This window comes from Nesoenas mayeri, assembly GCF_963082525.1.
Source record: "Nesoenas mayeri genome assembly, chromosome: 13".
Taxonomy (NCBI): domain Eukaryota; kingdom Metazoa; phylum Chordata; class Aves; order Columbiformes; family Columbidae; genus Nesoenas; species Nesoenas mayeri.
This window is the reverse complement of record NC_137550.1, coordinates 21045043-21115738: the sequence shown is the minus strand read 5'-3', so window position 1 is coordinate 21115738 and position 70696 is coordinate 21045043. Positions and strand designations below refer to the sequence as shown.

General features: G+C 45.4%; 4 protein-coding genes across 6 annotated transcripts in view; 2 read left to right on the top strand and 2 right to left on the bottom strand.

Moving 5' to 3' along the window:
• ZC4H2 (zinc finger C4H2-type containing) overlaps positions 1–4497 on the bottom strand; it is a gene marked incomplete at its 3' end in the record, with an annotated part of 11248 nt that extends 6751 nt beyond the window's left edge. The window contains exon 1 of the mRNA XM_080352703.1: positions 4430–4497. Within this exon, the coding sequence (XP_080208829.1) occupies positions 4430–4482 (53 nt within the window). The 5' untranslated portion in view covers positions 4483–4497. The remainder of the gene's footprint in view (positions 1–4429) is intronic.
• A 7893-nt stretch (positions 4498–12390) lies between these two features.
• Positions 12391–36745, top strand: ZC3H12B (zinc finger CCCH-type containing 12B). 2 transcript variants are annotated; one of them, XM_080352462.1, is made up of 6 exons: positions 12391–12644; positions 27953–28727; positions 30047–30186; positions 30905–31139; positions 31239–31345; positions 31907–36745. In XM_080352462.1, exons 2-6 carry the CDS (start codon positions 28117–28119, stop codon positions 33325–33327), a joined length of 2514 nt encoding a protein of 837 aa, XP_080208588.1. In that variant the 5' UTR covers positions 12391–12644; positions 27953–28116; the 3' UTR covers positions 33328–36745. The 2 variants fall into 2 exon arrangements, with proteins under 2 accessions (XP_080208588.1, XP_080208587.1); XM_080352461.1 differs by lacking the exon at positions 12391–12644 and having other exon boundaries at positions 27561–28727.
• Positions 36746–37770: 1025 nt separating this feature from the next.
• LAS1L (LAS1 like ribosome biogenesis factor) lies at positions 37771–58328 on the bottom strand. Of its 2 annotated transcripts, none has more exons than XM_080352890.1 (14): positions 58030–58328; positions 57297–57422; positions 57065–57134; positions 55865–55946; positions 54365–54556; positions 52466–52512; positions 51038–51147; positions 49971–50056; positions 48827–49042; positions 47564–47699; positions 46608–46984; positions 44029–44170; positions 39455–39579; positions 37771–39128 (listed from the first exon to the last, which is right to left on the bottom strand). In XM_080352890.1, the coding sequence occupies exons 1-13, from the start codon at positions 58224–58226 to the stop codon at positions 39492–39494; spliced, it is 1869 nt and encodes a 622-aa protein (XP_080209016.1). In that variant the 5' UTR covers positions 58227–58328; the 3' UTR covers positions 37771–39128; positions 39455–39491. The 2 variants fall into 2 exon arrangements, with proteins under 2 accessions (XP_080209016.1, XP_080209015.1); XM_080352889.1 differs by having other exon boundaries at positions 37771–38660.
• Positions 58329–64307: 5979 nt separating this feature from the next.
• LOC308045242 (voltage-gated potassium channel KCNC1-like) lies at positions 64308–66211 on the top strand (the record flags this gene model as incomplete). The annotated part of the gene is made up of 2 exons (XM_080352412.1): positions 64308–64799; positions 65408–66211. The coding sequence occupies 2 exons, from the start codon at positions 64308–64310 to the stop codon at positions 66209–66211; spliced, it is 1296 nt and encodes a 431-aa protein (XP_080208538.1).
• Positions 66212–70696: the final 4485 nt, after the last annotated feature.

Below are 70696 nucleotides of genomic sequence, written 5' to 3'. Positions count from 1 at the left end.
CAAGAGTTTCAGTACTCCTTTACCCTGTGTGAAACGAGAATGTACCACTCCTCTTTAGTCACCTAACACCTAGTGCAAACAGACCCGTATTCGTTTCCAAGTGCAATAATAGTATCTTCCTACAGGCATGATGTAAGAGGGGGCTGGGAAGATGAGGTTTGCATTCATATTTAAATATCCTATTTCTAACCCAAAGCGAAGTGGGGTAAGTTTGATTCAAATTCACTGTAAGCAGCAAAGCTGGCTATAGAATGCAGTGTGTAGATTATATGAAGCTGCCTATCAGATCAGCAGTGAAATCCCAGAACAGGGATTTGACCCCATTCCAGAACAGGGTCTGTGATTTCCCTTCATGCAGGGTCCAGACTTGCTCTAACAGAGGCTCTAACGTTGTGCCTGTGAATCCTCCTCCCCTCATTCCTGTTTCCAAATCAGTCTTTGTGAGTTCAGTATCTGCTCATGCATCTAGTTTTGGTAACCTTTGGTTACCTTTGGTTACCTTTGGTTACCTTTGGTAACCCTTTCCTGAGCGGGTGAGACATCACCGGCACAATGGGCTCCCACCAGCGGCTGAGGAGTGGGGCAGAAAGCACAGTCAGTCTCCAGGACAACAAATTATGGCTATCTATTTCAAATATTACAGCTAGTGATGTGACCAGGGCTCCTCCCTCTCTCACTTCAGGAGTCTATAAAGCTGCAAGAGATAAAAACAGTGTCATAACTAACTTCTCCAATATGTATTCAGAAATGGGCTGCCTGGTAGGGATAAAATGAATTACAGAGATTTTAAATGGAACAGTTGAAAAATTTAAGGTCAGAGGAAGTGCTACTTGTTTCCTTAGAACAAAATTCTGCCTCGCATTGGTACTTCAGAAAGAATCTTAACAGTAATGTTCTTTCTTCCATATAAATATACTGATTGCTGTTCTCAGGGATGGCAACCCATGACTGTTAAGAATAGAAAAACCAGATCAAAGATAAACACAGAAAAAGCTAATGACAAATAAGGTCACCTCAGATGTCACTCAGAGATATTTACAGATACTGTGGAAGACACTTAAAATCAAATTTGATAAAATTCACTCAGTAAGTATGATTACTATGTCTGTACTGCAGCTCACCAAAGAGTTCACCTTATTTCACATAATGTTTACTATAGAAAATATTTATCGTATACCTGTGAGCAGACATTTCTTTCAAAAGCTACACAGTCATTCCAGTTCTGAAAAGTCTGTATCTCACCATTAGGGTAAAAAATAGGTGATGGAACAATAAGTCAATTAGTGAAAGTTCTGTGAATGAAGTGCAGAAGAAGCCTGGGTGTAGACAAAATACAGGTATGTAGCTACAGCATTGTAATCTTTAATGTAATTGGAGGTGTTCTGTCATTGGCTATGCAATGGCATATACTAGTCAGTGTAAACATTAGACTTAAACCACTAAAAGAGATCCTCTATGCCTTCCATTTTAAATGTGGCAATATCCCACTAAAAAGCACCATCCAACCATCTACCCCTGTTTTTGTCCACTCTCATTGCTCCCATTTGCTTAGAACATTTATTTAGTAATGGCAGATTTGATTACTGGGACAGGCAGTATTTGTCCCCAGTTTCCTTCCTGTTTCTTCTCCTGTATTTATGACATGTGTGCACATAAGACAATGGAATAGATCAGTCCCTCACTGCTACAAGTCACTGGCTGCCATGCTTGGCCAAATTGCCACGAGTTGCAAAGCATGTTTCAGTCCAAATGATTAGCTTTTGGTATTAGAAAAGAAAAAGTGCACACAAATTAGAACTCTTCCTGTTAGCATCAGGCAACATGCATTAGTGTTTTAAAACAGAAACCATAAGTGTGATTTCTAGGCTGCCTAATGAATTCTGCCCTCGTATTCTTTTCCCTTCTACTTAAATTCTATCACTGCACTGATGACAGTAGTCACTGAGTCCCAGTTAATCCGTGAAACCAGTGTCTGTCATCAGTGAGTTCACTTTAATCCTCATTTATCTCTTCCCAGCCAGAACACAGGGCTCCGGTCTTTGTTTAGGTATTTGCTATATTTTATGACCAGGGTTATTTCTTTGGAACAACTTGGTGCATATAAATAAGCATGTGCAGATATGTTTGGACTGTGGACACATCTCTCTGTTAGCTGGCAGCAGTATTCCATTGACTACAAGCTGTATGTGTGTATCTATAGATATGTATATTGACAGAGGTCTTCAAAATCAGATTCCAGAATCCCTTCAAAAACCCAGCTAAGCTGCCTGTAATAAGTGACAGAGATCAACTACAGGCATGGGCAATTTGTTTGATTTTGATTGTGGGGGCTTTTTTCCTCTCTGCCTGTGGAGTAATACATGGAATACAGATTCAAATAAAGCCTGCCAAGTCTATCAAAGGTGTGTTCGTAAACACAATAACTTCTCATGTTTATTTTGAAGGAAATTCTTGACAGAACAGAAGCTCTTTTTCGAAGATTTGGGGATGAAAAAATAGGTTTATTTCATCAGATTTTGTTAAAGGTGACTCAAAATATACATCAGTGTTGCAAGTAGGATTCATTTTTTGATTTTTCAAAAATTTAAAATATATCAAAGCATCTTTCTTCACCTTTACAGTACCTTATGCCACAAACAAATAGCAAAAATGTCTTATGGTTTATATATCACCTTTGAATATATTATCGGAAAACTGATTGCACCATAAATTTCCAAATACAGGATATCACTCTCACTGAAAATATAATGTAATGAGATATTTAAATTAAGTGTTATAATATTTGGACTACAAACCGTAGGAGGCCATATTTAGATCTGTATTTTAAAACTAAGCCTGCGTAGCACTTGAGTAGAAAAGCGTTGTTCTTACTCTGCAAAGTAGGTGTTTGCTCATCTCTTTCTACTAATAGTTTTGGGATACTAGAGCCACAAATATTTTTGCTTGGTCTTTGTTCACCTTTGTGATATTGTGTGAAGCAGGCCAAGGCCCATACACTGCTGCCCAATTCACCTCTTCCATGGGTACAATGTGCTCTTCAGAGGTGCTGTTACCAGCCAGAAGTCTCTGTGACCACCTGCAGGCACCGTCGCCGGCCATGTCCTTGTCCCTGGCCCTCTCCTCTCTCCCTCCCATAGCCCCTCTCTAGCTGTTCTGTCCCAAAACACTTCCCATGGCTCTGGGGTTTTCCACAGTAAGCATGTCCATGCCTTGCACCTCTCAGCTATAGCACGGCTCTCACTTTCTTTTTCACATGTTTTGGCTTTTGGATGCATCAGGCCTTATCCTGAAAATCAGTGTCCTAAGCCAAAGAGTGAAAATGCCCGATCTGAAGCTGAGAAGCAGGCACATCCACACTGGGCACACACACATGGTGCCGTGATGTTTCTGAGCCCCCTTTTTCAGAGCATCCCACAACTCCCCCTGTGCAGGACGCTCTGCACAAATTCCTGGGGTGCACTGGCCTCCTGCCCTGCGGTAGGTCCTGCAGGGGTGGCGGGAAAAGCTTCATGCAGTGTGTCCTGTACTGCCCTGCCAGCCAGCACTCGGCAGCCGGGCAGGGCACGCAGGGCCGGGGCAAGGCAGGGTGGGCAGAGGCAGGGGCAAGCAGGCAGGGGCAGGGCAGGTAGGCGGGGCAGGATAGAGCAGGGCGGGCAGGGGCAGGGCAGGGCAGGGCGGGCAGGGGCAGGGCAGGGCAGGGCGGGCAGGGGCAGGGCAGGGCGGGCAGGGGCAGGGCAGGGCGGGCGGGGGCGAGCAGGCAGGGGCAGGGGCGAGCAGGCAGGGGCGAGCAGGCAGGGGCGAGCAGGCAGGGGCAGGCAGGGTAGGAGGGAGCCAGCTGGGTGCTGGCTGTTTCAAGGCTCGGCTGCTCCCCTCTCCTGACAACCACACAAATTCTGCGCCCTCTGCAGACCACAGCCCCGCAAAGCCGCGGTGACCCCGGCCGCCCCGCGCCCGCCCTGCCCGGACACCGCATACCCTGCTTCCCGTGCCAGCCCCTTCCTTCCCAGCCGGTCACCGCTCCTTCCGCGGAGTCAGCAGGGCAAAGTAACAGGTTCATGACAGAGGCCCTCAGGAACAGGAAATAATAATCCCAAGGGCCCAAGCCGCCCACCCGCAGCCGATCCCGCTCCCCCGGCCGCGTGGGGCCGCCGCGTCCCCCCCCGCGCGCTACCCCCGCGGTTCCTCGCGAGGCTGGTTCTCTGGGAATCCCCCACCCTTGCCGCCCCCCGCGCGCGTCCCAGCGGCGATTCGCAGCACCAGATGCTCCTTCCCTACTTAGAAAAAATGTATTTTCACCTCCGATCATAAAGCCCAATGGTGGTTCTTTTCCGCCCAGTAGCACAATAGCTACTTTCAGATCGATGCAACCCCTCCGCTCGCCCGAGGAAAAGCTGCTTCATGTAACTGATGAGGCACAAAGCGAACGTACCTGATCTCCTTGATGCTCTCGAGTTTGCACATAATTTCTTGCTCGTCTGTCATGCTTTTCACTCTCGATTTAAACCTCCCGTGAAATGTACAAAATGCCAAGGCGGCGCGGGGGAGGGGGGAAGAAAAACATACAATAGACAATGTAGTGGCCCCTCTGAGCACACGGTCTCTGAGCCTGTGCGGCGGCTCCAGCGGGAGCGATGGGACTGGGAGTCCCGCTCCCCATCGAGCCCGGGCAGGCAGGCGGCACAAGGACTACAGCACCCACAAGGCAGAGCACAGCGGCCCTCCCCGCTTCCTGCAGTTGCGTTTAAGTCCATTTGTCACAACTCATTATGTTAAAGGTTTGTAGAAGTGTAAAAAGAGCAGGGGGCTTTCTGCTGAGATCTGTACAATGTTTAGCATTTCGCTAAAATTATTGAGTACGCACCAAAAGACTGTTGAATGAGTCAATTATTTTGATTTCAATCTTTTTTTTTGACACAAAGGCATGCTGCAGACTGCATCGGTACTGCTCTGAGTGATGTGACTGTTCCTACAGTTCACAAAAGACATATTTTGTTCTCTAGGCTTTTCTTTTTTTATTTCAACTACTATACATACCATTCATAACTATGGAAAAGAAAAAACAGAATGCGAATAAAACTGTTGGCTTGAGGAAAGTGACCATTTATCTTTCTACAGACATTATAGTCAAGAATATCAGAGCACTTTAGAGAAACTGATGAAAAGGCTCTCAGTCTCCTCAGCCAGGTAATTATTTCCCTTCAGCTTCTGTAATGTACTAAGCGCTGTGTTTTAAGTTATGAAGATAACAGTTGTATCTCAACACTTTGGAAGGTCTCCTCCAGGATCTGTCCGAAGGGATCCACAGTGTAAAGTCACGATCCTTCACCTATGTGCCCACGCGTGTACCCGGGGTTTACCAGCTCTGAGGGTCATGCTGGACTGATGGGTCAGCACATCAGAATGAACATTAAGCTCAAGGTCTAGACAGTCAGCAGGCAAATTGGATTCTGCAAACATGAACACCTGTGTGTTAAAAATGTACAGGCAGCAGTACCACAGTCCTAGTGAGTATAGCAGACCACTCACCAGTTAGTACTGTGAGGCTGATGAGAATGAGACAATTATTCCAGAACATATTACAGAAATGTTATATGGAAGGCACCAGAAGTACTTAACCTCTACTCAGCACTGATCAGACTTGCTCTTGTCTGGCCTGGGGCTCTGAAAATGAGGTGAAAATAAAAATGGACAGAATGCAGAGGAGAGCAACAAAAAATGATAGGAGTTTTGGGAACATGAAAGACAGCTGAATGCAAGACAGTGTGGCCATATTTACATGATGTAGTAGATCTGCTTGAGTTACGGCTTATGGTCACAGAAATGAGCCAGTTATGTCTTAAGCCAGTTGCATCTCCAGTTGCAGGCTAAAGGGCAAGTGGTGGCCCTTGTGTATGAAGATGTGTGCCTGGAAAGCTGGTGAACTTGGGTGAGGTAATGAACAGACAGCGTGACCCATGGGGGTGTTGGGCTCTGGCTCTAGTGCTGAGCAAACAGCATGGCATAAATGTAGCTTGCAATAGTCTTTCAGTGTGAAAAACGTGTTAGAAGAGCCATCATAGTAAATAATACACCAGGTCAGCTGAGAGAGAAGTCTAAAATGTAATATATTTCATGAGCAATACAGAAATTTTAGGACAGATTTCAGTAAAATGTCTGACTAGAGTGCGCTTCACTATGAAAGGCCATTCCAGGTGTAGGAATACCCTTATTGCTTTTACAAACTACTTAGATAAAGGCGTCTCCATACTAATCCAGTTACTGCAGACCCTTGCTTTGAGATAGGGGTTGAGTGACCCTCGCAAATGTGGCACATCAGTTGCCACTACAGTGACCTGCTCCTGTTTCTGTAGTGATCATGACATGACCTGGGCCTGGAGGAGTTGTCACACAAGAGCATGGATTTAAGAGTCTGCGGTAGGTTCTCAAGTCAGAGACCGAACTCTTGAGAGGGCTGAAAAATGAACTAACGTGTCCCGGCAGAGGAGGACACTCACCGGGAGTCACTGAGAATGAAAAAGGGGAGGCAACAAGGAAGGTTCATCTGGAGAAGGGATGGGGCTTGAGACTGGAGCGGCAGCTGGGAGGAAGGCAAGCAAACAGATCCGAAAAAAAAGCTAATTTGGAATTTTTAGCTATCCAAGGCTTCAAAGGGGTTAGTCCTACTTATCTGTAAATATTTCTGCTCTTGCTCATTTATTTTGAAAAAACTGAGGTGCATTCTCATTCAGTTGCTGATGCATTTATATCTAATATTATCCAGAACTTTCCCATTTATTAAGTGCCATGATGAGAAATCACAGAGTCTTCTCTTGTGCACTCAGCTGAGCTAAAACCAAAACTTCAACCACTTGCTGCCTTTGGAAATTACATGCATAGCCTGAAACAAATACAGAAAACCTACTGATAAACCAGACACAAAAAATGAAAGCCAAGAAGAAAAATGCAAAATGTTCTGTGTAACAAAAGAAGTTTAGCCCCGTAGAAGGGAATGTGACAGGCCAACAGTACCTCTGCCTTCTCCTGAGTTCTTGTCAAGAATGAAGAAAATACTTAAATTCCTGAATTCTGATACCAGGCCAGTAATGATGATGCTTAAGCAAACTTTTTTTAACGGAAGCAGCAAATATTAACCTGTGGGATTTTATTTTCTTTTTCCTACACAAATAGCAGTGCATGACCAATGTAATGCAGATCAGACTCTGTTCCAGGCAGCATGAGAAGCTGAAACTCCCCAGTGCTGCTTTCACTCACCAGTGGAAACAAATGATCCAGGAACTCAGGTCAGTCACAAAGACTCCTCAGCACTCGATGACAACAGAACCAGAGCACTGCAGCTTTCTGCTCATTTTTCCCTGATAATAACAGTTTAGTCATATTTTTTAAATGCTTTTAATTTCTAGTGAAGCAAATGAGAATTTGGAATGAATGCAGACTCCAGTATTAGACAGCATTTATTTTTAAAATTGGGTGTTTTAATGGCAAAAATTATTAGTTTTCATTAAGCACAGATAAACAAGGTGGGTTTTGTTTGTTTGTTTCCCTTTGGCTTACCTGTGTTCTCCAACCTCCTCTTTACTATTACCTTGTTCTCTCTGTCAGTCTGTTTTCTCTAAGTGCTTTTACTGCTCTTTCTATTCTCCACAGTTATCCCTTGTGCTGCCTTGGAGCAGGAACCCCATTTTTGTAAACACCTGTAAAGCAATATAAATTTGCATTAAATTATGAAGCCAATATAAATCTCAGAAACTAATGCCATGTATTACTGTAATACTTGGTAGCTGAACTCACATAGTCTAGATAAACTAGCTGGTTCTGAGCTAAAAATTGATCTTGGAAACTCTTCACATGCCACAGTCCCTGGCATTTCACACGGAAGATTTGTGCAGTAAAAAGGACTCGAGGGGAATTACCCTTGCAGATTTTCTCCCCATGGTATGTGGGGTTTTTTGTTTGTTTTGGTTTGGCTTGTTTTCTTTAGGGAAGTTGTAAACTGAAGCTGGATGAGGGTGCTGCCGTTCAAAAAAATAAAAACCCAGAAAACAAAACAGGGTTCGGAGCTGAGCTGCTGTGACTGAGGTTTGTCCTCAGTCTGAGGCAGGGAACTTCCTAATAGCTGGAGTAAACAGCTCCAAACTGAGGTTCCTAAATAGCCATAGTTAGGGAAAATAGCTGAATTTATTTTTGTATGTCCTGCCTTTCACTCTCTTATCTTAACCACAATAAAGATAAATTCCTTGATGGATTTCATTTGACCAGCCGCTGGAGCACCTGGGTTGATTCAGGATGTGAAGCAAGCCACATTCTCTCAAGGATTAACAGTGGATATTTTTATTACTTTTTTTTTACACTTTATTAGTAAATTGGTATTTGGTTTTTAACAGCAGAGGTGTCAGCTCAGAGACCATGTGAGTTGTGGGTAGGTGGTGTCTCTGAACAGTGAGGTCTTCCCTGTCATGCACTTCATGTTAGTGTCTACAGTCTTAAGCTGTGGAGCAGGATCCCTTCATAATTAGCAGTGTAGAAATCCAAGGACAAAAGCTTGTGGTTCCTGTTCCAAATAAATTACTTAAATATAAGGCAAGAATTAAGAAGAGAGAATGAAGAAAAAAAGATGAGAGCACTGGCCATCATAAGCAGCAGTGGTTGCAGTTCACCTAATGCCTGAGCAAGTGGCAGTAGTGACCAAACATTCCCTCTCAGAAAGAAGATTATTAGTGTTGATAATCTACCGTGGCAATGTACCCTGAGAGGTTTGCCAGTATTTGCCATGTGTACACTCTGAGATCCCTTGTGTTGGCAGAGATGAAAATCCCCAGGCAGAAGGGCAGGCTCTGGGCGTCAGGATTGTTCTTTCAGCTCTGGTGCCAATACTTGTAGTTCAAGTGTGTTCGAATTGATAGCATTCAGCTTTTGCTTTGTGGCTTTGCTAAGTGTCTTAGTGTGTCTGTTCTACCTTTCCTGGTATGCAAAACAGGTCTGAGCTCTTTATATGATCTGAAATTACTGCACTGATGTTTAATGTATATTCTGCTGTTATTTATAAACTTTGATAGGTGGGAGCCAAATAATGATCAGTTTTCCCCAGCATGTGGATTAGATTTTTCAGGGAGACCTAAGGGATTTAAACATGAAACTGCCATTGAACAAAATCTTCCATGTCTCTCTGAAAAATTCAACCTTGTTTCTAAGCTAACAGATACATTTCAAAACAAGTTGCAGTATTTTACAGCCTGAAAACAATGCTAAAATACTCCATTGAGCACAGGATTTAATTTTGTTGCATGAAAAATGAGCTGCTCCCATTTCACTGTCTAGCGTCAGTCCATGCAGCCTTGTCCTCGACAGCAAACCCCGCACACAACATTTCCAACTGCAAGAAAAATTTTTTTCCCTCTGGGTAATCACCCTGATTAATTAATCTTGCAATTAATTCTGCAAGACTGGATGTAATGATGAACATTTTTATTTATTTTCTCAGCATATGTTAGATATAACACCTTAATATATATTCTCTTCAATTCCTTCACTATTTTTGTTTAAAAAATCTGGATACAAAAGAGATGACCCTAACAAAAGTATACTGGTGTTTAATTTGGACATTTCTTTACTATTCTTTACAGAAAACTTGACACATGTTATAAAGAGCACCCTAAAATATTAGTATCATCAGAGTTTATTTAAAATGAGTCAGTATGACAGATTAAATAACAAAATTTACATATTTGTTATAAATTATGTTATAAATACAAAATAGTGTATACTTTGTAAACTTTTGTATTTTTTTCTTCAGAGCATCTGATACATCTTTACCAGCAAATATCTGTGAGTTAAAGCAGCCAACCTGTATAATTTCTTTCTTGTATATGATAAAATTCAGACATTTTGTATTTCATAAGGTTGGTCAGCTGGCAGGGGAAATGTGGAGACATTGAGGGCAGATTGAAATCTGTAAGGATTGACTCTGGAATAGCCATGGCCCCGCTGTTCTGCGTGTGGAGGTGTTGGAACGCACCGCGAGGGGCTGCGGGCGTCATGGGAGCAGCCGGGGGCGCGGGGGTGTGCTGGGCAGAGGAGGCCAAGGGGCGACTCTGTCGCTCTCTGAGGCTCCCAGAGGAGGGGATGTGGAGAGGGACGCGCTGAACTCTGCTCCTGGATCCGGGTCAGGACCTGGGCAAAGCTCAGAGCTGCCTCGTGCGGGTTGGATTTGACGTGGGGAAGTGCTGATTTACCCAGAGGGTGGTCAGACACTGAACAGGGTTCCTGGGGAGGCGGCCCGTGCCCTGTGGCTGCCGGTGTTTCAGAGGCATTTGGACAATGCCCTTATTACCTTGATGCTTTAACTTTTGGTCAGCCCTGAAGTGGTCGGGCAGTTGGACTCGATGATGACTGTAGGTCACTTCCAACTGAACTGGCCTGTTATAAAAAAAAAAAGCAACATGTTTTATGAAACAAGTAGCATTTAAGGCAATGTTAGAGAATAAAGAGTAATGGAGGAGAGCCTCCAATAAACATACGACAGGACTGAATTTTGGCTAACGTACTGCTGGATGAGGTACAGGTCACTACGAGCAGAATAGGTAACCATGTTGTCAAATCTAAACATCATAAAATGGGTGATGCGAAATGGTGCATCCTAAGTTGTGAAATTTGATATAAATTCCCGAGTTTTAAAAATCAAAATGGATTATTTCTATATCCCATTGGGTTTTTGAGGCTTCAAGATGTACTCAAGTCACATTTGCAAGACTTTTTTCTTACAACTGGGTCACCCAAATTGTACTGGCCAACTTCATATTTTAAATTGGTTTCAGGAAGCTTTGGGAAGCTGAGGGTAGTCATCAGCAACGCTAAACTGCTGGCACTGACATCTGGTCTTCAAATGTCAAATTTATGCAAAGCCTAAAGTATCTGCAATTTTTGTTAATCAATATAATAATTCTATACACACTGTGTCTAAGAGCACACAATTAGCATCCTAGCAAGCTAAAGGTTTATGTGCCTGCGTATGTCAGTCTCAGCCCATTCCAAAGCTGGGCCTAAATACATCTGAATTTAGTCATGTCCTTTATTTCATCTTCCATTCCTGTGTCCTGGTTTTGTTAAAAACAAGACCGGTTCTCTTTTAGTGATTTTTCTTTCAGCTAAGTTCTTACAGGTGGCCGTACTTTTCTAAGTTTTAGCCTGCATATTTTTCCTTGGATGCTGCACTCAGTGCTGATAAGAGACCAGTGGAATGCTGAAGAAGCTCGTGTTTAGATTTATTACTATGGTAGCTAAGAAAGACTGGTAAGTTTTCCCACGTTCCGTTGTGAGAGGGCCGTGTTTGAGGAGGGGTGGATGGAACAGGGGACTAGAACTGACCAACGGAAGTATTCCATCCCATAATCATCATGCCCCTACATAACAGCGTGATCACGAGGGCTGAGCTCTCTTTGACCACGGCCGCATCCAGAGAGGCCCCTGCCTGCCTGCCTGTGACCCGCAGGCCCTGCATCCCGCGCCCAGGGTTCGTTTGCTGTGCAGTCCCGCCCGTGACTGCCGGGGCCGCAGCTGCAGCTGCTGGAGCCGCCAGCCCCGCGGCCCCCGCTCTGCTGCCGGGTGACGCAGCTGCACATCGAGCACCTGAGACTGGTTTTGTACATATTCTCTATTTATTAGTAGCACTAGTAAAACCCTTTAAAACTCTCCAACTTGAAGTCTAAGTCTCTCTTCCTTTCCCCTTACCTTTCTTATCATCTTCCCGATCTAAAGGAAAGGGTGGCGGGAGATAAAGGGGATAACAGGGAGCGTCTGCCACGGTTTATTGCCGCCTTGCCTGACACCGCCACACCCCGCGGTCAGCCGGGCCGTCAGCCGCGGTGCGCTCACCAACGCCGCCAGCCGCCCTCCCGAGCCGCCTCGTTCCGCGGGGCTGGACGAGCGCAGGGCCAGCGCCAGCGGGCTGCTCCCGCCCCCCCGTTCTGTCTCGGACCTCGAGCGCCCCGCGTGTCTGTGACGTGTCTTCCGGTGCCGTCAACCGCCAGCACGCCGGTCACGAGCGGACAGACGCAGCGGCAGCGTTCGCACGTGCACACGCGCCCCAGCGCCGCGCGCCGCAGCTCTCGCGCGTGCCCCGAGCGACGGGCGGCCGCGCACGTGCGCACGCCCCGCGCGCCGCTGCCCCGCCCCCTGCACGCGCACAGCGCCCGGCGGGCGGGGCAAGGGGAACGTGCCGGCCCCGCCCCCGCGCCGGGCGCGCGGGGGCCGGCTGGCGCGTGCGCTGCCTGCGGGAGCGCGCGGGCCGGCGCGAGGAGCCGGGCGCCTGCAGCGGCGGGCCCGGCGCAGTTGCTAGGCGACGGCGCCCGGCAGCGGCGCTGGCCCGGCTAGGGCGCGGGCAGCGATGAGGCGGCGGCAGCGCCGGCCCCCGGGCTCTCGGCGGCGCTGAGCCGCGCTCCGCACCTTCCCCTCGCGGCCCGCCCTGGCTCTGCTCCACCGCCCCCATCCTCCTCCGCTCCCCTCGCTCCGGCCTGCCCTTCCCCCTCCATGCGGCGGGAGCGGCCGGAGTGGGGCCCCCGCCGCGGCCGCGCCGAGCGCCGCCGTCCGTCGCCTCTCCGCCGCCAGAGCCCGCAGGGAGCCGCGGGCGGTGTCTGCAGCGACAGCAGCGGGTGAGGCCCCGGCTGAGGGAGGGGGTGGTGAGGGAGCGCGCGGGGCGGCCGGGGGGCGGTGGAGCCCTGGCTGCCCGGGCCCGCGGCGGGAGCCGCGCGCCGCTGGAGGCCGGTCGGACGCCCCCTGCCGGCCCGCCGGGCGCTCTCCGGGCCCGGCAGCCGCGGCCTTGCTGCCGCCCGGGCCCCGCGGGCCGCCCGCTCCGCCGCCTCCCGGCCGGGGTGCCCCGCTTGCCCTGCGCGCACGGGCCGGCGCAGGAGCAGGTGAGGCCGCTCGCCGTGGCTCTGCTCCCCCCTTGCCCCGCTCCGCCTGCGCGCTGCCGGGGCGCGGGGCCTGCGCGGGGCCGGGCGGCCGGAGCGGCCTGGGGGCAGTCAGGAAATTCGGCTGGTTGCAGTTAGTGATTCGAGAGTCGGGAGGGGCTTGCAAAGGCTGCGTTAGCGCGCTGTGCGGGGAGCTGTTCAGTGTCAGCGCGCAAGAAGGGCCGCAAGAAACTTGCATTAACGAAAGCAAGGTGTGAAATAAGGGAATTACGTTTTTGGAGGGTACCTGATATCCCTGCTCACATCCTTCCATTTTGCTTTGTAGTGCAAATGGGAATAAGGAACTGGTCACCTGCTGCAGTATACACAACGTTTTAGATACTTTATCCAGGTGGTTCATTCTAAAGTGTTATTTTTCATAGCTGTCTCCTTTTCTAGTTGCCATTTAATCGTTTGGAGATGATATGTCACAAGAGCTGGATATTTTCTTCACAAGTTAGCAAACAGTATTATGTCTGCTTAGGTTGATAAAGGCAGATCTAAGTTAATTTGAGTTTATTGAGATGCATGTGATACCTTTTTTATTTTTTAATCTTGCAGTGTGTTTCAGTGATTAGCACATATTGTCATAAATGGGGAGTAGGAATAGAAATTAAAATATGATACTGGTCATTTATGAACTAACATTATGCATATCAGTTGTTAAGAGTGTACAGCATTCCAGATCAATCACATTTCTTACGCTTGGTGTGTTTGTTTATTCAAATGGATGTGTCTGTCAAGTAGTCATTCTTGTATAGGAGGTATCTTTTTTGGTGAGATACATCTTGTGCTTGCTGGATGTTAAAAATGGACTGTGGTATGTAGAACTGAAAGGTGTCTTTCACAAGTGTAGCTAATGTCACTTATAAAATTGTCTTTGCTTCTTGCTGAAAAAATGGGTTAGTGACAAAGTCAAGGTCACCCTCAAATTTAGAACAATTTAACTGCTGCCAGAATATGTAATCTTCTTTACTGTCATATATTTTCCATATATTGATCCTGTGGCTGTTGACATTTTCTGGACCCGTGATCTGTTTGTCTTTTAAAACGATCGAATGTGTAGTGAGTTTTAATAGAAGCAATCTGTAAAGCTTCCTAAGACACTTTCATTTAAATGGCCTCTTGAAGACGTATTGAAAAAAAAAAATCTAGGGACATCCAAACTCTTCAGAAAGAATGGAAACAAGAGGTGTTAAGGGCACCTGTGATAGTTGATATCCAAATGAACTAGTAAGAAAGTAAATTCTTACTGTGAACTGCTGTGGGGCGAGTTCTGGTTTTTTGTGCTTTGATCTTCATGCCTTTTCCAATGCAAATTATTCCATTGTAAACAGCTACTGGTTTTGACTTTCCTAGTGAAAGTTTGCAACTGAAATGTCGTTTTGTAAAACACTTCTACTATAGATCTGTGAGTAATAGAAATAAAACAAATGCTTCTGTCACTTGTACTCTGTTAGTGCTTACATCACTTTTGGAAAAGCTTTTGGAAATAAAGAGGGCAGCAGGTCAGTTCAGTTATGGGAGCTGGCCTTGGGAAGGTGAAGAAATGTAAATTATAGACTGAGAAGAAGTTTTCAGGTGTTGCCACATTGAAAATTAGTTTGATATATTGATTTGTCTATCTCCTAATGTAAAAAAAATATATATACATATAAATGGCTGCAATGCTGCCTACACCTCAGACACATCCCTGAGAATGCTGCCCTGTTTTGATCATGGAATCTGGTAGACATAAGGTGCTTTGAAGAGCCATGTGTACATGGCTGGAGCAATTTGTATTTTTGTATGTATAAACTTACGATTTTTGTAAGTTTATTATAAAAGGCTATTTTTTTTCTAGGCATTATAAGTGAAAAAGATGTTTGAGTAATAATGCTGGTATTTTAAAATTTCTTTACATCTGTTAATGCGTTGTGGGTTTTTTCTGTTTCCTGTGGATTGTCCATTTTTGTCGATTCGTTACAATATACTCATGGTAACACAGATAATTTGTCTGGAGGTAAGAATACCATGACCACCTTTACAGATACAGGCTTCCCAATGCCATGATCTGTAGTATTGTATTTCATACATTTCAGATTTAGGAAACATATTTGGAAGTGCAGATCTAAGCAGAATAGCATGTCTTAAGATATAGTTTTATAGTTCTGAGATGAACAATTTATTCACGAGATGTGCCATAAAAAGAAAAACTCTTAATTATCTGACAGTTTTGATTCAAATGTATACATTCTTTATTTAAACAAGTAATTCAGTTAAGTGTCTTTGGGTTTTAAGGGTAGCCATTTTATGTTTATGTGTGTATGTATATGGTTGGGTTTTTTTTCATCACTGTTGTGTGTTGACGGGACACATGTAGGTACAAGAAGATACAGAATGTCAGCAAGGTAAAGCTTAGTGATATTTCTAAATTCATTTCTAGTTCTATACATTCTAGTGTGTGGTTTCCTCGAATTCAGTCCTGTCTGCACAGCTGAACCTCTTCCACCACCACAAGTGTTGCCTTAGCATTCGTTAAGACAAAATATCCCCTTCAGGGTTGGGTGATAATGACGATTACTGGTGAGTTCCCTTCCTCCTGGCCGCTATAGCAGACGTGTGCGGTCACATCCCTCACTGTTCTACTCCAGAGGTGCTGGAGGGAGGGAGACAGACAGATGCAGAAACAGAAAAGAAAATTCGCTTTTCTTTTAAAATAGTGCATCTGAAGTGACTCAGAAAGGAGGACGTTTCTAAATAAAAATTATTACTAACCATAGCCAGCAGGCTATTTTTTAGTTGTGGTTTCAATATTAATTTTAGGGACGAGGTGTTCACTACTGGTGTTACCTGTAGTGCTTTACTTTGGGCTTAAAGTACACCAGTGTTTTATTTTAGAGAGGTTATAATGAGTAGAAGAAGAAAAATATTTTTATTGGTGGTGTTCTGAGTGTGGCTTGATAAAAGACTGTACAATATTAGGCCTTTGATTTGTGTGACTTTAAGATTTCTGTTCATCAGAATGACAGTGTTGCAACTCAGCATTAACATGTTGAGACTGACTTTGCATAGTAAGGTAAGAAAAAATCCATTAAACTGAATCAAAATGCTGTCATTCTTATGGCTCTAATTATCAAGGGACTAAAAACTCTGATCTGCCATTTTAACGCTTCTGTTAAAAGTGGGATTTTAACTTGGTGCGTGCTCTGGGAATACTGGTTATATGCCTTGAATGTATAAATGAGCTGCAGATCTGTGCTCAGGTCATTCATTTAGGCTACCTCTTCTAGAATGGAGAAATAAGTTGATTTTGTTAGATTAAAAAGTACAAAAAGTATTTGAACACGTGTTCATTTTAAGTATCTTAAAATAAGAGTACTCCTTTTAAATAAGGAGGATTCCTCACTCCTCAGTGAGCAAAGTGCTGTAAGTGATGTTAATGCCAGATATTTGCATCAAAAGCAGCTGCTTTGATACACTTGCTTTCCTTCACTGAGTGTCTCGTATGTATTTTGGACTTTTCATGGAAGCGCTATCAGAATATATATGCTATACACGTGTCAATGATTTGGTCAGTCTTATTTACTAAGTAAAAAATCTTTTAGGACAGTTTAATAAAACTGTGTAAGATACGGTTTTAAAAGGAGCAATAGAGTAGAATTCTTTATTCCATGTCTTAGATAAATTCAGAGTGCTTGGTCATAGGATCTTGTTGACATCACTGAGAGGTGCACTGGACACTATGACTACAAATTATGCATACTGTATTTTTGCAAAAGCATCACCATTTTGGAGTCACTTTAATCTCAAAACAGCCGACGTAAATAGGAAAATTTTCTACAAAGCCTATTTTATCCTATTTTCCTACTATCTTGCAACAGTTGACATAGTAAATGAAAATTAAATATGCAAAGCTGACAGATTTGTTACATGCTGAAAGTAATTCTAAGGTTCAAAAAAATAAATGGGTAAAAGTGATTAATTCCTGTTGAATTACAACATATGTATTATTATGGTATGCATGGATAAACTGTAATGTATTCCTGTTAGCTCTGTTCAAAATAATGATAAATATGGAAATCTAATGGTTCGAGGTATATAAACACACAGGCAAAATGCTACAGATCACCAACCCTTTTTATTAAGGACAAAAGAGAATTGCACATAATGTCAGCCCAACTCCTCCATTTTTTTTTTCATCCATTCTGAAATACCCACGTGTTAATTTTAGAATGTATTCTGCTTTTTTCAGTTGTGAATCTGTCCCAGCAGATGTGTACCACCTAAGTGTATAATTAGAATGAGGGAAAACTACCATTTTTATTTGTGACTCATATACTTTGTCAGCTTTAAGTGTTTTTTTTCTCAATAGATAAAGTAGTTGACTATGTCAGAAAATATTCAAAGCAGCAAGCAGTAATGTGTAATTTCTGTATTGCTCCTGAAATAAGGATACAAGAAAGTTGTGTCTTCAGTGCCGAGAAAACACCAATGTTGGGTTGTGTCACTTTTTTCATGAGCGCTGTAGAAATGCGCTAATCAAGCGCTAAGCAAAGCCCAGGGCCATCTGTGCATCTTGAGCTGCTTGTTGTCTGTGTCCTCTAACTGCTGCCTGATAGATACTGCTCACGTTCCCGAAGACTTGTGCCATGCGTTTTGGTTTGGTTTTGTGTGTGTGCATGTGTGCTGCAGGCCCAAATTGTCATGTCTTTAAAATGGCAATTAGTCATGTACTGGAAGTGTTAAAAATCACTAAAGTGCAGTCTGTGTCCTGAGAGTCACCACTGGGCTGTGCTGTAGCACTCTGCAATGTTGAAGGGCTCAGTGGATATGGTGTCTCTTAACACTGAATCGTTTTTGGAAAGACTTCTCTTTGTCTCTACTCATATTGTTTCCGTTGTTTTAGACTCGTAATTTACCGTAATCAGTATGTGGAAGTTGTCAGCTGTGGTGTTAGTCAGCTTACACGCTGTTTATGCTGTACTCACGAGGCGCAGCTGTAGTAGGTATGTAGTATACCAGCCCTACATGTTGTTTAGTTGTGAAGATGAGAGAATGGGTTTAACTCATTACTTCATTTGTTGTAGAACAGGTGACCTGGGATCCTGGTGAGTTTGTGCACTTTGTGTTGCAGTCCATGTTGTTGGGATTTGGTTGCTTTTGGTGCCTGGGCTGGCTGCATGGACATTGATCTGGGTGTGTGTCTCTGTTCTTCAGTTGGGTTCTGGTGATATAGAAATAGCCACAGTAATCAAAGACTGGGCTGTTGTTTGGAACAGCCTTCTCTGTAAAGATGGCTTGTCCTGAACGCTGATGGTAAGTTAGTGAAATAGAGAGGCAAGAGACATGCTAAAACATTGAAATTAATGCTGAAGCCATGGAGGGAATAGCTTAATTTTCTCCATAGAAAACATGCCAGGTTTTTAATTGTTGTGAAGATGTCTATTTCATAGTTTAAGAAATACAGAAGGAGAATTTTGAAATATTTATTCCTCACTGTGCATATGGAACTCCCCTAGACATCACCGTTTCAGGTGTCAGTATTCAGTTAGGGTTTTTTTGTAGATGAACAGAATCACAGAATCGGCTGGGCTGGAAAAGACCTCAGAGATCATCGAGTCCAACCCTTGGTCCAACTCCAGTCCATTGACCAGATCATGGCACTGAGTGCCATGTCCAATCTCAGTTTAAAAACCTCCAGGGACAACGAGTCCAGCACCTCCCTGGGCAGCCATTCCAATGCCTGACCGCTCTCTCTGTAAAGAACTTCTTTTTAATATCCAGCCTAAATTTCCCCTGGCAGAGTTGAAGCCCATGCCCCCTTGTCCTATTGCTGATGCCTGGGAGAAGAGACCAATCCACACCTGGCTAGAACTGCCCTTCAGGTAGTTCTAGAGAGTGCTGAGCTCAGCTCTGAGCCTCCTCTTCTCCAGACTAAACAAGCCCAGCTCCCTCAGCCTCTCCCCATAGGGCTTGTGCTCAAGTCCCTTCACCAGTCGTGTTGCTCTTCTCTGGACCCGCTCCAGCACTTCAATCTCTTTCCTGAGCTGAGGGGCCCAGAACTGAACACAGTACTCCAGGTGTGGCCTCACCAATGCAGAGTACAGGGGAAGGATCACTGCCCTTGTCCTGCTGACCGTGGTATTTTTGATACAGGACAGGATACCATTGGCCTTCTTGGCCACCTGGGCACACTGGTGGCTCATGTTGACCTTCCGGTCCATTAGTCCCCCCGGGTCCCTTTCTGCCTGGCTGCTCTCCAGCCACTCTGTGCCCAGCCTGGAGCGCTGCGGGGGGGTTGTTGTGGCCAAAGTGCAGCACCCGGCACTTGGCCTTATTGAACTTCAGCCCATTGGAATCGGCCCATTTTTCCAGTCTATCCAGATCCCTCTGCAGAGCCCTCCTGCCTTCCAGCAGGTCCACACTCCCTCTCAACTTGGTGTCATCAGCAAATTTGCTGATGATGGTCTCAATCCCCTCATCTAAATCGTCAATAAAGATGTTAAACAGGACTGGACCCAACACTGACCCCTGGGGACACCACTAGTGACCGGCCGCCAGCTGGATGCGGCCCCATTCACCAGCACTCTCTGGGCCCGGCCCTCCAGCCAGTTCTTAACCCAGCGTAGAGTGCACTTGTCCAAGCCACGGGCTCCCAGCTTTTGCAGGAGTATATTATGGGAGACAGTGTCAAAGGCCTTGCTGAAGTCCAGATAGACCACATCCACGGCTTTCCCCTCATCCACCAGGTGAGTCACCTGATCATAAAAGGAGATCAGGTTGGTCAGACAGGACCTGCCCCTCCTAAACCCATGCTGACTGGGTCTGATCCCTTGTCCATCCTGAAGGTGCTGTGTGATTCCATTCAGGATGATCTGCTCCACAACCCTGCCAGGCACCGAGGTCAGGCTGACAGGCCTGGAGGTGCCAGGGTCAGCTTTGCAGCCCTTTTTGTGGACTGGGGTAACATTGGCCAATTTCCAATTGTATGGCACCTCCCAGTGAGGCAGGACTGTTGGAAGATGATGGAGAGCGGCTTGGCGAGCTCTTCCGCCAGCTCCCTCATCACCCCAGGATGGATCCCGGCTGGTCCCATAAACTTGTGAGGATCCAGATGGCTCAGTAAGTCACCATCTATTTCCTCCTGGAATACAAGGGGCCTATTTGGCTTCCTATCTCTGTCAACCACCTCCAGAGATGAGTTGTCCTGAGGGCCACCTGTCTTACTGGTAAAAACTGAGGCAAAGTAGGTATTAAGTACCTCAGCTTTCTCCTCATCTTTGTTAACTATATTTCCCTCAAAGTCCAACAGAGAATGGAGGTTTTCCTTGCCCCTCCTTTTGTTATTAACATATTTGAAGAAGGACTTTTTATTATCCCTGACATAACTGGCCAAATCAACTTCAAATTGCGCTTTTGTTTCCCTGATTTTTTTTCTGCATGATCTAGCTATTTCCATAAATTCTTCATAAGTAGCCAGCCCTTTTTTCCACAGTCAGTAAAGTCTCTTTTTATTTCTGATTTCATTCAGAATCTCCCTGTTTAGCCGAGCCGGTTGTCCTCCCCGCCGGCAGCCTTTCGGCACACTGCTATAGCCTGGTCCTGTGCACTCAAACCTCCTGCTTGAAGCATGTCCGACCCTCCTGGGCCCCTTGTTTTTAAGCATTGTTTCCCAGGGTATGCTCTGAATTAGACTTCTGAATAGGCAAAAATCTGCCCTCCGGAAGTCCAGCGTAGAGGTTTTGTTAATGGTTCTCCCTGCATCTCTGAGTATTTGAAATTCTATTATTTCATGGTCGCTGTGCCCCAGGCGGCCTCCAACCACTACATCTCCCACCAGCCCTTCTCTGTTTGTAAACAGTAGGTCTAGTGGGGCCTTGCCCCTGGTGGGCTCATTTACCAGCTGATGAAGGAAATTGTCCTCTATACACTCTAGGAACTTCCTAGATTGCCTCTTCTGTGCAGTATTGAGCTCCCAGCAGATATCTGGCAGGTTAAAGTCACCCACAAGAACAAGGGCCGTCGATTTTGAGACATCTGCCAGCTGCTTGTAGAATAATTCATCTCCTTCATCGTCCCGGTTGGGCGGTCTATAACAGACACCCACGAGGATGTCAGCCTTGTTGAACTTCCCTCTGATTCTGGTCCACAGGCACTCAACCTTGTCACTGCTGACCTCAAGTTTAACAGTCGAGTGACTGTCTAACATGTAAAGCCACCCCTCCACCTCTCCTACCCTTCCTGTCTTTTCTGGAGAGCTTGTAGCCACACATAGCAGCACTCCAGTCATATGAGTCATCCCACCATGTTTCTGTGATGGCAACTATGTCATAGCTGTCCTGCTGCACGATGGCTTCCAGCTCCTCTTGTTTGTTGCCCATACTGCATGCATTAGTGTACGTGCACTTCAAGTGGGCTGCTGATTTCACTCTTAATTCCTTGAGTGTTATTAAAAACCCTTATTAACTGCATGTGTCTCAAAAATGTACAAGGGAAAACAATCAATCCTCCCTCTTCTTAAAATAAATACTATAGAATCATTATAATCTGTATTTATTATCCAGGTGGGAGAGACATTTGAGAAAGTACTTGGGTTGGGTGTGTGTTTGTTTTTCCAGTTTAGTATCTGTAATGACAGAAAACATGTAAAGCTGCTTAAAAGTTGATGAAAGGAGTTAATTAATAAAATACTTTTCATTTAAAGGTTGTTCCTCCCAACAGATGTATGCATCCTGTAATTGCCCCTTTGAAGGGCACAGCTCAGACACACGTGGATGGTGGAGAGACCGTGTCAGAAGGGACCAAAGAAGTGGCTTGGTCCGACCTTTCACTGTCTGCTCTGATTGTCTTGGTCCTGCTGAAATGAACAGGCTTTGAATAGAATATTTCTAGCACCAGCTCTTTTATAGTCATTGTCATAGTAATTTTTTAATAATTTCCAAGTGTTTTTCGTTAATATTAGAGTGCTTTATTACTGAGCAGACATTTTCCTTCTATTTTAATACCCACAAAGTTAAATAGATGCTTTCAGTTTAGTCCTTTATGAACAAAATATACATAATTTTGCCTCACCCTTTTCTCTGAATCACGTTATCAATTCTACTAGTCAGTCGTGACTGTGTTGAAATAGGTGTTTACTAAGAAAACTTGGTTTCTTAGCAGTGAACATGGTGAGAATTAAAATTTTAAAGCTGCAGTATATGTATTTCTGAGTTATATTTAAATCAAAAGCTGGTAATAGCTTTCTTTTCTCTCCTTAGATATATGTTCATATTCTCCTGTCTTTGGAGATAACATAACTCGTACTAACCAAACACTAAAATTTCATCAACACAATATTATTGTTTATGATTTGTGAGATGAGCTTTTATTCTAGCTGTGGGAAGATTTTGAGGCACACTGACTCATTTCTTAATTTTGTAGTTATCAGCAAAATCAAGTGTGACTCAAATGATTTATGTTTTTAAATGTTTGTTCTCTTTTCGCTTGTAAGTGGATTTTTTTTTAATTTACCCTGTGTGATAACTCCTTAATGCATCTATACCAGCTTTAAAAACTGTACAGTATAAGCTATAACAAAACAAAAAAGTGGAAAATTATCTGCAAGGATAGCTCTGTAAACAAATTATTAGCGCCTTTTCCACAACTTTTCCTGTGCACGTAAGGACAAAGGCAGCACAAAGGCAGTGAGATAACAGAGAATTCTCGATGGACCACCTGTTGCTTCCAGAAATAGAGCTCAACTAAGATATTCCTTCCAAAGACTTTGCACGAAAGCTGTCGTTTTATTCTACATGTGCATATTAAACACATCGTTACTTTTCACTTGCCCCTTTAAAACCTCTCCATAAACTCCCTTAGTGTCCTCACAAAGTACCTTCTAAAGGTGTCTGGACAAACAGTGAACTGAGACAGTACTTCAGTGTTTCCTGTAGTCCTTCTGATATTCCAGTTACCACTTGTTGAATTAATCTGTAGCCAGTCATCATAATTCTCGATTGTGTTTTTGTTTAGTTAGGGACTACAGAGTTAGAATAGAATAGGAACCGATTGAGGTCCATAGGTACAGCTGTACTACCCCTGCCAGCTAGTGTAAATGAGAAAGAAAAGAAATTCTTAATTATTGTCAGTACTTTGCAAGATGACAAGTTGGAATTTTGGAAAGTGCAATGTGGAAAAACAAGCAAGCAAACTATACTACTGCAGCTTTGAGGGTTTTTTTTAGCTTAAATGCCAGTGAGTTAATTGCATACAGATGTTGCTGCTGACTGGAAGTTGTCCTGAACATGTGGCACTGATGTTGTTGTTTTTACACATATGAAAGAAATTATGAACTTTGTTGCTTAAAGTGGGAAGCAGGAGGAAGATTAATAGCCAGGGGTTGTTTTCATACAGATTTGAAAAATGCAACTACCGAATGACCTTTTTGTTTAAAAAAAAAAAAAAAAAAAAGTTTATATTTTTGACCACACTTTCTTTTAAACTATATTTATACAAATTATGCATATTATACTAACAGACCTTCATCTTTATCAGCCAGAGAGGGCAAGGAGTTGAGGCCCCCAGTCCCATTGTGTTTGTGCAGGTGACCCTGGGGGTGTGTGTGTACTGGGGTGTGTAACCTGGGAGTATGTGCTCGGCGTGGCTGGAACTGGAGCTGTGCAGCTGCTCAGGGTTTCCTCAACAGAAACCAGAGTTGTTTGGTGCACTTTGACATGTATTTGGCAAGGGATACTTAATCTATAAGCAGTATGGGAAGCAGGAAGCAATGCTAGCAACTTAAATGTGTTTTTAAATTCTTTATTAGGTTATGCTTCAATGGCAATAGATCTAAACAGTGAAGCAAGAACCTTATTTTAGTTGGAGAGGTAGTCAGGGAAAGCAAGACAAGCTACTTATGAAAAGCTTAATGACAATATCCAAAACTTGCTCAAAAATGCATTAGAATTCTTAAGATCGGTAAAAAATGGAGGACTTGGACTTGGCTTAATGTCAAGATAAAATGTTGATTTTGTATCTGCTTAACACTATTTCACATTTCCCATGAGAAGGTGTAAAGAGCAGCGGATACAGCTCTTCCCTGGGCTCTTCTTGTATTTGAGGTGGCAAGACAGAACCTGGTCAGTATCTCATTTGTTCTTTATTTCCTGGCAGCATCAAGCTTCTTTTAAAGGAACTTCCTAAGTTCCTACTTACAGTTTTTTAATCAGCAGTTTCTTGAGTTGGACTGTTGTATGGTTGAGATAGGTGGTGAATTCAAGTCACTGAGTTTACATGCTTTGAACATACAGAAAACTCATTTCCCTGATATGCTTACATAACAGATGACTCCTTGATTTGAAGGAGAACCATGTGGTCTACTACAAAGGACTAATATACCAAATGCTTGTCATAGTGTGAATGACAGCAAGTAGAGGTGCTGAACTGGAAGTCAGAAGTAAACTGAGCAAATAGGGTTTCAGACATGGGTGGTACAGAGCTGAGATCTCAGCTTTCCAGGAGCGGGCGCCTGAGCCTTTTCAGAGCCGTGGTGCTGGTTGCCATTGACAGAGGCAGTGACTGACAGGCTGCTTGGGTCCAAATACCCACTGACAGAAGAGAGATACTCTCTTCACTATAGTCAGCCTGGGCTCCAGAACAGGGCTGGGTATTTATTTAAAAATCGTGACTGCAATTTGACAGCAAGTGGTAATCGGTTTCTGTAGCTCTGCCTTTTGTCACTGCTGAGAGTTGCTCAGGGTCACGGGTCTGGATCACAGTCTGTGAACATGCAGTAAATCTATAGTGATGACTGTGAGATTGCAGCACAGTATAGACTGGACTGCTCGGGGCTGAGAAAAAGTGAGGGAGAGACCATAGTGCTGTTTTTGTAGCTGAACGGTGGTGTTACAAGTCTGATTTCTGATCTGGAGGGTGTGAAGAAGGGCGCTGTGGTACAGGGAATTGACAACTAACTAACACTTAAAGAACTAACACTTGACACTTAAAGAGCTAACCCTTTAACCTACATCACTATTGCCCAGCCTTGCTTAGCTCTGTGTAACTTATTGTACGAGAAACAGGACTTCACTGACACCTTGCAAAAATAATAATCCTTGGGTGCATCCTTGATGCATCCTTCGGTGAACTAGATTACAGAAACTTGGGCACAGGACAGGAGATATGCCAGTTTTAAGCAACTCAGCAGTCTGAGACCTGACCAGCTCATCACACTGGACCGAAGGTGACGGTGTACAGAGGTAGACGACCCGGGGTCACGGTCACTGCCAGAGGTGGAGACTATGGAAATGGTCTCCGGGAACTCGTAATAAGAACTGCCTTCTCGGGGGACAGGATATGAATATGTATGGGCGTTCCTAAAACTTTCATGAATATGTAACACTTTACTGCATTTAACCAAGCTCACAGCTACTGTAATTTTGCACACGTATTAGGTGAAATGATTCCCCGTGTGTCTGACGTCGTAAATAAATACATACCTTCCTTATAACCTCAAGGGTTGTAAGGTCATTCCGCGCCTCAGCTGTGCTGAAGTAGTGGTAGTTGCCGTGCTTTCTCTTGCGTAGTTCTTCATTCCACTGTATTTGCTGTCTTAGGAGCAACACTACACGTCCTCCTTCCCGGGCTCCTTCTCTCAATGGTCAGTGGGAAAACTTGGTCCTGTGCTGCAATATGTTTGTTGTTGTTGGATTTGTTTGTTTTGGTTCTCCTGACCAAACAATGAGATGACCCTCATTGTCTGAGAACCTTATGCATTTGGGAACAAATCCTACAATGTCCCAAGTTTGTGGATGCATGGGGACAGTGAAGTTGCGCAGATGGAGCGACTGGCCAAGGGTGGAGAGGCTTTGGTGCAGGCTGGTTTCTCTCCTAGGGACTCTGCACAAGTGTGCAGGCTTGCAGGGTGGGCTCTGCAGCCCGCCTGCCCCATTCGCAGTCACCGTGGCAGCTAGTGCTAAACAGGCTATCAAAACTAGTTGGCAAAGGTTGCCTCTGCAGGTCCTGGCTTTGTGTGCCAGGTGTTTAAAGAAAATGGGGAAAAACTCCTTACTTTTCCAGAAGTAAGTTATAATGTCTACTTTTTATTTTTCTTCTTTTGTTCTGTGTTGTATTTTGGTAGAAAAAATGACACAGTTGGTACAAATAGGACCTTTGACTTTTAGTGCTTCCCTCACAAGATCCTAGATGGATGTGAAGAGATTGTTATAAAACCCTGTGATTTAGTTTTTAAATAGTTTGAAAACAACTAGAGATTTATTTCTTTTTTAGTGTATTTTTAGTTCCCTTCTAAAATATTTGAAAGATAATGGTGATCATTACATCACAGACCAAATATTTTCCACTGCTATGCAAGAGAGGGATGAGGCAGCTAAAATTTCCCTAGTTAGTGGCTTTCAACCAAAGGCTGACATGAATGAAAAAAGAAAAGAACCTCCAAGATGAGTCACAAAGTGGGAGTTCCCATAGACCGAGCTTTCCTAAGAGAGCCGCGGGTGCACCGCTGTGACCAGAGCACAGCAAGCCTGACCCAGCCTGGGGCTGCGGAGCTGCTGCCTCGTGAGTACGTCAGCGGCAGGGGGAGAAACTCTGCCTAGGATTAATGTGCTGTGTTTGTATTTTAAATAACTTTTGAACGATGATCAAACTGTCTTCTTGTTACAGTAAGATTTTACTTTCAGGGAAGGTCAAATGAGATTTAAGACAAATTGCTTATATGATGTTATATAACAGAAAACTAGCGCTATATATGCAGAATTGGAACAATGCAACAAAATGGTGAAATCAGTTTATATGCAGATAAAATGGATTCTTTTCCAGCTAAGAAAGAGGGGGAAAAATAAAAGCAAAACTTAAAAAAAAAAAAAAAAGAAAAATATAAATTTAATTATTGAGAGTGTTACCCAGATGATGATGATGATTATTATTATTATTAAAATATCATAGTCTTTTTGAGTTAATCTAGGTAATTTAATTTCCAGCTAGGAAGGAATGTATTTGGCTTGTGGTTTAAATTGATATTGAAGTGTTTAGAAGAGAATGTAAATTTGGCCCTTGTGCTGGTTTGACTGAAAATGAGTGAATTTTCTTCATAGAGTTACAAACTTTTCTTGTTCGTAGCTAGCATGGCTATTGTTTGGGCTTAGTTTGAGAGCAAGAGATAACAGCCCAGCCCAGAGTTAATGCTTTTAGTTGCTCTGATCCGAGAGCCAAGGACCATTGGCTGATCATTCTTATGAGATTTCCATTAGCAAAGGTGTTAGGATTATTTACTGGAGTGGAAAGCCAGGCATGATAAGTTTAACAAATGGCAAAAACATTCTTGTGACATTATGGTTAAAGAAATGATGACAGCTTGGCAAAAAGAATGGAGATGTTACAAACAACTGTTCTTCCGCCCTGGATGAGAATTCTGAGCGTCTGTCCTGACTTTCTGAAAAAAATGCAATAATATCCATCCTTGATTGTTTGGATTTGCAGTGCAGTAGGTCCAGTGAACAGCACAAGGTGATTAAGTGTAGAGCCTTTGTGCATCCATTTATTGACCTTTACACCTCTAGCAGCCAGCTTGAAATAACCTTGTTAGTTCTGATAGTAAACTCTTACCAAAAGGGCCTGAAATGGTTTGTGTTAAATGTTGTGTGTACTGGAACTCCACACAGGTGTTCCTGATGTAGACAGGCTATTCCTGCAGTAAATGGCTGTAAAGGCAGTTTCTGATGGAAGTGCTCTGGATCACCCTTTTCTGTTTTATTATCTTTAAATATTATTGAGATACTCCATTAATTCCAGCTGTAAGTTTATTGTGTGGGAAGTGTAATTTTTTTTGTATGTACAGTAACTGGGGGAGGGAAAAAGAGTTTAATTTGTGATTAAAGAGACAACATAATTACATGCTTTCTTATGATCAATTTTTACACAGAAATGTGAATGACTATGGACCTCTGCTGCTGACTTGTAAACAAAGTCATCGTAGTTGAGTACTCGCGGGATTTGTCAAAAGCTAATTTTCTTTTTTTTTTTTTTCAAAGGAACTTCATGTTGGTGTTGTTTATGCCAGAACACAGTAAGCAAGGCGAATTACCTTCAGCCTCATGTAAACTTTCAGTTGGCCAACACAATGTGATCGAGCATGAATTCCACGTGTCTTTGGAAATGAAAGAGAACTGAGCGCTCTGGCTGGAAGCTGAACGTGATGACGGCCTGGTCTATGGTAGGGAAGCTGAAAATGGAGAAGAGGCGCTCCAGAAAAGCCAGAAACGTGGAACAAGATGCTGGGGAGTGCAGTGCTGAATCTGAGGAATGGACGAGCTCAGACAGTGAACCTGAGCAGCCGTACTTCAGGAGCAGCTGCAGCAACACTCCGTGGAGAGAAAAGGAGGTTCCCACTAAAACACATCGGCCGCTCTGTCGGTCCCCTTGTTTGGATCGCCCAAGCTTTTCGCAGAGCAGTATCACACAAGACTTGAAGCTAGATGAATGCAAAACTAATTTGGACAAGGAATACCAAGCTAAAATGGATTTTGCTTTAAAGCTTGGGTATGCAGGAGATCAGATCCAGGCTGTACTGAATAAATTGGGAGCAGATGCGCTCATCAATGATGTTCTGGCAGAGCTTGTGAGACTTGGCAACAAAAGTGAATCAGAGGGACAAAGCAGTGCCAGCAGTGCCACTGGTGCTCTGGTGCCACGAGGCCCTTGCCCAAAGGAAATAGCGAGCCCTGAACTGTCACTAGAAGATGAAGTTGTGGACAACAGTGATAACCTGAGGCCAATTGTCATTGACGGAAGCAATGTGGCTATGAGGTGGGTCTCCCTGTCACACCGCTTGACAAGCACGAGTCACTAAATATTTATGAGAAAAATCAGTATTTCTGGCAAAGTCTTTTTAAGTCACACGAAGTATTTACACTGGTAATACATCTTTTTAATGGACTCTTTAGTCCAGGCTTTTATTTGTGCTGTTGCTCCCAGATATATATAAAATCCCTATTCCATTTCCCCTCCCCCCCTTTTCAAACCAAGTTCTCCCCTCAAATCTTTTGTTACAGCAACAAACAACATTGTAACAACATTGACGGAAAAGAGCCAGAACCTGTAGTTTTTTATTATTCAATTATATGGTGTAGCAGTAATATGTGCACTCTGTTTTTTTAGACAGAGAAAATGTTGGTTTGAATCTAAATATGAAATCCAGCTGTAATGCAAAGATCTGTGACTCTCTCTTATCTGTGAAGACTAACTACTAAGGAGGTTATAATTAAATGTCGTCTTCTCTTATGTAGGTACTCATGTATTATTCAGGCATTCCTAAACTATTTCCTGAAAGGATTTAAAATCTGATTCTTTAGTTCACTCTGTGTTTAGCAAATCAAGATAGGTGCAACCATAAGGTAGGCTAAATGAGATTCATAATTAAGATTCTACTTAATTTGTATCAAAATCCTAAAGAATTTTTTTCTTTTGCAGGTAGTTCTTAGGCCATTGTAAAAATTGAAGCCCTGTATCTGAATTGTGTGCTGCTTCACTCCTGTGTGCTTCAGAAAACAAATTTTTGGTGGGGGTAGGGCTTGAACATCTTTCAAAGTTTTTTCTTTTCCTTGAAAAAGCCCTAATAAAAATGCATTTAGTATTAGAGAAACACATTTTTTTTTAATCTAGATGTTTAAAAGCCCATATCACCCATGACAGCCAGCATTGTTAGTTCATTTTGGTTTTGTTATTAATAACTTTCGTATGGTACTTTTTAAGGCAAGGTCAATTTGTTGGAGTGAGTGATACTTTTCATTAACTCAGCTAATAACATGAAAAAGCAGAAAAACTTTGTTTATTTGTTTTTGCTTTTGGGAGAGTGAAATTTGACTATTTCTAGAATCTTAAGTAGCAGTGTTGCTGTAATAGAATAGCTGAATAGCTCTGGACAGTTGTCTTCTTCCAGGTATGTAAGCTGGTCTGATGACCAGGTTTGCCTGTCTTTGCAGACTTTGTTTCCCTGATGCCCTTAGACCATGGCAGCTTTAGAAGAAAAAACAAAGCAAAAAACCAAAACCCAAACCAGAACCACCACAACAACAAAAACCAAAACCAAATGTAACTTTTGTCCTTGCTATTTCTAAAACTTTCAGCCATGGGAATAAAGAAGGGTTTTCCTGTCGGGGAATTCAGCTGGCTGTTGACTGGTTTCTGGAAAAAGGACATAAAGATATCACTGTGTTTGTACCTGCATGGAGAAAGGAGCAGTCTCGACCTGATGCACCGATTACAGGTAACAGATCGAGATTTTCTTTGACCTCTTGGTTAAAAAGAAAAATAAAGTATTGCATGAAGATGCACCGGCGTCGTGTTTCTGATGGGTGCCGCATACTGTGCGTGTGATGTACTCAACTGTTTGTTTGAAAACAACAGTTTCACTGGAAACAAGCACTTACGTGTCTGCATCTGTAAACAGTGCTGGGTTTTTGTAACATTATGGGATCGTTTCAACAGTTTTGTGAAGCAGTAGTCATAATTTTCCCATTAGCAAACGTTGTTAAGCACGTAGGGACTGATTCTTACTTGCTGGATGCGTGTAAAGTCAGCGATATCGGGCCGGGGTCTCAGTGAGCAGGATTGTCCTGGACACTGAAGAGGCAGCATGTGTTTGGAGCAATAGACAGCACTCAGGTTTCACTCCAGGCTGTCAAGAAGGCTGTTACAATAGCGCAACAACCAACTTCTTGACGTGTTCAGAAAGACTGAGTAGAGGTACGTGTTTGTTTACAGAGGCATAGCTTAAATACTGAATATTTACCCAGAACTTTGAATCTCAGAAGTAAAATGGCTCTCTGCATCTGGGTGTTTTTAAAATGATAATGGGGACTGTATGTGAACATAATTGCAAAATACTTTCTCAGAAAGGAGGGCAAGAAGTTTCATATTTAAAAGACTGCATTTCTTTCTTTTACAACTTTTATAAAAGCTGCTCAACTAACATTATTTTACAGATCAAGAAATTTTACGTAAATTAGAGAAAGAAAAAATCCTTGTTTTCACCCCATCTCGAAGAGTTCAGGGAAGAAGAGTAGTTTGCTATGATGATCGATTCATAGTAAAACTTGCTTTTGACTCGGATGGCATCATTGTATCAAATGACAACTATCGGGATCTTCAAAATGAAAAGCCAGAATGGAAGAAGTTCATAGAGGAACGGCTGCTAATGTATTCGTTTGTGAATGACAAGTATGTTGTGGGGGTTTTTTTGTTTCAAAAGTAAGGGAATTTGCTAGTTCAGCATCCTCGCTAATAACTGAGATTCACATTTCGTTTGTTTCCCCTTAGGTTTATGCCTCCTGATGATCCTTTAGGACGCCATGGTCCAAGCCTTGAAAATTTCTTAAGGAAAAGGCCAGTTATTCCTGAACATAAGAAACAACCATGTCCTTATGGTAAGTGCCTAAGTCAGATTGCTTCATTGTATTCAAAGGTAGTTGAAGCAAGCAATTAATTAATATCTTGTCGTTACTGAAAAAAAAAGCGCAATTTTCCTAATGTCATCTGAGCACTATATCAGTTTTTATACCTTTCATACACATAATAATTAACAAAAAAAAAAGAAGCAGAAAATTAAGAGTTACCAGATATAACTCGTGGATAACACATTTTTTTGCTATTTTCTTCTGATTTGCATTAAAGGAAGAAGATTCACAACTATGCAAACTGTGTTAGAGCTGGCTTGATTTATATAGCATTGAGTATGTCATCAATATTGAAATCATGAGCCAGCTATAACAGAAGTAATGTGTCTTTGCCCTTGATGCAGTGATATACATGGATACAGACAGCGAGTCTGTGACTGCCTGTGGACACTATATATAATTATTCCTTGGGGGGTTAGTATAGAAATATTACTATTGAGAAGTAGTGAAAGATATAAAGAAAAAAGATAACAACTAGTGGTATTGATTGGGTTTTTTGGTTTATTTAACCTGAAAACACTTTTCTTGCAGGTAAAAAGTGCACCTATGGGCACAAATGTAAATATTACCACCCAGAACGGGCAAACCAGCCTCAAAGGTCAGTAGCGGATGAGCTTCGAATAAGTGCCAAATTATCTGCTGTGAAAACTATGAGTGAGGGAGCCTTGGCCAAATGTGGCACAGGGCCATCCAGCTCCAAAGGAGAAATCAGTTCTGAAGTGAAACGCGTTGCCCCAAAACGTCAGTCAGATCCGAGCATTAGGTCAGTAGCTGTGGAGCCCGAGGAAAAGTTGTCAGTAGCACGCAAGTCCGAGGCCAGCTCTGTCCCGTCTCTGGTGACCGCACTGAGTGTGCCAACGCTCCCTCCACCAAAAAGCCATGCAGCTGGTGCGTTAAATACTCGTTCGGCAAGCAGTCCGGTGCCAGGCTCCTCACAGTTCATGCATCAGAAATCCTCACTGGAACACATGTCCAGTGTGCAATATCCTCCTATACTAGTCACCAACAGTCATGGCACCTCAGTTAGCTATACTGACCAGTATCCCAAATACGAATCGTTGGGCGACCACGGCTATTATTCCTTACTCAGTGATTTCTCCAACTTGAGCATAAGTAGTATCCGTAACACAGATTATTACGGGGCTGATATGGACCAGGGGATGTATTCTAGAAACTCAAGCCCCTGTCCTGACAATTGCTTAAGCCATACAAGTAATGATTCTTATTCCTCTTACAATGACTTGTATCTGGGTGTAGCAGATGCCAGTCCAGAAGACAATGTGAAGATCCACAGACTGCCATCGCAAAATCGTCTTCAGCCTTTTTCCCATGGTTACCATGAAGCCTTAAACAGAGCTCAGAGTTATGGAGCTGAGGAGCCCAAGCAATCCCTTCGCAAACAGTCAGTGTCCCACTTAGGCCTACATGCCCAGCATCCAGTTGTTGGAGCACGGTCCAGTTGTCCAGGGGAATATGCTGTGCCTCAAAATGTTCATCCATCGGCTGCGCAACCAAGCCGTGCCTTGGTCATGACCAGAATGGACAGTATTTCTGACTCACGGCTCTATGAAAGTAACCCCGCGAGGCAGAGACGGCCACCGCTCTGTCGAGAGCAGCACGCGAGTTGGGACCCGTTGCCGTGTGCATCAGACTCCTACACCTACCACTCGTATCCGCTGAGTAACAACCTCATGCAGCCATGCTACGAACCCGTCATGGTGAGAAGCATGCCTGAGAAGATGGAGCAGCTCTGGAGAAATCCCTGGATTGGGATATGTGGTGAGCCACGGGAGCCCCATATCATTCCAGAGCACCAGTATCAGACGTACAAGAACCTCTGCAATATTTTCCCTCCGAGCATTGTCCTTTCTGTGATGGAAAAGAATCCCCACATGACAGATGCGCAACAGCTGGCAGCTATGATTGTTGCCAAATTAAGAACAGGGCGTTAAAGCATTACAGCTTGTTTTGGATAAATGGAAATATACAGCGTACAGGACCTGGAGGAAAACTAATATGAAGAAGGAAGATGCAAATCTATTGTAAATATTTTCTACTAAGATAGTATAAAATTCTGTATACGGTAGCAAGCATACATATGCTGAGGCACTACACAAGAGCTGATTGTATTGTAAATTTTAAGATTTTAAATATAGGGATTTTTAGTAGTATTTTATAGGAAATGCATACCTTGGTGCATGGATAGCTCATTAAAAACTACAATGTCACGTTCCGTGTCTCAAAGCTGTTACTACAAAATTATTGTTAGCAATTATACTGCATGGTTTAGTGTACACTTTCAATTTGCTTACAAGTACCTAATCGGCTTTAAAGGTATGCTCTATACACGCCCAGATGACCCAGGGTTTCAGCTTTGTCATTTGACACGGCCTACTGGCATATTAAATATTGGAGAAAAAGTAAACTTGACAAAAATTAAAATACTCAGTTTGTAAAAGGAAAGACTGATTTCAGCTTTTGAATGTCAGTATTGTTGGTACTTAAATTTCAAAACTGTGCCCCAAGAGTTTGACTATCTGTTACATTGTCCAGCATGTTGGCTCAATCCAACAGAAGCCAAATACTTTATGAAATTAGGACCAAAACATTGAGTGTGAGGGCATGAGCGCCTTTCAGTAAACTAAGAAGTTCAGCTGTAGCTTCCCTCTGCAGAGCTGCCTCTGGCTGCGGCGGCAGCTGTGGCCCGGTGCGCAGACCCGCTGGCATTGCCGGCTGTACGTAGGTCGGGTCGCTCGCCTGGAAGCAGCGGCCGCTGGAGCCCAGGTGGGGGCTCACGGGTCAGCGCGGCCCCTGGGCAGCGCTGTTTGAAGAGGCCGTGCGGGCTCAGCTGAGAAGGGCGCGGGGGGACAGCTTCTTGAAAAGAGCCACTACAGTTGGATTTGTCAAAGCTGGCCCGTGCTCTCCAGATCCAAAGGTGTGCATTTGCCTCCCGAAGGCTTTTAGAGTTCCTGTTCCAACAGGTGAGATAATTCTGTGTGGCATTGTTTGCGCAACTGGTACCTTGCTCAGGGTGGGAACCTTTGTAGCTAAATGTCTCCAAAAGAGGCGTTTATTGTTTTTTAAGCTGCACTGACTGGACGCCCTTTTTTGAATCCATTGTATATTTCAACATTTCAAAGCATTACTAACTCGACAGGTCTCGAGCTAGGACTTGTTGACTTCTACTGTAGTTTTTTTCATGAAAGCTGAGAAGGCCGGGTTTATGGCCTTTGTTTCTTCATGAGAAGGTGTGACACTGCCTAAATGTTTCTTACTGTGAAACACACGGAACGTGAGGCTGCAGTCAGGGTTGTTTCTGGTGTTTTGATAACGGCTTGCATGCTGCTTTCTGGTTATCTGTTTGTCTGAGGAGCACAGTTACAGCATTTCCTCCACTTGTGTTACTGCAATGGTTGGTTTGATTCTAAATATCTTGTGGGCTCTTTATCACGTGCAGAATACGTTCCTGTGATTTTAAAAGAACAACCACAAACAACAAACCAACAGCAAACCATAATTACAGGTGCAACTATAGTTAATTTATTGAGATTTGATAACCATATCATTTCACACAGGATAAACGTCCCTGTGTTGGTACAGGTAGCATATATAATGACCATGTCATTATGTATTTAAAATGAGTCAATTACACTTGGTGTTTAAAAATAAGTTTTAATTAGTTTGTTATCATCTCTGTTAATAGGAAAAATAAATCTTCAGACATTTATAATAGTTGAGGAAAACATTTAACTCTTGACCGGTTTTCAAAAACATTTCTTACTAACCAGCATTTAATAATTTTAATTTGCAATTAATTCTTATTCTCTTCTCTTGCATGGTATAAGCAGCTGAGAGCAATGCCTCAAATAACCAGAAATGACCTTTTGTTTGTTGATACAAATTGTATCTCTTTTTCTTGATTGTATAAAAACTGTGTATAAAAACAATAACAATCTCTAGATTAACTTCAGTGTTACATTTTCACCATGATGTTTGTGACACCATGTGTCACAGGAAAGTAGCCCATGAGTAATTATGGATATTTTTTATTTAAAATGGGCACTTGTAGTTTATAGACAAACAAGGACAACTTTTTGGAATCAGTTTATTACGTGCACAGATGCTGTGTGTACACCTCGAAGCATTACATAGTGATCTTTTAGTCTATTTATTAAGCAGATACATTCTTGCACTAAACTTAATGTAAAAATGTTGCTGTTAACTCATCTGCATGTGTTTTAAAATGTAGCAGTATAATTGCTATAGACCCTGCTTTATTCTTAATGGATTAATTTATAATTTATTTAGGTATAAAATGAAGTTTATTGTGCACTCACACTTTCCATCTTGCATGGATTTAAATATTTGTATGTAGAGAAGTGTTTGTTCCCTTCTTCTCCAATTATAAAGATAAGCTGTTTTCAGAGGGGTTTAGCGGGTTCTTTTGATGTTTTCTACTGTGGAAAACGGAGCAGAAGTTTCTGTGTGAAGTGTTGGCTGGTTTATGGAGATACTCATTTTCCTAGGATTTGTCTAGTCCTTTTAATTTTCACTGACTTTAGTCCTCCTGATAGAACAATTCCTTTTCACACGCCGGAATGCTCTGCCAATACAAACCTGCATTGTTTCCCTGAGGCGCTTGGAGGGCACATTGTCTTTGTCCAGCAGCTGTTGGCATCTGTCAGCACAGCGGACGGGCGGTGTGGCCTCGTGGGAGTGATCTGCAGATTTTGTGCTGGTTTAGTCCTCCTGAGGTCACTAAACCTCTGTTTGTGATGTGGTCTTTCCTAATCAGCTACTTTAAGTGATAATTCAGTCGTCCATGTCTGTTTTCAGATATGTTTATGTGCCAGTTCAAAACACCAATACGTTCGCTCATCTTCAGTGCATAAGATTAGATTTCTTCTTACATGGAAGAGTTGATCTTAACACTCAATCATAACTGTCTATATTGTAAATACAAGACTTTGTATGAATGCTCTTTTTGAGAGCATAGTATTTAAATGTTTTTAAAACTGTAAAAGAACAGTTCTAGAAACTATATTTTAATAAAATCCATGAAATTACAGTGCTGGATGAGAAACAAGAAGTGGGAAGGTGCAGTCCCGGGCTGCTGCTGCGGGGAGTTGAGCAGCAGCGCTCAGGGCTTGGCTGGGGCCAGAGCAGATTCCTGAGCTTTCATCTTTAGCTCTGTTACTTTCACATGATTTGTCGCGTACAAGCGTGTAACTTTACACTCATGAATCAAAACAAATGCTTTATGGGACGTCTGTCTAAGTTATTGAACTTTTTTGTAAGAATTACATGTCAGTAATATATTAAATTGTGCATACAGATGATTTCACTACTGTTAGTCCTGTTGGTGTTGTATTGAGCTGCAGTGGTTGGCTTTACTCATTTGTAGAATTAAACATTACTGTTCAATTGTTGTAAAATTTTATAAATCTCTTTGGGTTTTTTTGGTTGACCCAAATATAATGTAAGTCTTAATGACAAAATGAGTGAAAACAGATGTTAAACCAGTATGTGGTATTCGTAAATCTCTGCAGTAATAAGCATGTGCTGCTCTGGTTGCTGCTGCATGTCATTCATTCACTAGTAACGTGAGTCTGAGCTTGTGTAAAACAGACCATGTGGGTGTGGTTGCTTAGAACAAGCAGAAGGGTCCTAATTAAGAACCAACCAAACCAGACATCTCTCCAGGTGAGTGCCCCCTTCATACTTTAAAGCCAGTTTGCCTCAGATTATGAATTTTGTCATTCTGAAGTTCTTAGTGATAAGGTCAGAACATGCAAAAGATCTGTCCAGATAATTCAGTTGATTAACCCTTTGGTGACCAGGCGTGTGTACCAGTGACGCGCACCAGATCACTACAGGAACATTTCAGGGGACAGATCTTGACCACGGTCATTTTAAAACTCCATGCTAAATCATTTCTGTGAGACTTATCTCCGTGGAGCTGGAATGTCCCGCAGGACTTGGAGCAGTCAGGTCATGGATCTGTCACCGATTTCCGTGGTGGGCGTTCAGCTCTAATGCTCCTTTGTGCCCACAGCTTGTCTGGGGGACAGAGCCTTAGTACCTGTATTTCTCGCAACATTTCAGCTGGAAAAGCACAAGTGCACCGTCACTTACAGTGTTCTCATGCCAGAGTTGAATTAGCCTTTGAAGAGCTATTATACACTATGATTTTGGTCTGTGGTATTTAAAATTTGTAAATGTATTAAACTAATTGAGAGAAGAATCTAAAAGAAATATATAGGCTATTACCTGTTTGCCCCCACTCTGTGTAAAAGGTTTGCACAATTATTTAATAATATGAAATGTTATACTTTTTATATATATACACAAACGTGCTTATTTAATAAAACAGCCATTGGATTATTTGTTTCTAGCTTTTTATTTTGTAACCCTCCTTAGGCAAGAGCCCCAAAATGTACAGGAGAAAGCAATCTCAAGAAGGAAAAATCAAGTAATTTAGGAAAACACCACTGCTGCTGCTCCTGCTCCCACAGAATGAGCTTCAGGCAAAGTACAGAGTTAGCATGTTGAAAACAAACAAATTTTACTAAGTAAACTTTTACCAAAGGGCAAAAAAATTCTATGTAACACAGTATTTTACCAGCATCACTCTTTCCTCTTTGAACTGTTATGTTTGCAGTGGCAGACTCAGAAGTACCAAAGACAATTATTTAAGTAATTTCATACTCTACCCAATACAGTAATAATAGAGCAAATCCTCTTCCCTCAAAATTTCCTGAGGAACTGCTGGGTAAAAGGAAAAATTTCTAAAAATACCAGAAAGAGGAAGGGCTTACATGAAAAATCCCTCCTAAGAGAAAGAAAGTTTGTGTTCTGCATTAGCACTGCTTGTTTTTAGAGAAGGAAATACAGGGTATCTTCCATTTTAAACAACTTTGGCCTGTCTGGTAAAGAGTAGCTGCAGTAGAGCAGGATGACAAAAAAATAGAACAAAGAAATAACAGTTATATTATGGACATTTAACTAAGCCTTTCTGCGAGAGCCAGCCCAAGGCATCCATGAAATTGCTGTTCTAACTTGCACTTCGGTGCTCTCCAGCGGCAGCGGCAGCCGAGCGTCCTGCTGCGCCTCTTCGACCAGAACATCAGCTCATCCTGTCGGCAGCAGCTCCAAAGAACCAGAGACTCCATCTCCCAGCGCCGCACTGGCCCCCGCTGCCGTCCCGTTTGCGATAGCGCTGGTTATCAGACTGCCGAGACGGGCTCTGGAAAAGTACGCTCCAGCAAATCCTTCCTGTGGAGTCCTGCGATAAAGATACGCTTAAACTCCTGGTTTTGATGGGTAATTGCAAAAACCTCCAAGTTCTGAGACCCTTTAATACAGAAAAACCAAATTTAGGAAAAACTAGCTGGAAGTCTTTTTTTCTCAGCAACTGTCCAAGAAGGTACTCGAGTCCATTTCTGCAGGAATCACAGCGGCTCCAGCGAGGACCACAGTGTTAGTTACCAACCTCAGCAAAATCCTAACAGAAATAACAGCAAACACCGTGTCCTCAAACTAGCACTTGAAAAAAATGGTGAGAAAAACATTTTTGATGGTATTTACTGCCCTACAGTGTGTTCATCCATGTTATAACTTGGCTTGATCCCCGAAGTTCCATATGGAATCCTAGTTACAGAAAACCGCAGCACAATCTCATCCTGGAAAATCATACAGGACAATATTGGCGTCACTGAAATATGAAGGGCTCCACAGTCCAGTTAACGAGGACCTGAGAGGAAAAGGAAAAGCAGGATCCAGAAGGAAGGTTTGCCTTTAGCCAGCTGCACTTTTAACCACAGGAAGAAAAAAAGAGGAACACTAACGTGTTCTGAAGTACTCAAACTGCATTTGACAAATATCAACTAGAGCTAAAAGTTCATGACCGTGGTTAAGCAGGACAGTGAGCAGGACTACACGTGGAACTTAAAACACACAAGCTTTATAAAATACTAATTTTACATGTAAAAATCTAAATCAGTATATCTTCATTAAAAGAAATATATCCTGGAGTGCCTATTTCCCCATCACCATGACCAGTTCTTCCATGCCACTCACCTTGTGTGATACCGAAGCTGCAGAGCACTCTCCTGCCTTAGAAAAGCTGGAGGCCACTCTTTATTTTATGGAAGTCATTCTGGGTCCATAACAGTCCTGACCCAGGGATATTCAGTTCCGCAGAGCTGCCAGAGGAACAGAAATAAAGCACATAAGCAGACAGGCGACTCAGAAGCTCACATCAGCAGAGTAACTTTGAGCAGCGCTTTAAACTTGATAACAAGTTTGATTTCCAAACCAAAATGTCATTTTTCATTTTTAGCTCTGATCATTTACCTGCTGGAATGTCCTTAGTTTTTAATCAATTTGCTCAAGAGAGGCAACAATCCTAATGTGACAACAGTACCAAAGCACAAACCAAATGAAAGGTCACCAGTTCCTAACAATTGTGAGGGAGACATAACTTCAGAAATAACTACACAACAGTTTTCATCTGAACCTTCACCTGTCCTCTGCAGCCAGGAACACAAGTGACCAGGTGCGATGGAAACTCAGTAAGCAGCAGACACGAGAACAGTCAAAGCTACAACCACTGCAACGACCGCACATCCTGCATGTGGAAACGAGCCGCTCCAAGGGCTTGACAAGGGCCACGGAGACCAGCGCACTTACAGGGGCTTTGCAGGAGGCTGGTTTGTGGGGACACCCGCAGCGTGCTGAGTCATTTCTCATTCTACAAGGTGGCTCATTCTTGCAGAAGTTACCCAGTTAGGGCTGAGTCGCAGGACATCCCCCAGACAATGATGCATTTACACAGCTTGCTAACACAGCACACCAAGGAACAAGGAAAAATCTCCAAAGTTGCAAAACCCGTCTGTTTAAAGCATAACATATATGTTTTGCAAAGGATGGGCGGCACGTCAAGGCTGTCACAGACACCAAACTGAGTAAGTGGCCACTGTGGGAGGGACAGCCAGGTGGTGCAGGACGACTGGACAGGCTGCAAGAGCGGGCTGAGAACAACCCTAGGAAGTTCAACAGGGACAAGTCTGAGCTCTTGCACCTGGGACAGAAAGGGTTGTTGGGCTGCCCAGGGCAGTGGTGGAGTCACCGTCCCTGGAGGGTCGAATAGACGTATGAACGAGGTTCTCAGGGACAGGGGTAGTGCCAGTGTGAGGTTAATGGTTGGACTCGATCTCAAGGGTCTCTTCCAACGAAAATGATTCTGTGATTTATATACTGTTCCCAGACATCAGGTGCTGTCAAACACAAAGCTTAAAGAACACTTGGAGAACATATGAAAAGTTAAATTTCATCAATAAAACAAATCTTAAAAGGATCCACTTGAAACCTGGTATCTGACATTGTGAAGGAGAAAAAGGGAAAATACAGTTGGCTGGTGCATGTTTTTCAGTTTCTCTGTTCCTCACGCTCATGCACTCCGAGCTCCAAAATAGCATCCTCCAGGATAAGAATATATTCCATGGCTACTCACCATCTTACCCTTCAGCACACATTAGCCATCCCTCTCACCTCTTTATCCATCTCGTCCTTAGGACAACAAAATCCAGTCATTACCCATGACCATTAACCGATGAGTCCCATTTCTGCACTGTCAGTGCAGCAGCCCCTAAAGAGCTGCGTGCCAGCACCTCTAACCTCAGAAATGCTCCGTCCGCGCCGTCATCGTTTGCCAAAGCCACCCCTGCTGCCCGGGAAAACTGGCGCTGGAGTGAACAAAAAGCGCAGACGCCTACCACAAAAAACCCAAAGTGTCTGCCCGAGGATGACAGCAGCTATTCAAAGTTTCAGAGGTTGCCACAGCAACACTGAACACAAACTCTGACAACGCACATACACAGCACACACCAGACACCGCACAACAGAGCTCTGTCCTTGGGATCAGGGAGGAAGAAGCAGTTCCGAAGTATCCAAGCTTTACAGGAGCTTATCCCATGTTAAACAAAACCAAAAACCTCTGCAGACAGAAAAAAATTTCTGCAAAGACGACGGACATGTTTGAAAAGTTTCATTTAAACAGCAACTTCAAGTTACACACCAAAAAACCTGATGTCTTTTGCCAATGTTCAGTACCGGAATAACTGGCTGTAGGCAGGGGCTGCTGTTCAGAGCTCCTAGAGACACATAATTTCTCCCTTCAGGTCAGAACAGCTCTTAGACGGTCCCTGTTCAGATGAACCTGCCAGAGCCCTCGCAAAGCCAACAAAGCAGCAGTGGAGTCGGAGAGAAGATGGCCATGGCTTTTAGGAAGGACGTGTCCCGTTGCCTATGCTGCAGATGCTTTTTCCAAGCATCTTATGGGTATTTTCGAAGGACAGCACCAAATTCTCAGGATCTCTCGCACCACAGCGCAGCAGCCACCGCGAGCCCGGCAGAACGGCTGTGCAGACAAGCTGGAGGGCAGGATGAAAGCACAGGTAAACAGCAGACAGCCCTTCTGGAACAGCCCCTCAAAAACGCCTTTGAGGGGCAGGCACAAAACCCACAGAGCTGCAAGACAGCGGCAACATTTCTAGGCGGAAGAACATGTGAGAAGTAGCCAAGAAAGCGTGTTCCTCTGCCCCGGGGTTCCTCGCCCCCGGCTCCCGGTGCCGCACGGCCCGGGGCACACGGAGGAGCTGCTGTGCAAGGGAACGACGAACGAACAAGCTGCTGCTTTAACACCCCTGACCAAACTTGGACTCTTTCCAGGCACAGCTACAGGGATAAATAACGTTCTGCTCCTTTTGGTTTGGGCTAACGGCAGGTTTTCCTCACATTTCTTTCTGAGCTTTTTCCCTTGGGCTCCTGCCAGGCTGTGATCGGTGGCGAGCAACTGATCCATGAACAAGTCCTAGAATGCAAAACCTACAGAACATCACTGGGAGTGTGGATCAGTAACAGCGCGCCTGCGCAAAAACTCCCAACAGCGTTTCCAAAGAACAGCTCACAAATAAGAAAATAGTTCATTTGTAACTATGAGAAGCCATTTCAGTATCTAATTAGCAGTACAAATATTTTTTCTCTTTTTAAATTAAAATAGAGTGACTCTACAGCTATGCATTCTTTTAAACCTGCATGTTGCAGGTTCTTTATGACCAAGTACAAATCTGACTTTCCAAAGCTTTTTACAGCATGGAGGAGAGAAAAATACCCCGATGAGTCTGTTATGAGAAAGAGGCCTTTTAAAAGACAGCCATGCGTATTTCCTGAACTATTAACATTCAGGAAGAAGGAGGGATAAATGCATCCTAGGAGATCTTCCAGAGCATGCATCATGCTGTTGGGGTCCAGATTTAGCTGTACATTGGTTCCAGTATATAAAAATACTTGCACTAGCTGAGACCAGAGGTCTGAGTTGCCTGTCTCCAGATACCTGAGCCAGCACACAGGACCAGCGTTCCCAGCCACCTGCCAGCGGTTTGTGGATTAGAAACTTGCCGAGCCAAATGTCAGCCTGGTGTTTGGAAGCACCTGTTGGCGTGTGGGTGTTTGGTTTGTGTTTGCGGTTTTTTCTTAAGATCCTTTAAACATGCATCTTTGCAGACTTTTCAAGCAAGGATCTCAAATCACCTTTACAAACATTGTAACTCCCAGAATCCCAGTTCCAGCTTCCATTGTAATGACACTGTGACACTTTGCTCTTGAAGCACAATATGGAAAGCAAGCTTTGGAAAAACAGAAATCTTACCCACTTTTGACATCTAACAGTTACAAAAATCCTAACAAGTTTTACCTCTCAAACTCCTTCCAACAATCCTTACGTGTCCTCCAAATCCAAATAATTAGATCACATTTATTCTGAAGTCACAAGAGGTGATATAAGTCAGGGACAGACTGGAAGCTTTACCAAGTCACCATTTAATCGTAACACTCTACTGCTTTTGCCAGTGCTGTAAAACTACTGAGACCTGAACTGCTTCCCATAACTCACTGCAACAACTGACTGTCACAAAGCAGCTGCAAGCACCGAAGTTCGATACCAAGGAGAAATTCCTCCCGCAGGTGTTACAAAAGCAAACTGCAGTGAGCCCCCTTCCTGTGGATACTGTCCCTCCTCATCTTCGGGCTTTCCCTCCCACGCACCTCAAAGTGCTTCGGCATTTCAGAACGAGTCCTCCTTCCCGCACAGGACCAGCCAGTCTGGGAAACCCAACTGGGGAGACCAGCGTCAGCCTCCCAAGGCTTCTAGTCCTGAGCACTTTTAATTGCAAGGCCACAGTTCTTCCCCTTATTCGCCCCAGTGGATCAGCAGGCAGATTCCGCATCAGCTCTCAGCAGCTTACTTTAAAAATTCTGCACTTCCAGACTAGTAATTCTAAGGGATCAGCAGACTGTACCGCACTAACAGCATCAGAGAACACTGAAGGTTGTCAGCACAGTCTGAAGAACAGGCTGTTCTGCTATTACACTATCCCTGCAAAAGCCCTTCCAAACACACACACTACTTGAAAAATCTGTGAGAAGCACAGTTAGTATTAATATTAGTATTAAAGATCGCAGCAGATACTTGGGTCAAACTATTTAGTCAAACAGAAGTAAAGAGGAAATACCATCCTTGTTCGCATTATATAGTACAAGACACAGAGAGACAAACGTGTTTCATGGTTCAGGGGCATCACAGCATCACTCACCTTGTACTGGGTGTTTTCCACTCATCTCTCGCCGGCTGATCGAGCAGAGACATCATGGAATAATTGTCCAACATGAGACCATCAGGGTCATCTGTCTGACCCGGGAGCTTCCCAAGAGGGAAGTCTTTCCACTGCACTTCATCTGGGTAGAAACAGTACAGAAACAAGAAATCTGAGCTCCCCAGAGATTTTCAAAGCTCCCCCCAAGTCCACAAATACTGTCTCATGCAACTCAGCCGCTCAGCAAAAACAAACAATCCCAGGCACTCTGCAAAAGTTTGAACTATAGTTTTAAGTAACTTTATTTCTAACCTTACTATCTCTTCCAAAGAAAGTCTCAGTAGTATGTGAGAACAGGGACACGTGAGTCTTGTAACATCATGGACTCTACACAGTGCATCTCATCCAAACCACTGTGAAACAATAACCTCTAAAAGAAACCCCACAGTATTCCAGAACAATGCTTCATATTTACCTTCCTCTTTTAAGCATACTTTTGTTTGAAACACATACATTGACTTATATACATTCATTTTAGAACGTCACTCTGCATACTTCTGTAAATGGAAAGACCGTTTGTACCCAGATGAAGACAGAAACAGCAGCTCAGCATCAGCAGCTCCACAGCAGCTTCTCACGGCTTGCTGAGACCGCCAGCTGCACAGCAACCGGGGACCGAACCCACAAATGTACCAGAGGATAAGGCTGGAGAAACCGAAGTGACCAACAAAGACTGACAGGTGGGATGGGATGAAACGGCCAAGAAGAATATGACAATGTCTTGGAAATTTTGCTATTTGGTTTTATGAGCACCTATTGCTATTTCCTCTTCAGGACTTCATATCTGTTGAATTTGGCTTCCAGTGGGGACCAGAAACTGCACAATGGGAAACCATCCACCACAACTGGTAACATCAGAGAGCCCAGCCCTTTGTTATTGTGGTGCCAAAATTTCAAAGGCAGTTCCCAATACGGAAATCCCTCTTTAAATCTCATTCTTACTTCACATCTAACTAAAGATACAAATTATTCCGTGTCATTGTATTGACAGTCAGATTTCTTAAGTCCATGTGCTTTCTTGATGGCAGAACACTTGTTTCTGGAAAGCTTGATAGGAGCTCAGCAATGAGCAGCAACCAGAAGCCTTCAGAAGACAAGGGACCCCACTCCAGCGAGCCAGCAACCACCACACGGACTGTCTGAGACCCTGCTGCCCACATACAGCTTGGCCTTGTCCTTCTCTTAGCCTGAAACCGATGTGCTTTGTGTACCTGGTACCTGCTCAAAAGCCCAAGCACCATCCTAAAGCACCAACAGGTGTATTTATTGGTTTTTCCTTTTAGACCATTCCTGGGCATTTACTAGAACACAAAAATCTTCACATAGGACAGTGCTTTCTAAGTGTTTTAATTTTACAACTAAAAAATGGGCAGAAATGGCATTTGGTAACATCCAACACAGCTGTACGGCAAACACCATTATATATCTTTAATAGGCTAAGACCTCTCTTTGGGGAGTAACCCAGTAAACAGCTGATATCCCACATGTTGTCATGGGTTTGTATGTACCTACTGGCTATAGTTTCCAGTTGTTTAAGGATGGTAACACAGACGTTATTCAAACAGAAATTAGGTTTACCCACAAACAATGACATAAACAGAATCTTCACAAAAATGAGGTGGTTCAGGTCATAATGCCTGTTCCTTCACTGAAAGCCTTGCTTGATCTGAAGCAAAGTCACTGAAGCACAGGACAATGTTGCTTGTTCTCAAACCACCCAGCTCTAACAAGCTGCTCACATCAGCACAACTAAGCCAGGCTGCTTAGGCAGACTGGTTGGGTTTTTTTTGACCTGGGAAAACTTCCCTGTGAGTGGGGTGTAAGAGTTCATTGTGTTCTAATGGCTGCTGTTCTTCCTTTAAGCATCAGTTTTCCTCCACCTCCACTCCACCAACCTCCTCGTCCTGTCTTCAAGTCTCTCCATAAATCAGTCACCCAAAATCTCCTTAGCTACAGAACCCTCCACCGCAACAAGAAAGTACAGCTACCATAATAAAGCTAATGAAACAGCAGGTGTACTGTTTATTCCCTCTAAAAACTTGCCTCGCTCCTTTCTTTTGCCTCCCACCTGCCATGGCAGCAATCTTCCTGGAGCGGGGAACTTGGAGCACGCGACTGGTGCTTTCCAGCCCCGCCAGACTGGGCCAGCCGGTTCCCCCGGGTCCGACAAACAGAAGAAATGTCCGTGTGCTTCCTGCCGTTTACAGCTGGCACATGTGCTGCCCCACCAGTTGGATACACTGAAGTTTTAAACAGTTTGGAAAAGCCTGCTATGAAATGTAATGAGGTAGTAACACTCCTGGAAAAAGCACTCACAGTATTCTAAGCATTTAAGAGAGATGACTCCTGCACATAAACAGAAGACTGGAAAAAAGCAGAGTTTTCAGTGATTTGGCACTTAGATCATTTTGAAGCACACTTCCAATTCTGGCCAGGCCCAACGGGCTGAGATGCCTTTGTATTTCAAATAACATTTGCCAGTGACAAAGGTTGTCTAAGCCTTACAAAGTCACGTTTACCTGCAGTGACCTGCCAGGCGGAGCCCTGCAGCGCTGCCCTTTTCTCAGCCAGAGCCACCACGTTACCAGGATGAGCAAGTGCTTCCAAAGGATTTGTTTCGGTCACCATCTCTTCTTCCTCCTCCACGTCCTCTACATCATCATTTCTCTCCGGTACATCTTCTTGTTTCTCTACAGTCTGCCCTTGATTTTTAACCTGATTTTCTTGCTTGGCCCTCCACTGTAAGCTCTCAATAGTGTAAACTGGCTGTTCACCGCAGTCTGAAGAGAGGCCTGTGCAGGACAAGGGGCCAGCCCCTTCCGTGTAAACAGAAGCGAGATAGAGAAGGTTCTTCCGTGAAGAACGTGACAAGCGAGGTCTCATGATTGTGAGTATCCTAGAAAGGAAAAGGCCAACACAGAAGTCTTACAAGCAAAAAAGATTCCAGATGAGGGTTTATCAAGCTGAACAGAATTTTATGTGTGCGTTTGCTCCAGGACAGCTCACCCACATATCTCCTAAGAGGCCAATCTGATTATTCCCTGGTGGGTGGATGCCAGGATACTCCTGTTTGTTGTTAAAGACTTGGGACACTTCTAACTGAACTCCCGCTTTGCTGTTTTCATGTGAAAAAGTTACCACTTGTGCTAAACGTGACTCTATAAGCAAGTCACTGCAATGTGACTGCTACCAAGTCACTTTCCTTCTGACCAGGTCGCTTCTTTAACACCTCCCCAGATAATCTCCGCTTTCATTTTGAAGGTGGGATCCTTTTAAATTATCCTCGGTCTTGTCTGTGTAGAATCAATGGGGAGGTGAGAAGCAACAAGCAGGGCTTTCTATGCACCTGCCCCCGTCTCTACTAGATGCAAAGGGGAGCGAATGCTGCTGTAACCCAGTGCATCATACGGGAGGGGCCGGAGCGGCTCCACAGCACCGTCTGCTGCCCTTGTCTGCGCCACAGGGTCACACTTACAGCTGCAGAAGGTGTGGGGTTGCCCAGCAGGGAGCTTCCAAGCAGTTATCCGTCAGTCTTATCCACTGCAAAGGAACTTTGTGGAGGAACAGGTCCTTCCCAGACACCTGCTTGTTAGACTGTTGTTTTTTCTTCGCTTGAAAGAAGACAATAGAGACAACAAGGTACTCAAAACTCATTAAAGATATGCTCTTTATCCCTTTGCATTTTTACTGGAACACTCATCCTCAAACAGGCCGGCATTCCGAGCCCGAGACCAGATGTAATGACCGAACACATCCAGTGTGCTGAAGGGACCGGCCACCACGTCGCGCCAGCCCCACCAGGCGTGACCACGGAGCCGGCGCCCCCGGCGGGTTCAGCGCACGCCAGCCCAGGCAGCATTGTCCCAGATATACATAAAAATATAAACATATATATATAGTACACTGCTCCTGGAGCCTCAGATCACTCCAGACAGTGCTGCAATGAGTAGACTGAGCAGCTGGGAACTGCGGCCATTTGGAATCCGGGTACATAACAGACGTGCTCAGCACTGACTGAGCATCAAACATGGACCTGCGGCCGCCACAGAGACTGGAACAATCCTGGTGCAAAACCAACCAGCTGGAAATCTCCTCAGGGATACACTATATTGCAGTACTAGAGTCCCGTTAACAGAGTTCCTGTGACACGTTCCAAGTAAGTAAAGCTCTTCTATGCCTCTGTTCCTGGAGTGAAACACTCAGTTTGCCAGTTTAAACAGTTCTAAAGAGTTAAGAACAGAAAACAAAATATTACTTACTACTTTTGTCTAAGTTTAGAAGGCATGAAAATCCTGTGATGGGATTAAAAAAGGCCGGCAAGACGACGCGTCTTGTAAACACAGGCTTCTGTTACATGAGGAAATTACTCGGAACAGGGCACTCCTAACAGGTTGCATACAACATATTTATTTGTTATCTGCTACAACTATATACCTGGAAAAAAACGGCACTTCAGGGCACGATCTTTCGTGGGAGAGATGGGCTTTTCCTATCCTGAGGAGGCTGCAGCAAACTTGTCAGTAACAATTCCAATTTTGTGCTAAGAAATGCATGACATACAGAAGCTGCAGGCTGAAAAGTTTAAGAAATGCAAAAATAAAAGGTCTATGTTCAAATGCTAAAATGTAATAACTAGGTTATTGTGCTTTCCATCTAAAGCTCACAACACTCTCCCAATTTTCGCCACAGTACAGAAAAGACTCATTTTTTCACACACAGAAATTGCAGACGTGCTCACCAGCGTTCACTTTGGCAATGCCAATCAGCAGCTCAGAAATCCAGTTGATCAGGAACTGGGGCCGCAGCTCTGAAGAGTCAGAACATTCCTTTAGCTCCATGAACATTTTCTCTATTAGGGTCTGTGTAAAACTTCGGGAAAGGAGGCCTGTGAGCAAAGGCTGCCAAAAGCAGTAAAACGTCTGGGGGATTCTGAATTGCCATACCTCTTTATTTGCTGCAATTAAACAAAAAAAAGGTAAGCCCAGAACCTCTGGTTTATAATTTTTCTTTTCTCACAGGTATGACATGTTTTCCAAACTTAAGCAGCTGGTTCGAGGGGGCTTCCAGGGATCCCCGCTGAACCTGGAACTATTCTTATGCTAGGGAAGTAAAATAAGCAGCAAATTGATAATTAACACAACAGCTCAATGAAAGTAAAAAATACAATGCCTGATCTAATAACTTGGTAAACTGCAGGAAAATCTACCTGTTTTCCTAATCCCTTCCTAGTCTCAGCTTATTTCACATGTAATGAAGAGCTATTCTGTCTAAAAACATACTGCCCAAAGAAAGCCCATTGAGCAAAGCAACACAGAGCCAAAAAACTCCTAAATTTTTACTACTGTTATATAATCACAGAAATGTGAGGATCTGTCTTGGAAAGCTCTTTGGCTGTTGTTTCGAAGAGCTCCCAGGGAAACATACAAATTACTAATTTTCATTGCCTCTAGGTATCTAAGCCTCTTGCAGAACATCCATGCAGCTCCACATGTACGGGCAGCAGCACGGAGCTAAGATGCAACTGGTGAACAAGGCTAAAAAAACCAAAACCCAACACCGTAGATTTGCTTCAAATTTTCAATGTAGAAAAGAAACTAGAGAAATCAGTGACTATGGCAGATAAGGGCAGAGATGAAAACTTCGGGAGACGGTTTGGCCAGGCAGCATTCAGTGCTGCAGAGCTCTTCCATGGAGAGAGAATTACCCAATAACAGCAGCTAAGCGTGGCCATAAAGTGGTCTGGAGAAGAGGTCAAAAGATGTTTAAAGACCCAGACACATGAAAAATACACAGAGAATTACAGTTTTCAATATAATGAGAAAAGGAAAAACCTGAACCAACTTGCACACAACACTAGCTATGGTGGTGACCAAATCACTAACCTTCATACTTGATATTGAGCATCTTCAGACATTCCATCTTGGGGATGAGAAAGCCATCGCTGAGAAGAGCTTCAGCCACGGCCTCCCTAGAGCAATCAGAGTCTCATTAATGCCACTTACGCCTTCGGATTCCAAACGGCCGCTTGTACCAGAGAGGCCCCTGGGGCAGCACCAGCCCAGCTGCATTTGTGATACACAACAGACTCCGCAGGACGGAACGGTAAACAGCTGCAGCACTTCAGGACAGATATGAAGCAAAGCAGAAGCAATTACCACTATGGTACTCAAAAAACAACTTCTAGGAACCTCTGTGTTCACTTACATAAACATATACACACAGCCATATGTTTAAAGTTTGTGGGGTTGAAGTAAAAGTGACTTTATTATAAGCACTTGCACACTCATTGCTGCTTTGGTAGCATAATAATATTCATCTTCTCGAACAAATGTCATGGTTGAGAATGGATCAGGAGCAGCAGCTACAGAGGGCAGAGCTTTTATTGAATTTCTGAAGAATCACAGAATCATTTTGGTTGGAAAAGACCTTTAAGATTATAGAGTCCAACCGTTAACCTAACACAGCCAAGTCCACTAAAGCACGTCCCTAAGCACCTCACCTGCACGTCTTTTAAACCCCTCCAGGGATGGTGATTCCACCACTTGCCTGGGCAGCCTGTTCCAATGCCTGGCAACTCCTTCCATGAAATTTTTTTCCTAATATCCAACCTAAACCTCCCCTGGTGCAACCTGAGGCCGTTTTGTCTCATCCTATCACTTGCTACTGGGGAGAAGACACCAACCCCCTCCATGCTCCAGCCTCCTCAGGCAGTTGCAGAGGGCGAGAATGTCTCTCCTCAGCCTCCTGCTCTCCAGGATAAATAACCCCAGACCCCTCAGCCTCTCCTCATAGGACAGAGATTAACAACTCAGTCCTCAAAGAAGCTGAGGAAATCAACCAACTGCTTTCACCAAGACCAGTGGAACAACATGGTGAAATGCAGTGCAACAGGTCTACAAGCCCAGCTCTGCAACCTACGCTTCACCTCGGCTCCTTATCACAGATGTACCTGTTCTCTTGCACCAGGTCTTTGATCTGAGCCAAAATCCACTCCACTTCTGAAGAGGAATCGGACCACAGCTCCCGAGACTTGGACACAGACTGCACAGTCTGCATAACCTGCAGGAAGGAAAAATCCAAACGTTAATGGCAAATATGCTCGTGGTGAACAGAAAGTCATTTCTATAAAGAGAATATGCATATGCCACATGTATTTCATCAACAGCACTTCAAATACTCACTAAAGTTCCCCTTCCTAGCAGCATATTAAAAATTAATATAAACAATGTCGTACTTTGAAAAGGACTGCATTAAAAAGGCAGCGTCACCAAGGCATCACAGTCCTGACGTGCTCATTCTGGTTCTAAACCTTGCCCTCCCTGACTTCAGCACAAACCAGGACAGATTTTGCATCATTAACTTCACATGTGGGCTAGGGATGAGGCTTCCTACTTAGGACACAGTTTTGCCAGTCATGTTATGCATACAGGAAATCAAAACAAATCGGCACAGCCATCTAAGCAACCTGAGATGCTGAGAGCATCTGACGAGTGGAAGCAGCACACAAACCAGACTACCAGGTTGTACCAAGAATGGAAGAGAGAATATGGAAGGTTAGTACTCATGTGAAAGCCAGTGATTTCTTGGTTTGATTTATACGTTATCTGGGTCTGTCCAGTAGGGCAAGACATGTCTTCTACTTCTGCTCACCACCTACGCAAGTAACAATTCTATCCTCACCACCTTCTATAAAATACTGGTATGAAGCACGTTACATCACCAAGTATCTAGCAGATTCTTTTTGGAAGACAGTAACTACTGAGAGAAAATAAATTATTTTTTCCTACCAGGTAGGAATGTAATTTAAATGAGATTGGAAAACCAAGGTGTGGTTTTCATGACTGTGATTAGCTCTCTTCACCTGCATCTGCAAAGCTACCACTGCATGCAAAAGAGACTTGAACAACAAATCAAGTATAAACACATGACCTAAAGTGACTGAAGAACCTGTAGCCTACCCATACAAATAATCAGACAAGAAAGTCCACAGTCCCCATGACAAAGCTTATTTTATATCTTAGATTACGCCTTACAACTTCACATAAATTTTTAAGTATAATAAGTAGTTAACAAAATAGCTAGAGAAGTATCTGTATCAGAGACTGTACAGTTACACTGTTATGCAGATGACTCTGAAGCACTGATAAGATATCCCTTCTGTATCACTGACACTTCTGGACAGATTCTGACTGGGGAGGATGCTAAAGGGAGAAAAAAGGGATCCCTACAGTTAAATGAAATAAACTCCTGGCACAGCACCCGAGTCCTGCTCCGGCATTTCAAACGAGGCCTGTCCACGAGCACCAGCTCCGCAGACTTACTGCCCCCAGCAGGGAAGGGGAAGAACACAATGTGCTGATGATCGGACTGCACTTACCCGAAACTGCTCGTTCTTGTAGGATATCAGTACATCTCTGACTTTTTCTGGAAATAAACATAAATAGATAGTTTAAACAGGGAATGGATCAACTATAAGAGACAATTCTGTACCAGGGCAAGCTGCTTTGTTCTGCCAATTATGTACTCAAGGAAGACATCAGTCAAATGAAGTAATGACTCCCATAGCTTCCAGGCTCTGCCGGCAACATTAATTTTATCAAGTGAGGTTGATGCAGGAGTTCAGTATTTTATCACTAACAGCAGCCAAAGACAAACAAGTTCAATAAATCCAGAAGATCCAAAAAATGCCGAAATAGATCAGCTTAGAAGAAATTGTTCCTATTGGCAGTTCATGTTCTGACGTGTATTTGTATGCCTTATACTTGCATTCTGAATCTATTCCAACTGCACTGTGGCTGTTCGCAAACCAACAGTATGCTTCTCGGACTTCACGAAACCCAAATTTACCATCTGCATGAAATGTCTTTTCTCCACGTGTTGACCACTTTTACTGTACCTGAAACAGCACCATCTTCCAAAACACTTTGCCATTCAGGTGTCACCGTCACCGGCTATCAGGATGCCCACCCACCCAGTATCGGCCAGATAAAACTTCAGATGCATTTGAACTGCAGGGCTGACACACCATTGCCATTCCATTACTCCGGACACATAAATCACAGAACCTACTGTATTATTCTGTGGTTCTCTCTTTTGGCAACTGGGGTGGGGTGGTTTTTTTTTTAGAGAGAGGAAGGAATAGCACGTGCTTGGATCTCCTCCATGAAGTCGCACCAGACGTACTCTCTTACAAGAGAAGTGCTTAAGTGCTGCTGCCTTCTGAAGTTTAGTACTGCCTCTCCGTTTGGATTGTTTTAATAAATTCTGTATTAAACTCAAAGCACACAACAAATTAGCTAATATCTTCTAGATCACAGTTACTGTATCTACGTATTAGTCTGTTATAAAGGAATCTAGAAAAGACTTGCAAGAAATCCATGGATCCCAAAGGCAGAAAGATCATTATAATCACTATGTGTGACTTTCCAGAGAGCAATAAGGGTCATTTCAGGACTTCTGCACAATCTCTGGACCTTGGACTGGGCTGCTGTAATCTGTTCGGGGAATAACTCCCCATAAACATGCCGTATTTTGTCAGAAAAATACACGACTAATTGTTTTTACTGTGTGAGGTACTGTTCGATACCTGACATGCCTTGCAGAACAGCCATTCCGTCTGAATGCCCAAGCCCACCAGTGAGTCATTCAAACCAGAAACCGGCTTTTGAGAAAAGCTCCGTATTTTTGGTTCAAAGACTTCTGGTGATGGAAAAGCAACCACTGGAAGAATTTACCAAAGTTTTCCCAGTTTTGCACTTCATATCTTAGATGATGTCCAGGTAGAGTTACCTGTGGTTCTTTTATTTAATACAATTGACAGCTTATGATTTTTCTGTCCACCTGCAAAGTATTTGAAACTTGATGAGCTGCCTTGTCCTGCTCTGGCTCTAGATATGAATCAACAGTTTTGAGGGCTACAAAGGGACCACGGTCACCTTTGTCAGTAGTGGCCTCAATAACAAAACTGTGGCTGATTAGACACTACAACTAATTTTTATAATGTCTGGTCCGAAACCATACCAGTATAAGTGTTGCTGCTAATTAGGAACTGCATATTCAATTGCAGTAAAAGGTTTTATGCTACAAATTCAGCGAGCTAACACCAAAAAAGTCAGTCACCCCAAGAAACCAGCAAGGTCCAAAGAGGAATCCCAAAACCTGAGCTGAAGGTAAATCTGTATGGCACTCAGGGCTGGAAGATGACACTTTCAAACTGCTTTCTCTAGCACGAGACAGATCTAATCCTTGTATCTGCCGTTGTTCTAGGGACACTTACCATGGAATTCCTTGTGTTTCTGACAGGCCTCATGCTGTGGGGTTTGAATCTCCCACGCATCGCTGTCCAGCTCGGCATTTGCTTCCACCCCCTCCTGCTCCTCGTCCTCGTCCTCGCTTTCTTCACACAAGTTATTGCCCAGCTGACGACTCCAATACGTCTTTCGTAGCCATTCCAACACAACATCACAACCTAAGGGAGAACAGAAAACGTTCTCTTCTCAGGGACGTTTTCTTTGTTATTAAAAGAAAAAACCATACAGGTGTCACATTGCTAACCTGCACTGTGAAAAGAAATGCTGTTGACAAGTTACAAACCCTGAAATCACATACAATTCCATTGATGAAAAAGTGAATGAGGTTTTTTTTTAAATAACACAACAAAAAAACCCCTACAACCTGTTATCACGGTGTTGCGGTTGAGACGGACAAATGACATAGACCAAATGCTTAAGTACGAACAGCAGCCTCCATTTATTGCCACAAATGCCTTTTTATGTAGTCTTTACCAGTTCATGTGTCTTTTTGCTATTGGTTACAGGCTGCAATAGTAACATCTCATTGGCTAATTTTGCTATTGTCAATGTTACTCTTTTACTCCCTTCTCTCTCACAGGTACACCTTAATACCTCCAGATACTCCTTTACTCCCATCTTTCTCATGTGTAGACCTTAATATCTTCAAGGCTAATTTCTGTTCCCATACCCTCCTTCAGGGAATCCACAGATCCACTGTGGTTTCCCACATCACGGGCCTGGTAACACCCACCCACTGCCTTTTTGGCAACAAAAAGGACTGGACACTGCTATAGCGCTGCACCTCCTTCAAGTTAGGCCACATTTAAGCAGAAACTAAGTCCCAGCAGGAGAGTTCTGATAAGAAAATGCGTCAATTCTTTAGTGTCACCATGACCAACATGGTGTCTATAATAGTAACATTAATTTTTTGTGCAGAGACTACATTAGGCATATGTTAGAATGTAAAGAAAACCCCATTTCTCCCATCACAGTTTTCAGTATCCAACTCAGTCTAAGGACCCTGACGAAGGTTGTTTAACTGGCTCCTCAGTGCTTAACCCCAAATTCCCAGGAATTCCTTCAAATGCCAAGAGCTGGCGATTCAGACTTGCAGTACCTACGGCATTTCTTCCTAAATGGGATTTTTTTTAAGTCTCAGGAGTCTCTAAACCATTAGGAAAAGCATTTACCTCCTTCCCACTTCCTGTGCTATAAGGAAGCAAGAGGGCTGAACTATTGTTTCCAGTATTTTTTTCAAGGGAAGGAAAGTCTCTGAGCACCTGCCCTGTGATGCACCAGAGACTGGAGCCACCGCACACAGCTCAGCTGTCCCCCCGGGCCAGTGACAAACCCGCCCAGTGCCTCACTCCATGCTGTCCCTGCCAGGACCAGCCCACGGCTCGTCCCACAACCCCCCAGAACGGTGGCGGTGCTCCCCCAGCGCCCGCGGCACCGGCACCCTGGTCACCGCCAGCAGCACTCACCCCTGCGGCACAGAGCCAGGTGCGGCAGCTTCCCGTGGGTCAGCTCATGGCGGAGATCCACCACCCAGATGGGGATGTCCACCTGCAAGAACAGCCGCAGCGTCACCCGGCTCCCTGTGCACGCTGCCAGGCTGCAGAACCGCTGCCTCCTCAGGCGGCTCCTGCACCGCAGCGCCAGCACACGGCCCAGAGCCCCGAGAGCCCTCCTCCCTCTGGCCTCGCGTCCGCACTAACTTGGGATGTTACAGGTGAAGTTCTTCAATGTTACTTGCAACAGCAGATATCTTTTTAGACAGAGGTGCTGTGTGTAATTTAGCAAGATACTGAGAAGCAGTTAAATTACACTTAAACCGATGAAATATTCTGGATGACAGTTTGTGTATCAAAGATACAAACCATGTCATATATAATACACAAATCATACACACTCTAGGTTGTGTGCAATTTTTTTGCAATTTTCCTAAGGACAGTCAACCTAAATTATGCAAGATCTCTGTTTTTAAGCTTGATCAGTTTTCAATGGTGAGAAGCAGCATCCTTCTTAGAAACCCAGAAAAAAATACAATCAATTCACCATTGTCACAGACAAGGCTGCATATATAGGAGAGTCCCAAATACTGTCTTTTCTTAATTTTCAAAACTTCCTGTTCAGACCCAGATATGATGCTCAGTCCAGCTGGCAATAAAAGGACTCAGGCTGGTCCTGCTACTAGTGACATTGTGACCCTTCCCTCCTCCGCAGACCTCACTTCAAGCAACAGGCACAAGATGAAAATGCCTGCAAATGTGATTAAGGGTTTTTTAATATAAAAATCTGCTTGTCAAAGACTACAATTTATAAACCACGAATTTAGCTCTTTTTCCATATCTCAGTAGCTAAGGAAAATAAAGAAGTGTGGCATATATGTCAAGTGGGACTATTTACATGCAAATCAAGACTTTTGATCACATGATTCAAAATGTTTTAATGAAAATCAGCCTTTGTTACTCTTAATCTGACTTTAAAGAACAAAGTTTTAGAACTAGTTACATCAAGCCTCTTTAAAATTTTGCATTTGGAAAGAACTGGCATCTATATTCACTACTTCGGTTACAAAGGAATGACCCCCCACTACTCCCTCCACCCAGTGTTGTTAACAGACAATGCATATGCTCTCTGTATATACATAAGTTATGCAGAAACTCTTATGAAACATTTACCTCTCTGGCTAATTGCCTCAGCGGAATGCTGACCATCTTCTGTTTCCTTTCTGTGATCAAGTTGACAAACCTGTACACAGGTAACAGACAAGATAAATGACCACCAAGAGCTGCAAAGAAACCTGGAACCCCAGAGACAAACCCCCCTGTGGTCCCAAAGATGCAAAGTGAAATCAGACAGCTGAACAATCCACTGCCCAGGTCTCTCTCCGGCCCCCAGAGTCCTCCCTACCTCACAAGCGCCAGCCCATAGGAGAGGATGAGCTCATGCGACTTCAACCTGCCAGATGAATCCAGGACCTTGCAGCGAATCAGTTCGGCAGTGCAATCCACTGCAAGCGGCATTTTGGGACCATACCTGGAGATGAAGGAAAAGCGGGTGAGCGGTCTCTCAAGAGTACAGTCCCTCTGCAAAAGGTGTGCCTTTCCTGCTGCTTTTTTGTGCTCTGTGGTACACAACAGCTTAAGAAACAGCATGCAGAAGGACAGCATCAAAGAATCTTTCCAGAAGGCTTTCACATGGAACAGCACGATCACATGGCTCCTGCTACGCATATTTTAAATGAGCACTTACAGACACTCAGCACACAGACAATACCAGATGCCAAATCGAGACCAGTCTTGTGTGTGGGTGCAGTACGACCAACACAACCAGAACAAGGCGATCTGGGCCCGCGGGTGCGCACCCTGCAGCCTCTGCCTCGAGAAACGCGCCCGCCCGCCCGCGGGCTCGCAGGGCCTGTGCCCCCCGCCCCGGCCCGGCCCGGCCCGGCCCGGCCCGGCTGGGCTGCGCCCCGGGGCCGCCGCACGGGGAGCGCGCCAGCGACAGGGGCTGCCCCGGCGGCACCGGCCACCGCCGCGCACAGCCCGGGCCGGGGCAGCGGGGCGCCCGGGGACAGCGGCCGGGAGGCAGCGCGGCCCCGCGGTCCCACAGCGCGGCCCCGCTCGCGGTCCGCGGCCCGTACCGACTCTTCCAGGCCGAGACCCGGTCCAGCGCCTCCTGCTGCAGACGGCTGTCCCCGCAGTACAGCCCCACCATCACCTGGTCCCACTCCGCGCGGCCCCTCCACGCCACCACGGTCCGCAGCGGCTTGAGCCGTTTGCGGGCCGGGGACGAGCACCGCCGGCCGCGGGGCCAGCCCGGCTCCGCGCCGCCCGCCATGCCGCTTCCTCTGGCCCGCCCGCCCTGCGCCTGCGCTGCGCCTGCGCCGAGCCGAGCCGAGCCGAGCCGAGCCGAGCCGAGCCGCGCCGAGCCGAGCCGCGCCGAGCCCAGCCGAGCCGCGCCGAGCCGAGCCGAGCCCAGCCGAGCCGCGCCGAGCCGAGCCGAGCCGCGCCGCGCCGAGCCGAGCCGCGCCGCGCCGAGCCGAGCCGCGCCGAGCCGAGCCGAGCCGCGCCGCGCCGCGCCAAGCCGAGCCGCGCCGAGCCGAGCCGAGCCGAGCCGGGCCGGGCCGGGCCGGGCCGAGCCGGGCCGGGCCGAGCCGAGCCGGGCCGGGCCGAGCCGAGCCGAGCCGCGCCGAGCCGCGCCGCGCCGAGCCGCGCCGCCCCGAGCCGAGCCGAGCCGCGCCGAGCCGCGCCGAGCCGAGCCGAGCCGGGCCGGGCCGGGCCGGGCCGGGCCGAGCCGAGCCGAGCCGCGCCGAGCCGAGCCGAGCCGAGCCGGGCCGGGCCGGGCCGGGCCGAGCCGAGCCGAGCTTCCGGCTCCCGCCCCTGGCGAGCTGGGTGGCGGCCGCGGTGCTTTGCGGGCGGCCGGCGGGGGGTGCGGGCTTTGCTACGGACTCGGTGGTTCTCGGCCCGCCTGGCAGCGCCGGGCTCGCCCGAGGGCTGCAGGACTCGTGTCCGGGTGTGTGGGATCCCCCCCAGCGATGGTCACAGCTGAGAGGCGCTTTGGGTGTTGTGAGGACGGTGCGGGACGGACGCGTCCTGCTCTGTTCTGGGGCGGTGGGGTGTGTTTGGGGTCCGGGTGGAGGGGAAGGGCGGCCCGGGGGCTGCAGGGCAGGCTGCTGCTCCTGGGGGCCCAGACCTCCCAGCCTTGGCTGTGTGCTTAAGCGCTTGCAGAAGTCAACCGCTCGGCTTCCCAGCAGCAGCACTTCACAGATCTTGACAGCAGGCTGAATCATTAAATTGTCCAAGTTATAAATTGTCTTATCTTTGGAGGCTTTTTTTTTTTTTAACTTCTCTCTTCACAGAATCCCAGAATGTTTGGGATTGGAAGGGACCTGGAAAGCTCATCCAGTGCAATCCCCCCATGGAGCAGGAACACCCAGATGAGGTTACACAGGAAAGTGTCCAGGCGGGTTGGAATGTCTGCACAGAAGGAGACTCCACAACCCCCTGGGCAGCCTGGGCCAGGCTCTGACACCCTCACCACAACAAGTTTCTTCTCAAATGTAAGTGGAACCTCTTGTGTTCCAATTTGCACCCATTACCCCTTGTCCTGTCCCTGGTTGTCACCAGCAGAGCCTGGCTCCATCCTCCTGACACTGCCCCTTTCCATATTGATCCCATGAATGAGTCCCCCCTCAGTGTCCTCTTGTCCAGCTCCAGAGCCCCAGCTCCCTCAGCCTTTCCTCACACGGGAGATGCTCCACTCCCTTCAGCATCTTGGTGGCTGCGCTGGACTCTCTGCAGCAGTTCCCTGTCCTGCTGGAACTGAGGGGCCACAGCTGGACACAAGATTCCAGGTGTGGTCTCCCCAGGGCAGAGCAGAGGGGCAGGAGAACCTCTCTGACCTACTGACCACCCCCTTCTAACCCACCCCAGGTACCATTGGCTTCCTGGCCACAAGGGCCCAGTGCTGGCTCATGGTCACCCTGCTGTCCCCAGGACCCCCAGGTCCCTTTCCCCTACGCTGCTCTCTAACAGGTCATTCCCCAACTTACACTGGAACCTGGGGTTGTTCCTGCTCAGATGCAAGACTCTAACTGACCTGTTGCATAATCCCAGGACTACACTTGTGTCAGAGGTCAGAACCAAAACATGGGATGGGCAAAAGCGCTGGAGGTGGCAGCCTGCAGAAGTTACTGACACTGGTGTTGCCAGTAGAAAAGGTAAGGCTGCAGGTTCTGGTGGTGGCACGGAACAGCAGCTTGGTCTTTTCCAAGGCTGTCAGGACTTTACAGTAGCTTAAGCTTTTTTGTTCAATAGTCTGAAGCAAGAGTTTGTTTGCAAAACTGCTTACACCCTCACCAGCTTTTTATGAACATTCTCTGGAGAAATGCTTATATTGGAAAGCTCGAACGCCTTTTATATTCTAGCACAAATGCAGTTAATGAAGGCCCCGCTAATTTAGACTGATGAGTATGCCTGAGTGCGTGGTTGAGACTGTGTGCATCTGAATACGAGTGAATGGGAAAAATCATGCAAATTCTACCCTGTACAAAATATTGCATTAAATGCCAAAGATTATGGGAAAGAAATGCTGAATGAATTATCTTAAAATACCATATTTGAAAAATGTCTCAGTTCATTACAGTTTCAGTCTCTTCGCCCCTGTCTCCCTCCAATTGAGTCTACCTTGCTTGTTCTTCGGTTTTGATAAATGTAGGCCAATTATCACAACCAGTAAGCAATGGCATTGTGCATCGCTTGTTTTGTGTGTTCTGTTTTTATTATTTTATCTTCCTTTGCTGTCCTGTTAAACTGTTCTTACCTCAAACCATGAGTCTGTGGGATTTTCCTTTCCAAGGCTCTCCTCCATCCCACACGAGGCGGGAGGAGCGAGCGAGCAGCTGTGTGATCCCAGTTGGCTGGAGGTAAATCCTGACACTCCAACAATGCCTCATGTAGTGAAAGTGAATTCTCAGAAGACGTGAGGAAGGGACAAAGCTTGGACCAGGGCCCTGTTCTCTGGGAATGGAGTTGCGCTTTTCATCTGCTTAAAAATGTTCTGAAAGGACAAGCTGTTTACTGCAATCAAAGGGTCTTATTCAGACCGTAGGAACACCATGTGTCATTTTGCTTGCCAGACTATTTCTGGGTTTCAGAAATGACCTGCAGTACAAAGGCTGTAAAGGCAAACAGTGCAGTGCTGTGGAACAGATAGGATACATCAAACTCGACTAGATCACCTGCTTCCAGAGCTTCAGAGATGTATCAGAAATTAAATTAAAAGGAGTAGTTTTCATTCTTATTCTCTCTGGAGAGGGAGAAAGATGTGAACAGTTTGGTGTCTGGTACAGAGATGGAAGGGAGCAAGGACTGAACCAGCGCGGACTGCACATGCTTCGCGCGCTCGCAGGCCTGGATCCGGGGAATGGTGCCGAGGCCGTGCGGGGGGGTCAGGCTGCTCGGCTGCTCGGGGCGGAACTGGCAGGTAATGGGCAGAGACGGCTCGTTGCCCACCATGTCCCACACAAGCCTGGCAGCAGTTTGCCGTTCGGGTTCCCGCACCTTGCTGTGGTGGCGGCCGAGGGAAGAGGCCGGGACGCCTGCGGTGTCCGCGGTGGGAGGCTGGGGTGAGCGGGGTTCTGTGCACCTGCAGGTGAGGTGCCAAGAGGGTGGAGAACAAGGCTTGTGATCTGTAATAGGGAAAAGGCCTAAATGGGAAACCTATTACTTAAAAGACAAGGATTTCAGTGTGTCGGGGTAATGCAGGTAGTAGATTAAAATTAAAAATCCATCAGGCGAACTGCGATAATACTTTCTCTAAAGAGACGTGAATCTGCGTTTCATTTCTATAACTGAAAAGGAAGCCCCAGAGCCTTCCTGAACACTCTTGCTCTTTCTGGGAATAAGGAAATTCCCTTTCCTGCTTTCTTCCTAGAGAGGTAGAAGCAAGCAGAGGTGATACCTGGAAATGGCCTTGAAATGTTAACTGGCAGGAAATTTCGTGTGCAGCATGCCTTTCTTGACTGTGATCAACAGCCATGTGCAACTTTCTTCCTGGAGTAATCCATGACAAAAAAAAGCATTTGAAATCAGTGGGTGCACAAGATCATGCTCTCAGTAATACAGAAATGAAAAAAAAAAAAAAGCCCTTTAAATTTTTAAAAAAGTGTGTGACAAGAAGGTGGGACGTGGGCTTTTTTGTTTGTTCGTTTGCTCCTCTTATTTCCCATATTATTTTTTTTTACTCAAACTTGAATAAGGCGCAGCCAGGAGAGAACGATGCTCTGACTGCCTTTCTGTGGCTTGCTACTTTAATCTCTAATTGGTCCTGAGACATTTTAGCTCCGCGTGTTTCCCAAACACGTGCGGTGAGCAGAGCAGCGGGTGGCGGAGCAGCTGCCGCGAGTCGGGGCTGGTGGTCGCGTCCCTGCTGGAACTTGTTCTCTGGAGCGCGGAGCAGCTGCTGCCAGCGCAGGGCCGGGGAGAGGGGCCTCTGCATCTCCTCTCCGCTATTGGCTGGGTTTGGTTTTGGCATCTATGAGACCTGAGCTTTGGAGACCAGCCATGGAACATCCTGTTTTCACTGGATTTGTTTCTGTTCTTCCCAGTCTCTTCTCCTTTCTTCTGGTTGCAGAGTTGCTGTAATAGCACCAAGGTAAGAATATGAAATGGCACTTCTGGGCTCATTTCTCAATGGGGATTGTTATGTTTGAGAAAGAGGTATCTGGCATTCTAAGCAGCTAAATGCAAGTTTAGCTGGGATCTCAAAAATCACTGTGCTCTTTAGAGAGCTAGGAAACAGAGGCCAATAGCATAACCATGGATTTGCCGAGTGCTGAATTAATCTACCCTGCTTAGAAGCAGGCTGTGTGGATTGCTGTGCAGCATGTACTGAGCAATGCCTGCACACCGTTAGTCCTTATGCTCAATCCTGCTCTTGATGAAGTTAGTGGAAGTTTTAGGGTGAAACTGCATCCAGCCTCACATCTGTTTGGACGGGCAAGGGCAGCAGAGGGGCAGTGATTCTCCTGTGCCATCAGCATGTGACCAGGCTGCAGCTTCCAGCCCTTCCTGATAAAGCTGAGTGGGGGGCCGTATGTAGTTCTTTACTTCTGAGAGTCTCCCATGGCGCCGGGCTTGTCTCCCTGCTGAGCCTGGATGGAAAGTTTTGTCGCAGAAGCGACCTGTGACTCCCATGCTCAGCACTTTCTGCAGCAAAGGGAGGAGGGACAACTGGAATTTCTGTGTGCGTGGTCTCAGCACACCGAGCAGCCGCCTCTGGGTAGAAGAGTCCAAGCAGGAAGGGTGGACGGGCTCGCCCTGTTACAAGAAGAGAAGGGCCAGAACTAGGAACGCAGGGTACATAACATTGGACAGAAATGTGTGGGAATGGAAGAGGAAAGTGAAGGGGGACAGGCAGTCAGAAGTGGATGGGTGTTGGGGGCAGACAGCCCCAGCCACTCCCTCGAGAACATCCTGTCCCTGTTCTGCACCTCTCCTACCTGCTACAGAGATCCTCGGTTTCCCTCCGTTAGAATAATGTCATAAAGCAGGCCTTGAGTTTCTTCCAGCTATGTTGGATTTTGAAGAGCGAAAGAGAGAGGGGATGTATGACAGGAGATAAGCGACTGAACGTGGAACATGCTTTCCAATGCCAGAGGCCGTGGCAGCAGGTTCTGGTGTTGTTCTGAGGTGTCAGCCAGCCCCAAAGGAGGAGGCAGCATGTTCTGCTTTCCTATCTAGTCCAGGAATCCTGCATATAGATTCCAGGTAAGGAGGTGGGACTCTGTACAGGGAAGACTCAAAGAAACAGCATAACTCAAGAAACCTAAGTGTTCCCACCAGGCAGCAGGGTCTCTTGTGAAACTTGCTATGCAGGCTCAACACAGGAGATTGTGTTTAAAGACTTGTTTGGAGAATAAGCTGTTGATGACTGTTTTATCTCTTTGGCCCATGGAGGTATATGCAAGAAACTCTTTGTGGAGAAGGAAACTGGGGACAGAGGTGGAAGAACTAGACGAGCAGAGGGATAGTGGAAGGCATGTCTTGGGAATTAGAATTTTACCTCAAATGAGTTTATCGCAATGATTATCCACAGTATATGAACAAATGTGGCTCTGTGCTCTGTCCCCATGGGTACAAGCTGAGAGGGAGAGCAATGGGAACCAGATGTTTGTCATTTTGTTTGATGCATCTCCTGAAAAGTGCTCAGACAACTTGGCCTTGGAGCAGAGCCTAGAACACGCAAAAGGAGATGCAGGTTTCAGGTACAAAATCTGCTTTAAAAGCACTGTAATGAGGTACCCTTGAAAACCCTCTTGCTCCCAAACTTGCTTTACTTTACATCTTTCCATTTGTGTTCTGCTCTTTTTGACTGAAGGTAAACAAGAACCTATGAGGACTTGCACCTCCCTCACAGATGGAAGGCTCCAAGGAAAAAGTCATCCTGAATATTGGAGGAGTCAGATACACGACATACAGCAGCACCCTCCGGACCTTCCCAGGGACCAAGCTGTGCAGCCTAACTGAGCCCCATGCCCCAAGCACCTATGACTATGATCCCACTACCAAAGAGTTCTTTTTTGATAGGAGTGCTGAGATTTTCAGCTACGTGTTGAACTATTATAGGACCAAACATTTCCACTGTCCCATTGATATCTGTAGGTCAGTCTTAGAAGAAGAGCTGGCTTTCTGGGAAATCAATGAGGTGCAGCTAGCGTCCTGCTGCTGGCTGAAGCTGAATAACAGAGAGGTGCAGCCAGAGGAGGCTGACATTTGGGATGAAAATGAACAGACTGATGACCAGTGCCTCATAGTCCAGACAGAAAGAAGGGATTTCAGCTGGCGAACCAGGTGGCAGCCAAAGATTTGGTCTACGTTTGACAAACCCTTTTCCTCTTTCAGCGCTAAGGTAATACTGTATGCGGAGACAGACACAGCCTGTGTCCTTTGGGATTACTGGGATGGGTCCATGAAAAATGCTAACGGGTTCATAGCTTTGATAAGTATGCTTAGAGTCCCAGATTGAAAAAGAAAATAAAGTTCTCTCTTCTCATTAACAGACACCTCCTTCTTCTCTCCTCTTCTCGTCCCTGTTCTCTGTAAAAACGCACACCCTGTTCCCCTTTAAAATGTCGGGCATGCAGAGCAACAAACACAAGTCAGAGGCTGCAGAGGATGTTTTCTGTGCTGCTGGTATTTCTGGAGCCAACATTTTAGTGCTGAAGAGGCCCCAGTGTGAGCCTGTCCGCACCACTCCAGCTGTCGGACATTTCCCCTTCCTTACAAACTTCATGTAGGAGTTCATGCAGTTTTTCCTTTGACTCCAATCTTATTATTTTTCAAGTCTGGAAGGAGAAAGCGCACTCCACGTGAGCAAAACATGGTGATTTGAGGAAGATTGTTCTGGGATCGTGCTGTGCCTGTGGAAGTGGCGCTGGGGTCGTGGTGGGGCAGGGAGGTCCGGCGATACTCGTTTGTTGAACTAATTGCACGTGTGCCCTTTTCCTCCCTCTGCAGTGCGTGGCGTTTGTTTCTCTGCTGTTCATCGTTGGAATTGTCATCATATTCTGTGAGGAGACCAAGGCACACTTTGAGCTCTTTACTGCCAACTCCACCTCTGTTGGCTATTCTGAAGCCTCTCACAACAGCCATGAACACTTTTACCACCAGGCTGCCTACTTGCTTCATCTGGAGCTTTTCTGTGTCCTCTGGTTTACTTTTGAGTTCTCTGTGCGATTTTGTTTCTGCCCAGACAAGAAGCCGTTCTTCCAAAACCCCCTGAACGCGGTTGACTTCCTCTCCCTCTTTCCAGTTTACATCGAACTCTTTGTGGCTGGGCAGATTCAGAGGACGCCAAGCCTGGGGCTGTGGTTGGGCTTTGTTCGCATTGTCTATCTCCTCAAACTCCTGAAGATATCCAAGCTGATAGAAACGCCACTGATCCTCAGAGTTCTGTGCTACACCCTCAAGCCTATCCTCAGAGAGATTTGCATCCTGCTGATGATTTTGGCCTTTGAGACACTCTTCTTTGGCTCTCTCTTTTTCTACGGGGAGCTGCTGGGGAGCCATCCCTCCCACAGAGGGGAGCTGCACTTCGCTGACATTCTGCTTTGCTTCTGGTGGGCTCTGACCACGCTCACCACGGTGGGCTATGGAGATATCTTCCCTCTCACCACAGCTGGCCAAGTGACAGCAGCCTTAGCTGCAGTGTTCAGCACGTTAACTTTTATCATCCCAATACCCATTTTCATGGTGAAATTTAGAAGCCATTATGACATTGCTATCTTTAAACAGAAGCTGAAAAGGAGGAAGAAGCATTAACACTTCAGAACCTCTGTTCCCCTTTGCCTTTAGCAACAAATCTTCGTTATGGTTTATTCCCTTTGCTGGGAAGAGAGTATAAATAGTTCTTACTGCTTTTATTTGCTGCTTTAGTGTATTTCAAACCATTGGCGAGGCCTCAGTTGCAGCACTTGGTACACAGCTGATCAGTTCCGTTGAATCCCATGGGTCATTCCCACATTGCACTTCATCCCATGCTCTTTTATATGGCACAGTTTCTCATGTAGCTGTTTGGAGACGGGCCGTGATGCTGCGTTATAGCCTGAACGTGTGCCGGTGGCTCGGCCCCATGGCCTGCAGCCACAGCGCGTCCCGCAGCCGGCGTTCGGCCCGCGGCGCCTCCGTCGCCCGCGTGCCCCGAGCCCCTGCGCGAGCTGGGGGAGAAGCCGTGTGCGCGTCCTGCTCCCACAGCCAGGAGGAGGCTGTCTATGTTCTTTTCAACAATGCTTTGTTTTCCTGTTTTACCTAAACAAGGCAGTGCCTCTGACGTGCCAGCACGCACACCCAGGCGTGGAGGAGGCTGCAGGGAGCTGACGGGGCTCCTGGAGCCGGCTCGGGGTGACAACCCGCTCCGTGCCACAGGAACGCCCGGGCACTGGGGCGGCAGCGGGGGAGCCCTGTGACAGCAAACTCCCTTTGGCTCCGCTGAACTCAGCGGCAGCCTGTGCTTGAGACCAGCGTTCCACTGCACGCTTCCAGTGGCGCAGCACATTTCAGCCCTTCTTGATTTTTATGTAACAGTCACTGGGCTATTAGCCAAAATATCTACATGTTTTTGTTGTTCAAAGGGAAGAACACAAACTACAGTATTCGATATAATTTTAAGGTTATTCCGTTTCTCAAGGCATGGATATCAACTAGGAATGTTTATCTTTTAACTGGATTGTGTTGTTACCTATGTTTTATTTTGAATTTACAAATATTATTGAGGTATGAAAAAACCCACCTCCCTTTGTTTATATAGCAGGATGATGTGCTAAGATTATTTTGTTGAGTAAGTAAACATTTCTGTATACAATAACACATATGCATTTAAAATTAATTAAGGCTGTATTTTAATTGCAAGTTTGATTAAGTTTTATCTGTCACTATGATTTTTCTGTTCAGGGTAGCATTTTAAGGCTGCTTTATTTTTTTTGTTTTATCAAGTAACTTCCCTCTATTCCAATGCAATTACAATTAATTAGTTTTTGTGTAAAGAGATAGATAAAACACTGCAAACATTTCAGACACAAAGCCCATGAGAGGCTGGAGAAGCCCTGGCAGTGCAAGGAATGTCCGGGTGTTCTGCACCGCGCTTTGCTGCGCACAGGGCAGGAGAGAGCGGGGTAAACCATGCATGCTGGTGCACAGGAATGACCCTGAATTAGATCAAAGTGATGCTACGTTTTCTGTGGGCATATATAGCCTTGGAAACTCACAGTCAGGAAAGGGTCTGTGATATAACCATCAGCCATTACTCTACTTTAAGAATCCAAGTCGCATTCACTGGAAGCTACATGTTACTGGCCGCGAAGTTAGGAGGTGGCTCAGGGTGCTGCAGAGCTTCTCCCTGTGCTTAGCCAGCTCCTGCCATACATCCCTCTTTGAGCAAATGCTGCCCAGAAGACAGACTGTGGCTGAGGAGAGCAGCCTTCGCGGCCGCCCCAGGTGCTCTGCAGGCGCAGGTGGCAGCCCCACTTCTGCACAGGAATCATGATGGGAACGTCAGGAGAGGGTATCACCCTGTGTTCTGGAACACGGCTCCATTTGGATCCAAATGGGTGTTCCTGTCACATCAGTTAGTGTTTGCTCCCGTTTGCCATCAAACCAGCAGTTACAGCAGCAACATTATGTCAGTGTTGATGTGATAAAGGAACTGTAGTTCATCTGGATCAAAGGATCCTGCAAAACAGCTTCAGCTTTCCCTGCAGAAAATTCGGCGGGGCTGCTGACCGGTACTGCCACCGTGTCCTGCCCTCTCAGCATGGGACAGGCACGGCTCCCCCTGCTTCGCGTTCACAGTGCTCCCCAGTGTGGAAGGATGAGGAGTTGCTTGTCATTGGGAAACTCACAAACATCTTCACACAGAGCAAGAGCGATGGGGGAAAACGGGCCTGTCCTTGGCAACAGAGCTTTGCCCAAGCAGATGGAGTCCCTTCCCCTCTCCAGACTGCACTTGTCTCTCGTGGAGCCTCTTGGCCACACGTTTCCCGAGCCAGAGGAGCACTGCAATGAGTTGGGCTTTAGCGAGTGAGAAGGGAAAGCGTTGCTGCCTGCTGGTGTGATCCACTGGAGGAACCGTCTGCGGGACAATTCCCCACTGACTCCAGCGCAGCCCAACAAAGGAAGATACTGAGGCTTATCCAGGTTTGTGACCCGCTCCTCTGGCCCTACTCGGGGGCTGGAAACTGCAGCCTCTGATCAGCTCTCAGTGTCCCTGCAGTGCTTGGGTAGGAGTCAGGTCTCAGGCCATTAGGTGATGTAGAAGCAGATGAGAGCAGTGGTGCGATGAGGGATTGTATTGCACTCCCAGACATGACTTTTAGGTGGGTGGTTTCCTTAACCAGCCATGTCATGCACTTTGTGCTTAGAAGTCACTATCCTCTTAGGTTGCTACATTCATCCCTAATGCTTGTTTTCTTATTTGATTCCAAAACAGTTTCCTCTTTCACTTAAAAGTAAAGGACCAACCTATTTCTGATACCCTGCATGATAAATGAACCTGTGGTCATGAGGCCTCTGCTAGACCCCCACACTCCTTGGCGCTTCCATGTGAGCTTGGTTTCCATGCTATGTTTCTAAAGGAGTGTGTTCTGTGGCTGGTTCCCATCCCAGACAAGCACTTTCAGACTAGTGTTTTCCACTCATCTAGAGCAGCAGAGGTAGGAAGAATAAAGCCTTCTGCAGCAAGACAAAATGAGCCATCCTGGTTATCAGTTTTCGTACTCAATGAGATTTTGAGGTGTAACCACACAAAGTGAGGCTCTTTGCTGCCACTGCAAGAAGGAGCCTGACCAAGTTAGCCTAGTGCGCCGTGTCCCACACCCCCTTCTTGCACTGATTCGCAGCCAGCCAGGTTCATGCTCGTCTCCCTGCCCCTGCTGGTACAGAGCAGCAGTAAACCAGCTGATGCAATGTGACCTTGTGTCTGTGACACAGTTGCAGGGCTTGTGAGGTAAACAGGATCCAGACCCCGGTAGAGGAGGGCTCACAGCGGCTGCTCATCATCGTTAGATAATTTGAACTCCTACCTGCTTCCCAGCTGCTGTCGGCCTGAAAGCAAAGTTCAGTACTCCTGTCTCTTTCTTCTGAGTCTGTTTTCTTAACACTTTCTACACTCAATGGGCTGATTTTCTACTGATTTTAGCCATGTTAACTCCATAGCATCCCCAGATACCGGTAAGAGCCTGTGCCAGTGAAGGCAGTCACTCTCCTGGGCCCCTGAGGGTATGGAAAATGTAGGGTCCGGTACAGCAGCTCCCACAATCACCCAGCCTGTGCTCACAGGGCATGTGCACAGCCCACCTGTGGGCAAAGTGACTCAGCAGCAAAGGGAAACTCAGTTGCAGACAGGCCTGGTGAAGCCCCAGGCACTGACTCACAGACAGCAAATGCATTTGACTTCTGCAGAAAGTTAATGAAAGTTCCCAAATCAGGAAGCTCCTCAGGACCCTCAAGAGATAACACTGTCTCTCAGATGGTCATGCTGTTAGCATCATTGGTAATTACATTGAGGACATAGCACCAGGGGCTTCAACGCAGTTTGCACCAGCTTGTCATTGACCACAGATAAGTTCTCGAATAAGTTAAAGTGGTGAAGTCACATCTTCCTGGCTCCCGTTCTTTTCGCTAACTGCTGTAAATGGCACTTTACTCTCCCCACACAGATGCAGGGTGTTAGGTGCCTCTGACTGTAGTTCTTTTTCTGAAAGGCTTTCCTGCCTTTCTGCTCGTGAGTTTCATGACCCGCAGTTTCTCAGCGCACCGCACGGGGCCATGGTGCTCTGAGCAACACTTCTTGCATCGTGGTAGTGTTGCAGAGTGACTCTCTCAGGCTTTTTGCTTTTCCATGTGGGTGATTTCTTGGCATGATTTAAAGTTGTCGGTGTTGCTGGTGCTCCATGAATGGAGAGAAAACAGACAATAGAAATAAAATTGTTTTATTTTCTTCTGTTTCCCTTCCTGCCCTGTTCATGTCTAGACCCAGCAGGATGAGACAAGGAAGGATGCATTTTCAGATGTGCCTGTGTGGCACCGTTTCCCCAGCCACGGGTGAATTCAGAAGCAAAACCTCTTTGCTGGGGAGATCTGTTCTGAGACTCATCTGTGCTAGAGAGGGGAGAGTTTCTTCTTCACTTCTGCAGCGTGGAGAGGAACAACCTCCAGTGCCTCCTCAGGCCAAGTTCCCGACCCGTGTCTGGGCTGCTGTGCTGAATCCGTGCGCGGGGCCGGGGGGACTGTGCTCCATGTGAGTGACACAGG

Coding starts and splice junctions, on each gene's coding strand:
- ZC3H12B (XM_080352462.1), top strand. CDS start 28,117: ATGACGGCCTGGTCTATGGTAGGGAAGCTGAAAATGGAGAAGAGGCGC. Junction 30,187..30,904: donor ACCTGATGCACCGATTACAG/GTAACAGATCGA, acceptor ATTATTTTACAG/ATCAAGAAATTTTACGTAAA. Junction 31,140..31,238: donor TATTCGTTTGTGAATGACAA/GTATGTTGTGGG, acceptor GTTTCCCCTTAG/GTTTATGCCTCCTGATGATC.
- LAS1L (XM_080352890.1), bottom strand. CDS start 58,226: ATGGCGGGCGGCGCGGAGCCGGGCTGGCCCCGCGGCCGGCGGTGCTCG. Junction 49,043..49,970: donor GCTCAATATCAAGTATGAAG/GTTAGTGATTTG, acceptor GTTTAATTGCAG/CAAATAAAGAGGTATGGCAA. Junction 46,985..47,563: donor ACCCCACACCTTCTGCAGCT/GTAAGTGTGACC, acceptor TTTCCTTTCTAG/GATACTCACAATCATGAGAC.